Source organism: Saccoglossus kowalevskii, chromosome 17, assembly GCF_978046115.1.
Source record: "Saccoglossus kowalevskii chromosome 17, keSacKowa6.1, whole genome shotgun sequence".
NCBI classification, from domain to species: Eukaryota; Metazoa; Hemichordata; class Enteropneusta; family Harrimaniidae; genus Saccoglossus; species Saccoglossus kowalevskii.
In genome coordinates this window covers 25,988,869-26,060,957 of record NC_140657.1, presented here as the reverse complement: position 1 = coordinate 26,060,957, position 72,089 = coordinate 25,988,869, and the positions used below count along the sequence as shown (strand labels likewise).

At 35.7% G+C, this 72,089-nt stretch overlaps 5 protein-coding genes across 5 annotated transcripts; all 5 read left to right on the top strand.

The window, feature by feature from the left end:
- The first annotated feature begins 687 nt into the window (after positions 1 to 687).
- LOC144363933 (uncharacterized) lies at positions 688 to 2,435 on the top strand. Its single transcript, XM_078014257.2, has 3 exons — positions 688 to 736; positions 918 to 1,005; positions 1,211 to 2,435. The coding sequence occupies exons 1-3, from the start codon at positions 688 to 690 to the stop codon at positions 2,433 to 2,435; spliced, it is 1,362 nt and encodes a 453-aa protein (XP_077870383.2).
- Positions 2,436 to 52,744: 50,309 nt separating this feature from the next.
- On the top strand, positions 52,745 to 53,873 carry LOC146732782 (TNF receptor-associated factor 2-like). Its single transcript, XM_085491954.1, has 4 exons — positions 52,745 to 52,887; positions 53,203 to 53,272; positions 53,482 to 53,580; positions 53,685 to 53,873. Exons 1-4 carry the CDS (start codon positions 52,745 to 52,747, stop codon positions 53,871 to 53,873), a joined length of 501 nt encoding a protein of 166 aa, XP_085348080.1.
- A 407-nt stretch (positions 53,874 to 54,280) lies between these two features.
- Positions 54,281 to 57,183, top strand: LOC146732781 (TNF receptor-associated factor 2-like). Its single transcript, XM_085491769.1, has 4 exons — positions 54,281 to 54,351; positions 55,410 to 55,496; positions 55,883 to 56,671; positions 56,862 to 57,183. Exons 1-4 carry the CDS (start codon positions 54,283 to 54,285, stop codon positions 57,084 to 57,086), a joined length of 1,170 nt encoding a protein of 389 aa, XP_085347895.1. The 5' UTR covers positions 54,281 to 54,282; the 3' UTR covers positions 57,087 to 57,183.
- Positions 57,184 to 67,225: 10,042 nt separating this feature from the next.
- On the top strand, positions 67,226 to 68,354 carry LOC146732780 (TNF receptor-associated factor 2-like). Its single transcript, XM_085491953.1, has 4 exons — positions 67,226 to 67,368; positions 67,684 to 67,753; positions 67,963 to 68,061; positions 68,166 to 68,354. Exons 1-4 carry the CDS (start codon positions 67,226 to 67,228, stop codon positions 68,352 to 68,354), a joined length of 501 nt encoding a protein of 166 aa, XP_085348079.1.
- Positions 68,355 to 68,763: 409 nt separating this feature from the next.
- LOC146732779 (TNF receptor-associated factor 2-like) lies at positions 68,764 to 71,666 on the top strand. The gene is made up of 4 exons (XM_085491770.1): positions 68,764 to 68,834; positions 69,893 to 69,979; positions 70,366 to 71,154; positions 71,345 to 71,666. Exons 1-4 carry the CDS (start codon positions 68,766 to 68,768, stop codon positions 71,567 to 71,569), a joined length of 1,170 nt encoding a protein of 389 aa, XP_085347896.1. The 5' UTR covers positions 68,764 to 68,765; the 3' UTR covers positions 71,570 to 71,666.
- The last annotated feature ends 423 nt before the right edge of the window (positions 71,667 to 72,089 follow it).

The following is a 72,089-nucleotide window of genomic DNA, read 5'->3' as shown; positions in this document are numbered from 1 at the left end:
GTACTTTCTTAGTTTTCTGTTCACAAAGCATCTTGTTTCTAACTATTTAACTGTTTTGCAAAGCCGCACTCACTCAGTATAAAAATGAAACAAGATTAAGATCTGATAGCAGCCCAGTTTGAACTGACACGCAATAACATTTCAATGAAAACTGCCATAATTCCAAGAACTCAAAACTAACTACTGGCTTTCATACTGTTGACACCTGGCATTCTTTGTAATAATATGGTGATTGTTCACTAATTAGTGAAGTTTAATTTCAACCTCACATTCTGAAATAACAACCTGTATTAGGCCTTTGTTCTTTGTTTATTCATTTTATTCGCTGAAATTGGCACTATATTAGGGGTACTGGCCCGGAAAGCGATACACTATTATCAATGTTTAGCAGGAATAGTTCTTACACAAATAGCAAAGGGTAATAGCAATGAACTTTTTAAAAAATGTTTGAATTTATTCTTGACTGTACTGCCTTTCTGCTGTCCTGCTGCTTTAAATGTTTGCATTTACAGCAACCTTCAAAATATTAGAGTGCATTCATTTTAGTTAATGTGGATAAGAAATAGTTGTTTTGTACCATTGGTGACTTGTAGAATGTGTGATAAATAAAATGATATGCATGAGTTACAGTTATTTTCTATTTTGCCATCGTCTAGGTGCTCCTGTCACAGGAAAAAAATACCAAAGATGTTCCATCGCAAAAGTTCTCTGCACTTGTACTTCACGTGTTTGTCAGGTAATCTAAAAACACTAATGAGGTCAATTATATAGAAACACTATATAATATAATATGATACATACAGAATACTAACCCCGTGAATACCGTTGTTTTGGTGTTCCCATTTAACGTTCGAAATCAAGCGTTTGGTAAATACAGTATGTGTTTTTATATGATCGTTTATATTTTATTATATTAGGATTCTTACTACTAAACACACTCGGTGGATATGCAAGCAATTATTGTCCTCATAATGGCGATTCTTGTGAGAAACTGAGAAATGAAAGGTAACGATGTGCTCCTGGACATTTATCGAAATAATGACTTCATAACATACATCATATTTACATTTGCGATGCAATTATGTCTTGTGCTTTCCATGATGAAACCACTATCAATCATTATGTTCATTCTGTTGTTGAATTTATTAATAATCTTTGATTTGTTTCTATACCAGTTGCTCACTTCATCACCTTTTTTTGCACTTTGCAGCATCTTGCTGATTAACGATGAGTGGGGAACCGCTAAAGGTGGCATCTCAACAATCCATCGGCAGGTGGTGAAACTTGCTACGGAAACCTTTCTTAAGGTTTATGCTCTTACGCTATATGCAACTGATGAAGATAGAAAAGATGCCAAAAAGATGGATGTAATTCTCATTGAACCAAATCTAAGACCATGTCTACGGGACACTGAGCCTAAATTGGATTGGTTTATTAACCATGAATCATTTTTTCCAAACCTCACGCAGATCCCTAACATTAAAGCTGTTGTCGGACATCTTCCAATCACAGGCGATGCAGCAACATATTTGGGCGGTAAACTCAAAACAAAAAAGGTAATTCTATTCAATCATGTAATACCAGAAGATACTGAAGCTTACAAAGATAGCTGGACACCACAGAGAGTACAAGAAAAAGAATCAAAATTATTTGAAGCGGCTGTTCACAACCAATTAGAAGTTGTTATCTTCTCTGTGGGTCCACGCATGTACGGGCATTTTGAAAACAAGTTTCGTGCGCACGAGGACAATTACACTCATCATATATTTCTACCCAAACCTGATGAAGCGTTATTCCAACTTCAAATTCACAAACCGAATGAAGGTGGTAAGCAACAAGTTATAATATTCGGACGAATTCTTGGGGTAGAAAAACTGAAAGGAATTGACACTATAGTCAAAGCTATGGGGGAAGTGTCCGACAGTTTCGACACCATACAAGGGAAAGTACCTGCTTTTATCATCCTAGGAGTCCCCGAAGGTCAGCATGATGAAGTCGATAAGAGCGTTAAATCATTTAATGACAAATACAGGTATCTTGACGTCAAACTCTATCCTTATGGAACCCAAGCTAAAATTCGTACCCATCTACAGCAGAGCCATCTCTGTATTATGCCATCCAGAAGCGAACCATTTGGTTTGGTCGGCCTCGAAGCCATAGCAGCTGGAATTCCAGTACTTGTTACCGAGAACTCGGGTCTGGCTGACTTTTTGAAAGAAGAATTTGCTGATTATGCAAACAGTGTGATTGTCAAAGTCGGGAAGAACGATGTTGGATTCGACGAAGATGTAAATGCATGGTCAAAGGCAATCAGTGATATATTGACCATGTATGACACGGCATTTGACAGAGCAAAGTCTATACGTGACCGTTTGAAAGAGTGCCAGAAAATCATAGATACCCAAGATGTATTTAAACGCGTATGTGAAGAGTAAGACCATTTGATAAAAAAAAACATGTATAGTTGTAGAAGACGAGTAATGTTTTGGACGTGTACACAACATTTTCACATTCGAGCAGTAAATTAATATTATTGTTTGCTATTTTTGTTCTAAATATCCCAAATTATCCTAAACTAGATACTCAATCTTCCCTCCCAAGATTGATTCAAAAGATATCTCAGTAGTAGTATTTCACTCACTCATTCACAATTTATATTTTCCTGTTCGTAACTTGTTCACAGTAACGTACGAGGATTATTTTAGCGAATACAAACGACAGTATTCGATATTGATTACTGATTTTTTATTGCACTTTTTCTTAGTTTTCCTCTGTCATTTAACCAAATCTGAATCTGTTATTTGTGAATTATATACAAGTTAACACAAATAATATATTGTCATATTCACCAGAAGTATTTTTAAATATATTATGCCTACTAAATTGTGTCACCGGACGGGTAAACTTTCCAGAGTTGAAACTATAAGGGAAATAAAGGATATAATTAAAATTTCGCATCATTTGATATAAACCCAAGTGATTAATATTCAGGTTTTCTTTGTTAATTCATCATGGTAGTAAACCAAGTGCCATAATGGTTTTTCTAGATGTCAAGGTAGTCACCACATATGTGACAACAAGTTTTGTTGAGAAAAATTATGTATTTGTTGTTTCTCGGCGGAATGGTAAGTTTTATTTGTGATTTTGATAATCCATATGACATTGGTACCCCAACAAAAAACAGCTAAATTCATCCTAATATGATAAGAAATTGAAAATAATATTAAACTGTTTCAGTTTGTTATACAATAGTCACGTGATCCATGACGTTTTTATTCGTGAAACCGGTTTCAATATAACAGTGGTGTACAAAAACCATTTAGGATTGCCCAAAACCCAGAAAAGTGTCATCAAGGTGGTACGTTTTTGATTGATAAGTGTGGAACGGCGATAATATCAAAAATAGTGATTAATTATTTCCAGAAACTTGTATTTTATTGAAGCGTCTTATGTTTTGACAATGCAATATGGCAGCAAAATTAGGTCACCATACTCATAAATTTCAGTTCTGCAAAATATCATACCTCAGCATTGCATAATTAAAAATGATATGCAAATCGTAAAACAATTCAAAAATTTTGTAATCATAGGAGAGTCGAACGATCACATGATTGTCGAGAATCTTACATCTGCATTGAGGAGTCGGATTAATGGAGTTCAGTCAGCTTGCACAAATCAATGATGGTGACCAAATCACGTTACCAATCGTAAAGCGCGAACTACATTAATGCTCTTGTTACATAGGTATGGCAAACCAAATTTCAGACTGATGTGATTAGTTTTAAGGTATTTCAACCGTTTTTTTCAATCTAATATAGTCACTGCTGAAATTTGTATTACGATTTATTTGCAACAACAAATCAGAATGTCTAAACTGGCAGAATGGGTTAAATGGGTCTTGGGACCAAACCTGCCGCAAAACCACCTGACCAAATAACATTTTCAAAATATTGGTATTCACATATTGGTATTTATACTATGCTAGCCCTGATTGAAAACAACATAGCAAGTGCTACATTTTCTGACATATTTAATTATGATCACCACATCTCTTAGATCATGCTTTGTTACAATAAATAATTATTCCAAAAAAACAAAAACAGCAAAGTTATAAATGTATTTTAGTAAGAAATGTGGGTAAAAAATGAATCAGGAAATAATGCACAACCCTGTTAATTTACTTATAATTTTAAATGTGATTTGCATAATACTAGGTTATTACGAGGATACTGCAAGGTATGCACAAGGGCAGTACAGTAGGAGTATCGAACGATGGAAGTCGATAAGACCGCGTACTGTCTATGTGCATACCTAGCAGAATCCTCGCAATAGCCTTATTATTATACATGTTTTCCTCGCAGGGATACATTAAATGAATGTCGAAATGAAAAACGTTGTGAACCGATTTATAGATCTTTATAGCTAGTTATAGAGATAGCTCCGCTGATAGCAATGCACATCAAAATTGAATTGAGAATTGAAGATATCATCACGAAAAGAACAAATCTGAGAGGTATACCTGTAGTACCTATATGTATAATATCAAAGCAATTGAACTTGTCGTTTTTAACAAGAAGTCGAAAATATTACTTTTTACCAAAAATAACAGAAATATTTATCAAAATTAGAAAATTGAAGATATTACCACGAAAAAATAAATCTTGCCAAGGCACATTTACACCAAGTATCAAAGCAATAAGAATTGTGTTTTAAAGAAGAAGTCAAAAAAGTTACAAGTTGACATGGACGGCGGACGACAACGGACAATCACTCACATGATAAACTCCACGCGACAAAGTCGACAGTAGAGATAAAAAGCTGTTAGTAAAATCTCTACGCAGGATCGTAACAGTACGATATACACATTACTGGAAGCTGAAAAACAACTTTCTCAAGTAGTGAACAGTTATAAGCCACTATGTTCAGCGTTTGCAGTGCATGAAGATCAAATTATTAGACGGCCGTTGTACTCAAGAAGAACACTGTTATCAAGACTCAAAGCAATTTACATTAATTTTTTAATTGTCTGTACTGTACATTCATTAATTCAAATTTGATTATTTGTAATTTGGTAATTTCATTGTTTGTAATTTGTTAATTGCATTTTTACCTTGCTGAGTTTTAATGAAAACTATTTGAAGGCTTGTGTAAAATATTGTACGCTGATATAAGTTAGCACATTCATTGGATCACTGATCACAAAACCCAGCTTATTTACAATAAGAAAGTCTGTCTAGCAACAGTCACTGTTGCTCAGCATCTAAGTTGTAGTATAATTGGGGCATGGTAAGGTTAGTGAGTTTAGTAGAGCACAATCAGGTAACTGGAAATCACATGTATTTAAATGGACAGCAAAGCACGTGGTTATACTTTTTTTGTACAAATACGCTAGAGGTACTAACTCCGATGACAACCCAGCTAAGTAGTGATTCTTTTCTAGTGAAGTTGAACTATGTGTTATTCAGTTATATATTGATGAACTGTCTTTAGCTATTTTACAAGAATTGCAGTGATAACACTAACTGCTTCACTATTGGAATGCGCTGTTAGTGAATGCTATAAACCATAGCTTATGATATTATTAGAAACTTAGCCGCTCGCTTGAACCCAGAGACCATGCTTACCCTGATTCAAACGGCGTACGTAAACGGTCGTAGTTTGTGGCGATTCAAGCTTTGTAAATAATCTAATAATATATATATATATAAATAAAATATAATAGCCTTGCTTATTCTGATGTGTTTATTTTGGGCCGATATGAGCCTTTGTGGCCTATTTTATTTTGTTTAATTGTTGAAAACAATATTTCATATTTTTGGTAATCGTTATTCCACGGCAGGCTAGGGGATCTCATTCTGATTTATTGGTTTTATTTATATATGCATTTTACTTTTGTTGACGAATTGCTTACTGGATTTTAATAAACATTTCCACAATTTTTTTCTTGACACCCATTATTCAACCACTATTCAGATTACTCTCATATTTTGTGTTTAGTATTTTTGGAATATCATTCATCGTAATAGTTGTCACATTACGTACACGGATGTGAAATTCAGGGTTAATTATATCGAAAAATTAAATATATATATAATTTGGGCTTGGAATCATAGCGATGATATAGAACGTTTCACAGAGCGATTATCTTATACCATCCGACTTTAACTGAAACAGATGACATAGAGTGTATCACAACCAGAAGATTGCATATCATCCGTTTGAAATTGAAGCAGGTGGCACTGAACATACCACAGTACCACAACCCGACGACTACAGACCATCCGCTTGAATTTAAAGCAGATGACAAAGAACGTACAACCCGACGATTGTATATCATACGCTTGTAAATTAAGCAGGTTGTATATGACGTATCACAACACACCGATTACATATCATCCGCTTGTAATTGAAGCAGATGAGACTGAACGTACTACAGTACCGCAACTCGATGACCACATACTATCTGCTTGTAATTGCAGCATATGATATTATAGAACGTATCAGAACCTGACGATTGTATATCATCCACTTGTAACTAATAGAAGCAGGTGACACTGAACGTACCACAGTACCACAATTGTATATCATCCGCTTGTAATTGAAGCAGATGGCATATGACGTATCACAATATGACGATTACATATCATTCGCTTGTAATTGAAGCAGATGCCAAAAAACGTATCACAACACGACGATTACATTTCATCAGCTTGTAATTGAAGCAGATAACAAAGAACGTATCACAACCTCAAGATTTCATATCATTCGCTTGTATTTGTAGCAGATGACATAGAACATAATAGTATCACAACACGACAGTAACTTATCATCTGCTTGCAATTGAAGCCGATGACAGACCGTACCACATCTCATCCCATATCAACCCGATGATTACATAATAACTGTTTGTAATTGAAGCAGATGATATAGAACGTATCACAACACACCGATTATATATAATTTGTAAACAGCTAGAATCCTTCCTACTAGTAGAAATACTGAATACAAGTTTATCTTTTGAATTTTCCCAACCCGCCTTACTATAGCCAGAACGCTGTACTGTCTTCACTTTCAGGTTAGTTCTTCCGCCGATTTCTCGCAACCAACAACGTGATTTTTTATTTGCGATTTCGAGAAACTTAACATGAATCGTTATGGCATTCATGCGCACAACATTTCGCCATGTTTCAACTTTTAAGTAGTCAGTTAACAAGGTCTTTCATAGTAGCATTTCTATGGGATTGGCGTACTAGCATGAATGGCTTCAATTATCATTGTTCACTGATGACGTCATTTGACTGGCCCTCTAGAGGCGAAATGACACCAGGAAAAGCGGAAGTTTGTCGTCTGCTTCACAGCCCGTTTTATACCCGATATTTAGGGCATTTCGCAGCACACACAAGTTATTTTTATCGACAGAATCCATTCATAGATCTCAGATTTCATGTACAGAGTGTCAAAAGCCACACCTCTGCTCCCCTTTAAGTTCATGTACGCGTGTGCTTATCCCCTCTCAAATAATGGTACGATCCAAATCGCATGCACCCCACACCGTACGTCTCAAGCGTACGTGCCACAGATTTAGCATGTCAACTATATTATAGCAAGCAAGTTAGCAAGTGTGCTGGTACATAAACAACACATGTGGTATTTAGACTTACTGATCTAGCTTCATTATGAAAGTATCAGTTACAATAACTAAGTGTGTAAGCCCCAGAGGTCAATTACACTAGGTTAAAGGAGCAGTTACGTTCTAGGATCTCTGAGTTTGAAGGACAAGATGTGCGTTTAGCATTCAGAAAAGACGTAAATTCTGTCTGATGCTTGAGAGTACAGGAAAGTTATTCATCTGGCAAAGGATGGTGGCTCACAAGACAAAAATCAGTTAGGTGTTCCAGAAAGAGATTAGAGATGCAGGGACTTTGTTTGCAACATTACATATGCACATATATAATGAAATCACATGACCAGCCAATTATTTATTCAAACCCATGACGAGTGGCAATCAGGTAACTAGTAATCGCCATATTGTTCCACTGGGTCGGTATACCGGCTCAAAGTCACGTGACCAAGTGACGTAATTTGAAATCATTCCAAGTTCCGTTCTGCGTAAACGTGTTTGTAATACTGTAATAACGCTGCGTCTATTCATTCCCCTGCTTAGACTTCATACTTGAGGTGGTTCTAACATTTCTGGCTATTTTTGTTCAAATTATATCAAAAACGTTTTATACACGTGCTACTTTTGAGAGCGTGAGAAACCCATGCTTTATATATAGAACGACGACGAGTGCAAGCGCTGACGTCAGGTAACCCAGGGAAAATAGAACAAAGAATGAAAACTTGACGCGCTAATCAGAACCGTAACTAGTTATCGGTCTCTTGTGGCTTGGTGCGCCATGACACTTGAGGCGGGAACCAGCCAAGCTGAGGAATAGACGACTAACGTTCTGGCGTCATTTCGGCTCTAGGGGGCGTTGGTCAATGTGGTCACTTGTGAGCATGATGTCTAAATCATACCGCTATTGTATACACGTTCATATACGACCGTGACGCGCGGTAGCAAAACTATGGACAACCTGATTAGTAGTGAGTGTGATTAATAAAATGATGTTAAATCTGATATGCCTACATTATGTGGGATAAAGCCTTATCAATTTGATCAGTGTACAGTGTAGGCGAATTAAAAGACAATAAAAGCGATGAATTTTGGAAAACTAGACTCCAAGGTTTAATAGTTTGTTCTAAGTAGGTGTATTTATTTTCTAATAATTCATACGTAGCAAACACGGGAAAATTTTTTGGAGATCGATATAAATCTGTTATTAGTATATAAATATTATTAAATCATAATTGTAACGTGCTTTTTGAGTAAATAAATACAAGTACATCAGTTATAGTAAAAATATATAAATACATATAACTCGTTCGATAAGATATAAAACATATGTGTGTGGTCGAAACTTACAGGTTGGCAAATGATGAGAAACTTCCTACATTAAAGTACTAAAATTATGCGACGCTCGAAATAAAACGAAATATCGCGACTAAAAAAGATGTATTGTGATGCATATATCGCATCTTTTTTAATAGTAAAAGAATAGAATTGAAACTCGGAAATGTCCGGGACGTCTTGTAACCCAGTGATATGAATCTTCACTAGGCTATTTTTGCACCAAATCTTGTAGCATGTAATCGAATTACGTCTGCATCTGGTTTAGGAACAGGGGCTATGTTCGAAGGTAATTCCGGCAAATTGATATTGCCGCCAGTCGTACCGCTTTGTTTCCTTTTAAGAACTGAGTGCCTAATCTTATATATGTACGAATATGATTTGACTTCCATGACAGGCCTAGCCACCCACTATTTTCTGTTCTTGGGAAAGACAATGTAATATCTACGTTGCCCATCATTTTCGCCAGATTTAACTGATGCCTGTTTTCTTTCCCAGAATTAGGTTCCTTATCTGATGCATTCGCGCCACCATCCCGTAAGCGATACACATAGAAACAATTAGCATGAATATAAATAACTGAGATTGACATACTGACAAAGTTAATATATGTGTAACTAAATAAAAACAATTTGATACACACATAACGAACTAATAATTCACAATAATTTTTAATTTGAAATACAAACTGGTTGCTATGAAAAATGTTGACGCTTGGGGCAGTATTTTGTTAACAAAGAATGACATAATTTCAGGTTTCCGGTGTGGCAGAATTCTGTCAGCTTTCCCGCTGCTTCCAATATATTTTTGTCCATCGCCACAGTCTTCAGTGATACGTGGACATTTATGAAGGTTGCGATTCCCACTCGATTCCCATTCGCTGTGTGTTTCAAAACTGATATCTACTTCTATTTGAGTACTTTCTCGCATTCGTTACACGAAGCCGTAAGGTGTGTGGATATCGATTGTACCCGTCGAAGATTTGAAAAGTGGTTTCTCCCTTACCAAAATCCCAAAGCTTTTTTGACCACTGATTTTGCTAAATGTCATACATCAAATTTGTGCGATATTTTAGGGTAATCTTTCTTCATTGTGGCTTTAATTTGAATGTGGTGATCAGTTTAGTTAGTATTTACATTTTTGTTGAGAAGTCATTTTGCCAAACGTCACAGTGAAAATTACTGCAAATTCTACGAGCTGTTAGTAATTTAACCCGACCTTCTTTATCAAGCACTGCTTCTCGTATTTTTGGCATCTATGTAAATATTTTGAAAACACAATCTTTGAAAACCATAAATTTCATTTGTTGTTGAAGGTTGATATTTGTATTCATCTCAAAATCATCGTACTCACCTTCAGTCTGTGTGTCTGTATAAGGGCGGAATTACCTGTCACCGACGAGTTCGTCGTCGTGTCAAATTGTATCGTATCGTGATCACTCCCCGCCATTATAGGATGCACTTTCCTCTGTGCAGTCTTTACTATATTTCATGACGAACAAATCATGAATCGGTGCATCAATCGCTATTTTCAATGACATATTTTCAGTTTCCACCATCCAGTTTGTCGGCAGAGCTCCTGGCGTTCGGCATAACTCGCCGCCTGTGCAGTTGTTTCGGATGTTGCTATCTTAAAAAAAAGCAGACAAAATCTGTTTGAAATCACTCCATCTGTAATTCAATATAATTGTATGATTAATACAAGTATTTATAATTTTTAAATAGCAGCACAAACCTAATAAATAATGTTAAACTTTGATTGAACATGTTGTAGACTAGATGCCCCATATGTTTGAAAAACTTTGAAAAGTCTACGAATATTAAATAGAAAAGATCAGTATACGCATGCTTGTTTTTATGGACTCTGCCAATCAGTGAGGACACATAACTATGAGTCAATAGTTACATAGCGATCCACCAGTCCATTCTTGAGTATACTTGTGATGGCTGGATTCCAGGCTAGACATGTTGTAGACAGGAAGTAAACTAGCGGTCCCAACGGACTCAACGGACCATTGTTATATACACTACTAGTATTTGCAGCAGTTGTATGGTTTACTAAATACATAGTAACGATAAAAGTGTCATTGTTATACAAATATGTGTAAATGTTTAACTTATAAAATCAGTGCTTTACACAAACACCCGGATAGCTTACTTATACTTGATGATTGATATCCTGTTTGAAGTAATCACGGTTGTTGTGTCGTATCTCTTTTAACGTACTTGGTGAGTTTACATTGTTTTATCATGAAATTAACGATGATCATAACCTTAAGGCACACTAATGTAACACGTAATATAACATGACAGATCACTTCGTATAAACAGAAACATAAGGGTTAATGTAGATTTCCCAAGTGACCACGGAACAATAAGTTAGGAACATGTCGTTTGAAAAACACACGTCTGTCTGCCTGTCATTGGCGAAACTGTATATGAGTATCTTAGAGAAGTATGGTGTTACAAATGTTCAAACTCATACAACCTCCGTTGCATATCGTTGCAAGGCTATTAAAGTAAAGTATGAAATCAAACAGGCGGTGCACCTGCATAATGTCTAACTTTAGAACTGTCATAAAATATTAGGTTTCAGGACCATGCCTTGAAACTTCTTCGAAATGAGGATTTATTCCCGAATCACTCTTCCAAAACCCTCGCCTGTATTACACGCTGTCTTAATTTTCGTGACACAACATTTTAGCGAACAATTGGGAAGTTATTTTCACGACACAGTTAAACAATTATAATAGCTGTACAAGATGGAATTTGCACTCGTCATTTGTATTTTAAAAATAGCCTTGGGTCCTATCGGTTAAACATTTGTTAACAGTTGCCGTTATATGGTTATATGGTTATATTGATTGTCACACAATAGAGGTAAACAATACACTGGAGTTGAATAATTGTTTTAGTGAGAGATACACTATGTTTAATCTAGGAAGGCCTGACTGTGAACAGCCTTGGTATTAGGCTAATCTCTGTCTATTAATTGGAGATAGTAGAGCAGCTAAATTTGGTTATTTGTCTGAATTGTTCAGTTGATATGGTGACATTTGGTATTAATATTTTCTGTAAGGAACTTTTTCAGAACAAGTGCTGGCCATCAATAAATCCGATACGGCTGCCATTTCTCAACTTTTGTGGAAGTGACCAAGGGTGGTAAAAAGATTAAACCCGGCCCGGCTTACACCACTACAAAGACTTGCTCTCAATGCCAAAACAAAACACTGACTGGAGTAAATGCTGCCTTTGTCAGTTCGACAAAAGTTATGAAACATTGATTTCACCTTTCAGCTCATTCAAGGGAAAACAGGACTATGCTGGATGTAGTAAAATAGCACAAGATTTTCTATTGTGTTGTGCTTTCAATTATATCTCTATACCATTCAATCCAGCACGGCAAGATGAAGGACAGGGAATGGAAATCACATTAATACGAAATAAAACAAAATATCACAACATCTCCAAACGTTTGTTCAATAATACAGAACTGACAAGATCATAGAAAAGAGCAGTTACGCCAGTACATCGGGCGCAAAAGGAGAAACGTGGGCAGGATCTCCGAGCCTACACAAATACAGTGCTTCTTATGTGAAGAAGAATATAAAATATGAAATTTAAAATGCAAAATGACCGTGCAGGTAAATGGAAGGGTTAATCAATGTAAAAGTGTGTTCAGGTTCCTAAACAATGGACAGTTTCTAGCAAAGTTAAGTTCTGGTGTTGTCGTTGCCCAAGAACTGAAGTACCGCCATCAATGCTTGACAGATTTATACTACTTGGAGAGATCACATCTCAATGCGATAAAGAGGAGAATTACAGTAGTCAATGGGAAAAAAGTTTTCATTTCGAGTATGTCATCTATATTATAGCAAGAAAGTTAGCAAGTTTGCTGGTACATAAACAACACATGTGATATTTAGACTTGCTGATCTAGCCTCATTATAAATGTGTCAGATACAACAACTAAATGTGGAATTCACTAGGTTAAAGGAGCAGTTACTCTTTAGGATCCCTGAGCTTGAAGGGCGAGATGTTCTTTTAGCATTCAGAAAAGATGTAAATTCTGTCTGATGCTAATGAATACGAGAAAGTTAATCATCTGGTATTATCTGGCAAAGAGTGTTGGCTCAAAATTCAGTGAGGTGTTCCAGAAAGAGATTGAAAACGAAGTCATTTCCCGAACTCTTCTGCACATTGTTTGCAGTATTGAGCATGGGGTGGACATAGTGTCCCATCTGGACCATGGTATTGTGCAGTCAGATGTGGCCACAGCGAAACAGGTACAGTACAACTGTTACTCCAAGTAGATGGAACACATGAGAATGAAATCAGCATATCGTATGGCAGATTGTTGGAAATATCTAGACAGCTGGGTGAGAATGTTGTAAACCAATATGTGGAAGACAGAGGTGTGTGTCATCTGCTCTTGACAACACAGACTGCAACCCATCAATAACAACACCAAACAGATCCACGGCACAAGCATTTCATTTTTCCAGCAGCCATGTTTAGAGAATTAAAACAAAGCTTGTACTTTGCCCTGTGTTATTACAAAGAATCGGATAAAAAAGGTTTCTGATCCTCCAGAGTCATATTAACATCCCCCAGTCTTTTCCAAGAAGAAATCAGACTTGAATATGATTCATCAATGCGACCAGCATCAATGCTTTGCTGCCACTTCTGTGAGATCAAACACACAGTGTTGCCACCATTTTACACATTGGCAAAACAAATAATGTGACACTGGCCAGAAATAAATATGGGGTGAATAAGTTTGTACTAATGTTCGGTAGGTTACATATTGAGTTGACAGCGTTGAAATACATTGGGTCAATGCTGAAGGGAAGTGGAAGGACTGGTGCACATAATGAGGCTGATGTAGTAGTATCTGGCCTTCTTCAGGTTTCAGGCCTTTTATCAATGATTTATTGAATTAGCATAATTTTTAATATTAAATATTTTCCATAGTCGCACACAAAATTGAATATTTGATGGTAAGGTACGTTGTCTGTTTTTACCCAGAGAGATTTGTTTAACTTGATGCTCATTCATTCCGTATTGAAGTCACCGGAAATGGAACATCATCTACTTGCAAGGTACAAAACCACAGCGTTGAATGAATCGTCAATTCTATGTAAAATGGTGTGAAAGTCGCACTAATCGAGTGTACAATGGCACACCAATGCCGCGAAACTACTTACAATCAGGCAATATTGGCTACGAAATCAGAGAGCAGTTTGTCCTTTGACCGCTTTTATTCATTAGACACCGTCAGTGTGTTGGGTGATACCGCATTTCATGTCGAAAGCGCGAATAGAGTGCGCCGTCCGATGCGCAGCGTCGATCATGCACGCACGTGATCCTCTACGCTAAGCAAAAACGTTTAAAGATCATGCAAAGTATTTTTTATAGCTTGGAGATAGTGTTCAAAGTAAATGGTGTGTTTACTAATCGTTGTACTCTTTATTCTATAGGAGCCTTCTGTATGAACGTGACGCGTTAAAACCTGGATCGCCAATGACTGCAAGGTTATTGGAAAAAGCTACTGTCTCAAGTCTCGAATAAAATTGAATATACTGCGATTCACGGGATTATATATTTCTCAATTTTTGACAGACAATATGACAACTTTTTCTATATATCTATATCATTTGGGCTATATTCATCAATTAGAAACGGTTTAAGGGGTTAACAGTTGCTAACCTTCGTGTCCCAATCAACTTATATAAATTGAAAACTGTGAACATTATATATAGATAATATACTAATTGTTATTATATCATTGGTGCTATTCATCTTTATCGTATGGAACTAGTAGTACTGAAAACAATATACACGATATTCAATGGTAACTGTAAATTCTTTTTTATATTCACTCAGTACGCAATCTGTGATTAAAATAAGATCCTTGTTGGCTTATTTTTTTATATAATTACTATAATTATTATTTATTTTAATTATTTACTATAATTATTAATTATTTTAATTATTTTTTGATGTTACAATTATTTTTCTGCAATTATTGTTCGTGAAAGCCACCTGGATCTAGACAACCAGCATAGGAACTCTCGTCCCGGTCTCACAATTTACGAGAAAAACAGCAGCCAATCAAATTCATTGTAACATGTGCAAGATTACGCGAGTGCAATTGTTTTTGTTATGGTCGCTATTTTGTTTTTCGTCAGCGTGAAGATTTCGGAGTTGTTATTGGTAAGTATATTATGTATTTATAGATTCGTTTCTTGGTAAAAAAAAACGAGAGACAACTTTAGTCAACTGACAGTGTATGTATGATATGATATTGTGAAAATTGAAGCAATTTTGTTAGTATTCATTCAATGATGGATCTCAAGCAATCACGCTTGTTATTTTGCGTCGGAGGTTAGCTGCAGTTCTGTAGCTCGCTTGGTTTCGCTGTCGGGTGTTTCGTTCGTCGTGGTGTTAACGCGAAACAAGAGAGATACAGTTCCATCCCATGCGAGTTACCCTATTCATGGAGGTACCTTTTACCGACCGGAATTCAGGTCGAGCCGTAACAGCCGTTTTTCATTATTTTCGCCTCAATTTTGTACTGTCGATGGGTTCTGAAACATTTTCATCAATTATTTTGAGGACGATGGTTATAAATTGGTCGATTTCACGACCAAACCGCGGAAAAGGGGAAACTACAGCAAAATCCCCGTGTTTGTCGCCATATTGAATAAGTTATCGTGACGTTAATAGGAGCTGTAAATACAAGTGAACTAATTATTAATTTTGTTTCTTCTAGTTTCAGATTGTTTCTGTTTGTTAGCTACTATATCGATTTTAAAAGATGAGTTTTTTAATAAAGCTGGAAATCTTGCTAGTGGATACACCAGAAAGAAGATCCGGAATACAGATGAAATTATTGGATTGAAAAATGGTTGGCTGTGCCCAGCAAAACTGATATGATTGTTTTTAGCCTGTTAGAATCAATTTTTTGGTCAAAAAATAAAATTCAGTTGTATTGTCTACAGGGATCACCCTAAGTACATGGTTTTATAGTTCTAAATGTGTATAGGGAACAAAATATAAAACTGTTTTCACAGCAATTAAGACACATTGGCAATTGTTAATAATTTATTAAAAAACTGTAACTGATGTTTCTGTACATGTTTTCCCAACATGGAACCAGATCTAATAAAGGAAATTTGGTACTACAGGTAATATTTCATATGCAAGATAGAGCTTTTAACTACAATTTCTGTGCAACTTTAACAAAAATATGACACTGGTAGTCTAACTCATACTGAGGAAAAAATGGGTGAAAAAAGGTTTTACAAATTTAATTAGTTATTTATTATTGAAGTTTGCCAAAATCTACTTGGCATCGTATCAACATTAGATTAAAATATCCCCAAAATAAGAATTTTCACATATTCTGAGATATGTGTTTGAATCTGTTGGATAACAAATATAATACAAATACAATGCCAATCTGATTATACCAACTTTACGCTGCTATCACCATGCTATTATCAATGGAACATTCAGTCCTCTGTACCAGTGCTTGATGATCTATTCTCAATTATTGCATCAGACTATACACTGTCACTGCTATCACTATCTATATCAGCAAAGTAATGAATAAGACTGTCTTTCAATATAACTAGTCTCATCTTTGCAATGTCCAAACGAACACTTAGGTGCACAAATATCACAACTGTGATATAATACTTTGTCTTTCAATTGATTTATTTCCAGACTTGAAGCAAAATCTTCATAAAGTTTCACTCGTCTGCATACATTTGTGTTTCTTAAGTATGATACAAAATAACAGAATGAGGTGGTTTGTCATCTCTCCCAACTCTCCCTGATTCCTGTACATACGATTCTAAATCAAATGAAGTACCATAATGAATAACATGATGAAAATTTCTCATATCAATTAATACCCATTCTAAGAGCTGTTGTACAAAAAATAATATGCAACTCTGAATGAGACACTTTCATAATTTCTTTTAAGTGAGACTCTTATATCACAGAATCAGTTTCGCTGTGGTACATTCCAATGTAAGAAATTGAGGCAGGATATATTCCCATTTAAAGTAATCATATAATCTAGATGTATAATCAAGTGATGGACAGTAGACAAGTGTACGTGGAAACTGGTCAGTTTCCTCTCTCAACTTATCAACCATACAGTAAAAAGTTGAGGGGATATCAAGTACAATTTTCAAAACACCGTATCTAACATTAGCCTTATTGGGACACACATTTATATTTTTACAGTCTGAAATGGAGAGACTGTCCTTGATCTGTGACTGTAACAATTTGGATGCTGTTGCTGTCAATGCCAGTACTTGCACTTCAGGAAAATAGGATTATAGTTCTCCCAAATGGGAAAAATACTCTCTGAGTGCACATTCCTGCTTTTTGCGCCTGCCTTTGTTACTTTGAGCAATAGTCGGCTTTCCCCTGTAAAGAGCAAAAATGAAGATACTCAACATGTGTAACTTATTTTATGAATAATTCATTTTTCCTCTGTGTTAGGGCTTGAGGATTTGAACTTGGAAGGAGTGTGAACAAATTTTTGTAAAGCATTATTTAAATAATTTTTACCATCACTGTCACAAATTGGGCAGTTTCGGGAAAATCAAATTGTTATACGTGTAGTTAAAAGTGGAGAGTCATCACCTGCGCATGGCAGATGGCCATAGCGTGACATTGTTTACAAATAAGCATCTACCCATGAGCCTTCACAATTTTTAACGTGTTGTTTATCATCACTTGAGCCTCAATTCCTGCATGTGCACAGGTGACAATGCTCCCGCTTTAATTTGTAGCATATTTGATGATGCCTATGCTTTGATCTCATATTCGATGGTTATGGTTTTAAACAACACATTCTAAAACGCTGTGGTACAATGTGCTGTTAATGAGCGATATACTTACCACTTTGGAACTGTATGAACTTCATCAACCACTAATAAAATAATCATGTCTTCCCTTTAATATTTAAATATTTTGTATATTCTTTAGGTAAGCCTTTGGCGACCAAAAATATATTTTGGCAGGTCAGCATCAAGATTTATTTCTGTTATTGTTGCTGCTGACAAACCACAATTTCTGATGAAAGATATCTAAAGAAAAGAAAGGAGCACATTAACATTAATTTGTTTTCATCATTTGATACAAACTTCATTAACTACAATACAAACATTATTAATAAATTGAATTATTTTTTTTTTGAGGGAGAAGTAAAGTAGAATTCTACTAAAATCATTTTATTGGTTACATACATGGCCTTTTATCAGGGACACCAAATGTCATACAATCATGATTGCTCCATCAGTTGGTGATTATAACATTGAAAACATTTCCCATATCCAGTTGGGAGAATTGCAAGTACATCATTTTTACCTAAAAGATACTTTATAGCCAATTGTTGTTCTTCTTTCAACTGTGTGGGACCGACACCAAACTTCTTACAGACCTTGAAATTAAATAGTAAAAAAATAGCATAGGTCACAGTCATGTATAAGTAGTACCACTCGAGCAGTGTATTACCAGATGTTTAATAAGACAATAACAGGAATTGAATAGTAACTGACTACTATAGAACAGATGAGCATTGGTCAGATGCGTTTGTTTGGGGGCTTAACTATTTAATCAAATAAAATGATGTGACTAGCATAAGGGGATGTTTATTATTTTATCAAATAATGCAAGATACTGGGTAATGCGAGATGTACACAGGGACGTAGTCCCTCTATCCCTGGTCTGGAAATGAGGATAGAAGGATTGTGACAGGGAGTAGTATTAGTTTAATCCTAGTTTATTTTCTTTTTTTTCTTGGTTAAAGATTGACAGTACTGGTAAACACTAGCTATTGTTAGATGCAGCAATACAAAATACTAGTAATTTGCGACTTGTGTATATTGAATAAAAAATATCAAAAACTAAGTGGGGAGGTGACCTTGAGTTTGTTTATGTTTTATCTAATGTAGCTTGTAATCAAACAAACCAGGGTTTAGTGGCGGAACCTAATTTTTCCCTTTTAAATCTCTATGAAAATACCCTTTTGGTTTAAGGTATGCTAAATGTTGTGTTTGTTCAAGTACGCTGTTCTAAGGGTTAAAGTGACTGGGCAACAGGAAGTGCTCTGCCTTCCAAGCTTCAAATAATGACATAAAACAATGTTTTATCAGTACTGTCTATCTTTAAATAAGCTCTACAATTGCGACAAAACATATGCAGCTTCCTGATGAATATTAAATGCCTTCAATTCGTTAATTGCGTGAGTATACAACGTTTTTAAACGCAATGTCCACAAAAAACTACGAAACGTCCACACAACACTGTCGATGCCAACACCAACATTTGACCTTCATAGACAAAAAATCATAAATTCTGCGAAAAATCAAAATAATGACAAATACTGCTATAAATGTGTTCACTATGTATTCATAGACATATATATCGTAGACCAAAGTAGGAGATACTAAAAATGCTGTAACTCACACGAAAATTGGCCGACTTGAATGGCATCACGAAATGACAAGAATGACATTACAAAAACACATGAAACAGATAAATGCGAGTGCGTTCTGAAATCTTCGGGTTAACATGTGTCAACAAACTAACACTAACAGCAAGTTCTGTCAAGGTACGCATCCTACGGGTGTAATCTTCAAGTTTCAAGTCCGAGAAGCTAAATAACCAGTCGGCCATCGAACGCAAAGTTACGCAACAGGACAACAGCTACAAACAAGACAATATGCAAAGTATGCAAAGAAACAACGATTGTTTGTCGGTAACAATTACGAAATTCATCGAAACACGCATAAATCTACCTCGAACCTCACCTCTGCAGCAATACATGTGTGGTCAGCCATTTTTTTCATCTGGAGTTCTACGCTTGCGCAAAACATGTGTTTCTAATATTTTTAAGAGAGGGAAGGAGAGAAAAGTGGGCAGCGAGGCGAGGCTATTTGTAATGAACTAATGTATATTCCTTTGGGTCGAAACCGGTATCTCTACGTGTAAGTGTTATCAGCCAGGCGAGTCACAGTTCCCGAACACAACATAGTGTTCACAACAGTATGTTCATTATGTTGAGATAAACATTTTAAAATCCGCTTATATGAAGTATGCGCTACAATTACATTCCTTGTAATTTGGTGAGTCATTATTGTCTCTATCCAGATAGGAAAATACTTTTTAAGTGAATCAGTGGAGATCAAAGTTTCAAGCAATTAAACTGTTTTCACACAAAAATGGCGAATTATCAATATTGGTCGTCAACTGTCTTTTTAATGTGTAAACTTAATTGACAATATCACACATATTTCATTCTAACATTGTCAACTAGAGTATATCAGCAAAGGTCAAAATAAAAACGTACAAGAGCTTTAAATCGGACCAAATCCTTGATATTAAAAGTATTCAGATGACCAGATCAATTTCCTACCTCTTGCAATTACTTATAATTAAGCTTTTTTATTTGTAATTAATCATATTTAAAAAAAAACATGTGTTGCAAATCATGGATACGTCGACAAGCCTCTGTAATTAACTTTTTTTTCGTTAAAGCGCTAGTGTAATTGCTTTGATTTAATCCCTCAGTTTTGTGCCTATTATGAAGATTGTTATTCCTGTTTGTCTACTTGAAAACTTTAAATCCAATTTCTTTATATTTTTAAGATTCGTTGGTTTTAATTGAACATACTAACTAATATTTTCAAATTCTTCTTGAAAACTGCTAGTTTAAGGTAAAGATGCAGGTTCGTGGGCACTTGGGAATGAAATTTTTGTTTTTTTGCTTTTTACTATCCAAATAGTCTTGGCTATAAACTGTTGAAATTTTGTAGAATTATAAATAGTGGAACATACGCAAAAAACAATTTTAAAATATAGATAACAGGTGAAAACATTCTCTCTCTTGAATGCTTAGCAAGGTTTAGCAAGGCTGTACATAAATAATAAAAAAGAAACATGGTGAAAAAAAGAAATGACGGGATCTCCATATTATGCACTATATTTAACTTTTAACAAAACTATAGTACATTTAAATTTGGTACTGTTACAACCATTTTAATTATGAGCATTAGCAAACTTCTTACTGAGTGAATTGTTATACAAATTAGCAATTATCTCAGCTTCGTTTTAGTGCACATCCCAGAACTTTAAAATAAAATAACTCCTAGACGCTTTGACCTTTTGTTTTGAAATTTTCACAAATGATTGACAATGTGTTTATCTTCAAAACGCCGTCGGGGCATTGTTTTTGGTTGAACAGTGTTACAACAATCGTACAGACAACTAGCCTGGGTGTTAATTTATGCATAAACTTGAAGTAGTGAAATTTGAGCTGCTTCCTTGCAAAATTGACAACTGATACACAATTTTCAAGACGGCACGTTCTTCATAGTAAACAGATGTACCCATAAACCAATTTTGACAGGAAACAGAAGCATTGTTTAGAAGCTAATTTTTTTAAATCACTTTTGACCAAAAAAGCACATTTTCGTGCAGTGTCCATAAAAAATACTAACAAAATTTTAAAATTCGTAAAATAAGCTTTCCGAAAATATATAGTTTTGTGGACAAGGGAGGTCATCTTGGTTTTCCAATTAACTACTTAAAATATCTGTCAGGTAAACTGCATCTCTACCTTAATTGCATCAACATATTACCAAAACCATATCTTTTAAATTTTCTTATATCGCAGTAATGAAAACAATACCATCAACTTGATAGCTTGTGATGAAACACACATAAACAATGTGATATACATTTCAATGGCACACTAAGCTTCACAACTGTGAATAATAAGTACCATAATCATGTGATAAAGCGTATTATCCATATATTTCTGAAATGTATACCTATTAATTATTTGCACGTCACTAATTATGACAAAATAACATATTTGGAATTTGCATTATGCAAGTATTTATGGAAGTACAGTGTCATTACCAAACCACATAGGTCATAGGTCATAAGTCATGTAACTACATGTATTACCATATTTGTACTGATTTTGGCAAATCCTATTATTATTTTTATTTCATTTATAATAATTAGATACGATAATAATGAGTTGCATGGCCTCTTTATGATTAACTAATTAGCATACATAAATGTCACCTAAATATATTAAAGTGTTTTTATATAGAATAGTGCTCCCCAGTCTACACAACGATTCACTGACGTATTTCACTGCCTCGGCCGTAGACGCAGTACGCATGGTCAGGTTTTTGTCGTGGAGACTTTCCAAAGAACACTTGTATGATATGGGGAACCTACAACGTGTTGGCAGTATCACGCAGACACACTGGAGTAGACAGTTCACCAGCACATGCACGTACTTTCCACATATTTTGGTTCAACTCAACATAAAACACAAATGTCTAATCGAAAATCAGGCATGTGTAACCACACGATAAATTTATTTTGTGACGAGCCACTGCAACATAATATGTACACTTAATCTACCAATCAGCGGCCTCCTATACGGTTGCAGTTTAATCCGGTCCTGTGGCGTGTACACGTGAAGATAGGTACCATCCAATCATTGAATCAGTAGCCTCCACCAATGCCAATGCACATGTGCCTGTTTAGTCGTAGCAGGTTTGTCGCCCTCTATTATAATCGAGTGAATGTGAATGTGATACATATTTTGTACGTCTGTTTGCTTACGTAGTCTAAATTTTCAAGGTATAGTTTTTAATGATACAGAATATATCGCACAAAGATTTCACATCCTGTAGTCTATTTGTAAAAATGTGTTGATACATAGTGAAAAAAAACATTGGACACACCAAATAACAAATAAGCATAATGGCATATTCGAAAAGTTGATTTCATTTCTCATCGATCACTAATGCAATACAGTCTTTTATTTAAATAAGGAAGACGCTGGTCAGATTATTAACTATAATGTTAATTTCCATATTGGATATTAAAATTGTGATATTTTATTTGTACTAATTATTCTGTTACTAGCAATGTTTTTCATATCTTAACAAGCATATTTTATGTTCCAAACAATTTTGGTTCTCTGCCTTAAATAGCATTTCAGTGAACTCACTGTTTCCATGGTAATAATAAACCTTTTGTAGCTGCTGTTTTGTGTAATGAGTATGGCAATTTGGCACATCTAACTTACTGTCTATAAACAGATAATATTGTCCCCTTGACCCCGGTAATTATTTACCAATATCGGCATAATATCATCACAGTGAATCTACGTATATTAGGATTATTGACCACCACTTGCGAAATATGATTTTGATATTATTTACATTACATATGGCAATGTATTTGAATAATTTATAAGAATATAGACTAAGCTTTTCAAAACGTCCTGTGTTTTCATAGCTTTCGGATATTAGTATCCTCAATAACAAATCGCTAGGCCCTGTTGCAGATATTCACACTTCAACAAAGCAAATACAAAGGAGTATCAATCATTTCGTGTTTAAATGATACGACATTTGTGAGAAAGAAAAAGAGGGCTGTCAAATTGAGAAGCATGTGAAACCCATAACTGAAAAACAATACAAATTTGCTTCCAGTATAAATAATACGTAAACCATTGTGTTTTTCCTTACTATCACATTTAAACAAAAAAAATGCACTAGTCACCTATATATCATACCGTTGAAAACGGTTAATGACATGTTGTTTAATGGTGTTAAGGGACAAAATTATTGTCAGTCATCAAATACCGAAGAAAACAAAACAACAATGATGAGCATATGTATATATTTATGTTCTGTCTTTGTGTCAACTACAAACAGATGATCTAGTTACATATTTAATGTTGGATTACTTGTATCGCAATCGATGCGAAAGATGAACATTGTATACGATTGTATATCATCCCCTTGTAGTTGAAGCAAATGACACAGAACATATCACAACCCGACGATTGCATATCATTGGCTGGTAATTTAAGCCGATGACATAGAACGTGCACGTCCCGACATATCATCTGCTTGTAATAGACTGAAGCAGATGAAACAGAACATATAACAACCCGACGATTTTATATCGCGCGTCTGCTGGTAATGAAGCAGATGACATAGAACATATCACGATCGAGTATTTTATGTCAAACTCATTAGTCATAGCTATAAAAACTGTAATGATCATGAAACTGTTTCGGCCAGCTAAAGATAAATCAGTTATGTCACATGGTTTGATAGCCATCTACAATTTGCAGCAAAACTTGTGTGCACTTGTTTCTCATGATTGATTTAACTGATGAACTTGATACATGTAGCATACATGCCCGAAACTTTTATGAGGAAGACTAACTAATTTTGACAAAGGTGACTGAAAGTTTGACCATTTGTTACCTATGAATGCTTTAACCGATCAACTTGATATTTGTTTATAACATGTATAGCCATGATTTATTTTGCTAAGAATAATATAATATAGTAACATGGTTTAATCGTCATTTTGGATTTCCGGCAAAAATTTTAACATTTTTAGGCATTTGCTTTATATGAGTGATTCAAAGGATCTAATTGAAATGTTGCATGTAGAATGCTTGGTCGACACTTTATATGAGAGAAATGAAATAGGTTTGACCAGTCATGTGGTTTCATCACCGTTTTGAATTTCTGGCAGAAATTGCCAAAATGTATAGTGTTTGTCTAAATATAATATCAGTATATTACAAGAACTGCATACAATGATGACTTATGTATGGTACTACTACGCTATACCTCAAATGCATACTATCCAAAGAGACTTTATCAGGTCATGATGGATGACCCGCTTCCGTTTGGTCCCACTGATGCTGCTTGCAGATTTAATTTTGTTAGTGTGATTGTATTGAGTGATATCTTTCTCACTGAACTAGTTTTAAGCACGCTTGTTGCAACGAGACTCCTGGTGTCTCGCCACGGACTATATGATCGTTTTTTAACATGCTAAGATATATTTATTTCACCATCTTTACATTGTAACTCGATTTGTTTCAACTTATTGTAATTTGTATATCTTTTAGACGTTACGTATGTAGTCCGTATGTAGGTACATCTTCAAACGCTACATGCCAAAATGCTATTTAATTGTTCTTAAGCAGAAAATTTAACATTTATTTTTTTTTTTTTTTGATAAAATTATTTTAAGTGTAACCCGTTAACAAAACAATCATGATGGTGAGATTCAGAGAGTGGCTTAGTGGGTACTACCTGTTTTACTTTAAACAAATATGTCCATCGAATCACGTGACCAATCAAAACCAGCTTACATTAGAATTTATAAGTGTAGAAAAAATCAGTCCAATCCTTTCAACGGTTTTCTCAAATGGTTTGATGGAATAAATGGCAGACGAAAAAGTGACAATTTAAGCGATAACAACAAAATTGAACAATGTTCCTGTATAGTTAAGGTCCAAATTAATAAAAATGAAATTTAGTAATTAATGAATACATAACACTATAACCAAAACAAAGAGACCCTGAAGTTGCAGACTAACCACCTTGGTATCGAATCAGTGTGTTATGTGTATGACGTCTTAATGTGTATTTCCTTTGTTTCTTCCCCTGTGTTAAAGGGGAGCAGAGGTGTGGCTTTTGACACTCTGTACATGAAATTTGAGATCTATGAATGAATTCTGTCGATAAAAACAACTTGTATGTGCTGCGAAATGCCCTAAATGTTGTGTATAAAACGGGCTGTGAAGCATACGACGAACTTCCGCTTTTCCTGGTGTCATTTCGCCTCTAGAGGGCCAGTCAAATGACGTCATCAGTGAACACTGATAATTGAACCCATTCATGCTCGTACGCCAATCCCATAGAAATGCTACTATGAAAGACCTTAACTGATTACTTAAAAGTTGAAACATGGCGAAATGTTGTGCGCATGAATGCCATAACGATTCATGTTAAGTTTCTCGAAATCCAAAATAAAAAATCACGTTGTTGGTTGCGAGAAATCGGCAGAAGAACTAACCTGAAAATGAAGACACGTACAGCGCTCTAGCTATAGTAAACAGTGAGTAAATACATATTGTTTGAGTTAAAAACTAAATTAGAAATACGCTAATATCATTACAGTAATCATTTCGCCCAACTTCCCACTTTTAATCGACCGCTTATCGCTTAATTTTCGACCGCACTGTATTTTCCGACCTGCAAAAGACCGCATTTTTATCGTAATTTTTCCTCACCTTTGGGGATACAGCGGGTACTAACTATTATTAAATTCCAAACTACTCTTCAAATCTATACCACATTGTATCGTTCGCGGACGAAACTTCACTTGTGTCCAATATTAAATAACTGACTTTGCGTAATTATTATGAAATCGATATATTACAATGTTGAAATGTTTAGAGCCGGTACAACATTGTAAACAAATTTGCGTAATTAGAAAAGCAGCGCACTAAGTAAACGACCTCAAAATATACAAGTTTGCGTACAGCATCGTCAGAACTAATAACAATTTTACAAGATCGACGCGCGGAGCATGAAAGAAAAAGATTGCTAAGGTAACGCACCTGTTCCGTGCGTGACTTGGGGGTCAAACTTCGGTCAACACACACTTGATGTCAGCATCGCCGCGCAGTAAGTTACGCAATGAAGTACTTAAAATTCAATTGCATCCCAAAATGATGTCGTTGATCACTCAGTCTTTTGCAAAATATTATAACTAGTTTCCAAGCTTTTGATGCAGCCAGATTTATTTAACTTTGTGGAAATATAATCTTTTTAATTTCTCAGTCCTTTCTGGGCGACCTGCGGCTGTTTGATTTCCTACTCTCTCCTAAGCTAGCGATTGGTGAGAATGGTTATTAATATATTACCCAATGCACTTGTAAATCGGACGGTCATACCGCAATTGTGTTGAAACATTTTTGGGGCAGTAAGTAACGTAAGAATATTGTTTAAAATAAAATATTCCATCCCAATCAAATCTAGGTCAACGGGTCAAAGTGCGTGCATATAATTATAGATAGTTAAAAACTAAATATATTTGAATGTTTGACAGCTATTCAACGTTTGTGCAAACCAGAATAAAAAGGTAGTGTATACAATAGCGATATGACTGAGATATCCTGGCATTTGTTTACAATATTGTACCGGCTCTAGTATTTGACACAGATGAAGATGTTCGCGAACGATACAGAGTGGTATAGATTTGAAGAGCCGTTCAGAATTTATAATAGTTAACATTTGTTGTATATCCCCAAACATTTTGACTACTCCTGTGCCGGTGACCAGTGTTTGGGCGAGCGGTCGGTGTTTTCAATAAGCGAGCGAGAGAAAAAAACGGTAAAAATGTGGTCGTTTTCCGGTCGGAAAATACAGTGTGGTCGGAAATTAAGCGATCGTTTAAAAAGTGGGAAGTTGAGCAAAATGAGTACTGTGGTTCAAGTGATATTAGCATATTTCTCATTTAGTTTAAAATAAACTCGTACAATATTTATTCACTCACTGTTTACTATAGCCAGAACGCTGTACTGTATTCACTTTCAGGGTAGTTCATCCGCCGATTTCTCGCAACCAACAACGTGATTTTTTTATTTGGGATTTTGAGAAACATAACATGAATCGTTACGGCATTCATAACACAACACCTCGCCATGTTTCAACTTTTAAGTAGTCAGTTGGGATTGGCGTACGAGCATGAATGGGTTCAATTATCAGTGTTCACTGATGACGTCATTTGACTGGCCCTCTAGAGGCGAAATGACGCCTGGAAAAGCGGAAGTTTGTCGTCTGCTTCACAGCCCGTTTTATACCCGATATTTAGGGCATTTCGCAGCACATAAAAGTTATTTTTATCGACAGAATTAATTCACAGATCTCAGATTTCATGTACAGAGTGTCAAAAGCCACACCTCTGTTCCCCTTTAATAGTTCAATGTACTTTGTACTCACTGTATTGAACAGCACCCACACTAGTATGGTAGACAATGCCTTTTTTATTAATTTACTAAATAATCTATAAAACTGCCACTGTAATACAAACAATACGTAAATGTTTAACTTAAATTATAAGTAGCCTCACACAAGCACTCTGTTAGCTCAGTCACTCTTGACGTGTGAAGCAAACGCAGATGCTGTGTCGTACCTCCTAATTGGTGAGTTTAAATGTACATATTTTCAGCTTACAATGAAGGTATGAATATATCGTTGTAATCACACGTCCGTCTTCCTATCATTATCGGGACTGTATATGTGTACCTGGAAGAGGTACCACTCAGGCTTAATATAGTGTTTCAAAAGTCCAAACCTGTATAGTCTCCAATTAGAAGCCGCCCAACTTCAAAGTGTCATGAGGAAACAGGCGGTAAACCAGTATAATGTTTTTGGATGATCTTTCTTTTTAGAACTGTAACAAAATATTAGGTTTCAGGTATATAATTCCATGCCTCGAATTTTCTACGAAAAGTGGATTCAAACCAGTCACTTCTAAAACGCTCGGTCTGTCTTCAGGATTTTCGTAAACCAGAGCAAAAACGGCCCTTGATTTTCGTATAACGTGTTTGTGAAACCCCGTATAACTCCATGACAACAAACCTTACATTCCTCGATCTAAATATACAAGGTAGAAACAATTAACAATTAACTGCAAAACAATATTTTAAATAAAATTAATATTTTTTCTTATACAGAGAGTTTCAGAAGTCCCAATGTGCTTTTACCAGAATAGAGGATTTTAATTTATTATTGTCTAATTATGTGTACAAATACAATCCTGCAAGGGTCTGGGGTCATTACCGAGTAACATTTTATTCGGGAGTTCTCTGATACGGTATCAGGAAAATACAGGAGAAGAAAAAAATTAGAAGAATGTTAGTCATAAGACTCCCAGCCCCTTAATGCTCGTACCTCTAAAGATGAAAATCAAGGCTCAATAGTCAGGAAAAAAAACCTTACAAACATATCTACAATACTAATTATGATTTTGTCATTCATTTTTAAAAAGTTAAAAGAGTACTTTCTTTGTTTGTTGCAAACATAGCATAACTGTTTTGCAAAGCCGCACTCACTCAGTATTAAAATGAAACAAGATTAAGACCTGATAGCCGCCCAGTGTGAACTGACACACAATGACATTTCAATGAAAACTGCCATAATTCCAAGAACTCAAAACTAACTTCTGGCTTTCATACTGTTGACATCTGGCATTCTTTGCAATAATGCAGTATCATTGTTTAAAGCGGAGGCATCAGAGGGCACCGGTGCCAACCCCCCCCCCCCCGTAATTAGCTACCCCATCAGTTTTATATTTCATAAATAGCTCTTGATTAGATTTCAGGCAATGTCGTGACCTGTAAATTTCTCATAGGCCTAATTGTAACTAATCCAAACCTAACGACGATCTATCATTACGATATTTTTTTTAATAAAAACTTTATCAGGAGAGTAACAAATCAAACAGACGGCGCACCATTACATACCACCGTTACTAAGCCACACCTAATTCATATTATAATGTAGTTTGAGTTCAGCCAAAATGCAATCAAATACCGAGCGGCCTTGGATTTTATTTATGCAAATATTTTCTCCTGCCATTAAAATGTCGACTTTTGACCGGTGCTACTTTTTCCTAGAGAAAATGGATTGCTAAGGCAACGCTTCTATTCAGTTCATAATTTGGGTTTCGTTGAACTTCATTTGTTGTCAGCATATTCGTGCAATCTGCTTCGCATTGATGTACATTTCCGCACAATCATTCCCGGATACAGTGTCAATGAATACATAACTTATGTGTAAATACAGTAAGCCATTTAGTTCAGCACAAATTCCCAGTTGATTGCAAAGACATTTCCCATTACTAACAATACATTCCACACCATGGCTTGCAACAAATAGTTAAGTATTTATTGCATTTGAAACGACTAAGAAAAATGTATCACATGAGAACAGAAGAAGCCCATGCCATTGCCCCCCATCAAAATGTATGTTAAATAGCGTACAATCATGTATTCTGAAATTGTTGTCGAACAAAATTTCAATCGTCACTAATTCTTTAAACTGAAATGCAGTGTTTATACACACTTTACATGCTTAATTACAGACGAATAACAACAACCAAAACGTAATTATACACATAATTGTAATATTGGTAGAACATATATCGATGTTATAACAAAAAATGACCTTGTTGAGAAAATGAAAGTACAAACGAATACAGACGAATAACTATAACCAACACGTCACCTGACGTAATTATACACATAATTGTAATATTGATGGAAAATATATCGACGTTATAACAAAAAAGTTACCTTGTTGAGACAATACAAGTATGATAATGGGGCACTTCCAGATTGTTTTAAATCCAGCATGGCCGCCGTATCACTTGACTAATTGTTAAAAAATACAAACTTGAATATACTAATTACATACTTGATATCTATAAAATTATAAATTAGTAGGATTATTAGTTCCGAACCTTGAATATATTTATAGAATATTACTCATATCGCAAAATGTCACGTGACATGCTTTTTTTATTCGTGATTATAGTAGACCTTATCTCACTGAAGTCACGTCGCTTAGACTCTGCGGAAGTATGGCTGCAACCCACGTGAACAATTGTCGTTTTGAAGAAATACGGTGCGCCATCTCATATTATTCTTTGTCATTACCGAGAAAAGTAATAACATTTTATTCAGGAGTTCTCTGACACGGTATCAAGAAAATAAGGCGGAAGAGAAAGAGAAAGAGAAAGAGAAAATCTGAATGACAATCATAAGACTCCAAGCATCTTAAAGCTCGGACTCCTAAAGGGGAAAATCAGAATGATAAGAACAAGGCTCAATAGTCCGAACAACTGAGACTGCTTACAAACATATATACATTACCAATTATGATATTGTCATTCACTTTAACACGTGAAAAGGGTACTTTCTTAGTTTTCTGTCCACAAAGCATCTTGTTTCTAACTATTTAACTGTTTTGCAAAACCGCACTCACTCATCAGTATAAAAATGAAACAAGATTAAGACCTGATAGCAGCCCAGTGTGAACTGACACACAATAACATTTCAATGAAAACTGCCATAATTCCAAGAACTCAAAACTAACTACTGGCTTTCATACTGTTCACATCTGGCATTCTTTGTAATAATATGGTGATTGTTCACAAAGTAGTGAAGTTTAATTTCAACCTCACATTATAAAATAACAACCTGTACTAGGCCTTTGTTCGTTGTTTATTCATTTTGTTTGCTGAAATTGACACCATATTAGGGGTACTAGCCCGGAAAGCGATACACTATTATCAATGTTTAGCAGGAATATTTTTTACACAAATTGTCAACTTTATCGAGCACAACAGCTTGTCATGTTATTAGTAAACAAGTTTATGTCATGTTAGAAAATTTTGTTACGAAATGAGCTCCATCCACACCGTCAATGTCAGATCATAGGTTAATAGCAATGAACTTTTTAAAAATTGTTTGATATTATTCTTGACTGTACTGCCTTTCTGTTGTCCTGTTGCTTTAACTGTTTGCATTTACAGCAACCTTCAAAATATTAGGGTGCATTCATTTTAGTTATTGTGGATAAGAAATAGTTGTTTTGTACCATTGGTGACTTGTAGAATGTGTGATAAATAAAATGATATGCATGAGTTACAGTTATTTTCTATTTTGCCATCGTCTAGGTGCTCCTGTCAAAAAAATACCAAAGATGCTCCATAGCAAAAGTTCTCTGCACTTGTACTTCACGTTATTGTCAGGTAATCTAAAAACATTAATGAGGTCAATTATATAGAAACACTATATAATATAATAGGATACATACAGAATACTAACCCCGTGTGTATTTATATGATCGTTTATATTTTGTTATATTAGGATTCTTACTACTAAACACACTCGGTGGATATGCAAGCAATTATTGTTATCATAATGGCGATTCTTGTGAGAAACATACTGAAAGGTAACGATGTGCTACTGGACATTTATCGAAATAATTACTTCATAACATACATCAAATTTACATTTGCGATGCAATTCTGCCCTCTACTTTCCATGATGATACCACTATCAATCAGTATGTTCATTCTGTTGTTGAATTTATTAATAATCTTTGATTTGTTTCTATACCAGTTGCTCAATTCATCACTTTTTTGTTGCACTTTGCAGCATCTTGCTGATTAATGATGAGTGGGGAACCGCTAAAGGTGGCATCTCAACAATCCATCGGCAGGTGGTGAAACTTGCTAAGGAAACCTCTCTTAAGGTTTATGCTCTTACGCTATATGCAACTGATGAAGATAGAAAAGATGCCAAAAATATGGATGTAAATCTCATTGAACCAAATATAAGACCATTTCTACGAGACACGGAGCCTAAATTGGATTGGTTTATTAACCATGAATCATTTTTTCCAAACCTTACGCAGATTCCTAACATCAAAGCTGTTGTCGGACATCTTCCAATCACAGGCGATGCAGCAACATATTTGGGCGGTAAACTCGAAACAAAAAAGGTAATTCTTTTCAATCATGTAATACCAGAAGACACTGAAGCATACAAAGATAGCTGGACACCACAGAGAGTACAAGAAAAAGAATCAAAATTATTTGAAGCGGCCGTTCACAACCAATTAGAAGTTGTTATCTTCTCTGTGGGACCACGCATGTACGGGCATTTTGAAAACAAGTTTCGTGCGCACGAGAACAATTACACTCATCATACATTTCTACCCAAACCTGATGAAGCGTTATTCCAACTTCAAATTCACAAACCGAATGAAGGTGGTAAGCAACAAGTTATAATATTCGGACGAATTCTTGGGGTAGAAAAACTGAAAGGAATTGACACTATAGTCAAAGCTATGGGAAAAGTGTCCGACTTGTTCTACAAAGTTCACAAGGGTGTACCTGCTTTTATTATCCTGGGAGTCCCCGAGGGTCAGCATGATGAAGTCGATAAGAGCGTTAAATCATTTAATGACAAATACAGGTATCTTGACGTCAAACTCTATCCTTATGAAACCCAAGCTAAAATTCGTACCCATCTACAGCAGAGCCATCTCTGTATTATGCCATCCAGAAGCGAACCATTTGGTTTGGTCGGCCTCGAAGCCATAGCAGCTGGAATTCCAGTACTTGTTACCGAGAACTCGGGTCTGGCTGACTTTTTGAAAGAAGAATTTGCTGATTACGCAAACAGTATGATTGTCAAAGTCGGGAAGAACGATGTTGGATTCGATGAAGATGTAAATGCATGGTCAAATGCAATCTCTGGTATATTGTCCAGGTATGACACGGCATTTGACAGAGCAAAGTCTATACGTGACCGTTTGAAAGAGTGCCAGAAAATCATAGATACGCAAGATGTATTTAAACGCGTATGTGAAGAGTAAGACCATTTGATAAAAAACATGTATAGTTGTAGAAGACGAGTAATGTTTTGAACGTGTACACAAAATTTTCACATTCGAGCAGTAAATTAATATTATTGTTTGCTATTTTTGTTCTAAATATCCCAAATTATCCTAAACCAGACACTCAATCTTCCCTCCCAAGATTGATACAGAAGATATCTCAGTAGTAGTATTTCACTGACTCATTCACAATTTATATTTTCCTGTTCGTAACTTGTTCACAGGAACGTACGAGGATTATTTTAGCGAATACAAACGACAGTATTCGATATTGATTACTGATTTTTTATTGCATTTTTTCTTAGTTTTCCTCTGTCATTTAACCAAATCTGAATCTGTTATTTGTGAATTATATACAAGTTAACACAAATAATATATTGTCATATTCACCAGAAGTATTTTTAAATATATTATGCCTACTAAATTGTGTCACCAGACGGGTAAGCTTTCCAGAGTTGAAACTATAAGGGAAATATAGGATATAAATAAAATTTCGCATCATTTGATATAAACCCAAGTGATTGATATTCAGGTTTTCTTTGTTAATTCATCATGGTAGTAAACCATGTACCATAATGGTTAGATGTCAAGGTAGTCACCACATATGTCACAAGTTTTGTTAAGGACAATTATGTATTTGTTGTTTCTCGGCGGAATGTCAAGTTTTATTTATGATCTTGATATTACATATGCAACCCCAACAAAAAACTAAATTCATCTTTATATGATAAGAAATTAAAAATAATATTAAACTGTTTCAGTTTTTTATACAATAGTCACGTGATCCATGACGTTTTTATTCGTGCAACCGGTTGTCAATATAACAGTGGTGTACACAAATCATTTAGGATTGCCCAAAACCCAGAAAATTGTCATCTGGGTGGTACGTTTTTGATTGAGAAGTGTGGAACGGCGATAATATCAAAATAGTGATTAATTATTTCCAGACACTTGTATTTTATTGAAGCGTCTTATGTTTTGACAATCCAATATGACAGCAAAATTAGGTCACCATACTCATGAATTTCAGTTCTGCAAAATATCATACCTCAGCATTGCACAATTAAAAATGATATGCAAATCGTAAAACAATTCAAAAATTTTGTAATCATAGGAGAGTCGAATGATCACATGATTGTCGAGGATCTTACATCTGCATTGAGGAGTCGGATTAATGGAGTTCTGTCAGCATGCACAAATCAATGATGGTGACCAAATCACGTTACCAATCGTAAAACGCGAACTACATTAATGCTCACATGATAAATTCCACTCGACAAAGTCGACAGTAGAGATAAAAAGCTGTTAGTAAAATCTCAACGCAGGATCGTAACAGTACGATATACACATTACTGGAAGCTGAAAAACAACTTTCTCAAGTAGTGAACAGTTATAAGCCACTATGTTCAGCGTTTGCAGTGCATGAAGATCAAATTATTAGACGGCCGTTGTACTCAAGAAGAACACTGTTATTAAGACAAAGACTCAACAATATTTACATTAATTTTTGAATTGTCTGTACTGTAATGTACTGTACATTCATTCATTCAAATTTGATTATTTGTAATTTGTTAATTTCATTGTTTGTAATTTGTTAATTGCATTTTTACCTTGCTGAGTTTTTATGAAAACTATTTGAAGGCTTGTGTAAAATATTGTAGGCTGATATAAGTTAGCACATTCATTGGGTCACTGATCACAAAACCCAGCTTATTTACAATAAGAAAGTCTGTCTAGCAACAGTCACTGTTGCTCAGCATCCAAGTTGTAGTATAATTGGGGCATGGTGAGATTAGTGAGTTTAGTAGAGCACAATCAGGTAACTGGAAATCACATGTATTTAAATGGACAGCAAAGCACGTGGTTATACTTTTTTTTTACAAATACGCTAGAGGTACTAACTCCGATGACAACCCAGCTAAGTAGTGATTCTTTTCTAGTGAAGTTGAACTATGTGTTATTCAGTTATATATTGATGAACTGTCTTTAGCTATTTTACAAGAACTGCAGTGATAACACTAACTGCTTCACTATTGGAATGGGCTGTTGTGAATGCTATAAACCATAGCTTATGATATTATTAGAAACTTAGCCGCTGGCTTGAACCCAGAGACCATGCTTACCCTGATTCAAACGGCGTATGTAAACGGTCGTAGTTTATGGCGATTCAAGCTTTGTAAATAATCTAATAATATATATATATAAATAAAATATAATAGCCTTGCTTATTCTGATGTATTTATTTTGGGCCGATATGAGCCTTTGTGGCCTATTTTATTTTGTTTAATTGTTGAAACCAATATTTCATATTTTTGGTAACCGTTATTCCACGGCAGGATAGGGGATCTCATTCTGATTTATTGGTTTTATTTATATATGCATTTTACTTTTGTTGACGAATTGCTTACTGGATTTTAATAAACATTTCCACAATTTGTTCTTGACACCCATTATTCAACCACTATTCAGATTACTCTCATATTTTGTGTTTAGTATTTTTGGAATATCATTCATCGTAATAGTTGTCACATTACGTACACGGATGTGAAATTCAGGGTTAATTACATCGAAAAATTAAATATATATATAATTTGGGCTTGGAATCATAGCGATGATATAGAACGTTTCACAGAGCGATTATCACATACCATCCGACTTTAACTGAAACAGATGACATAGAGTGTATCACAACCCGAAGATTGCATATCATCCGTTTGAAATTGAAGCAGGTGGCACTGAACATACCACAGTACCGCAACCCGACGACTACAGACCATCCACTTGTATTTGAAGCAGATGACAAAGAACGTATTACAACCCGACGGTTGTATATCATACACTTGTAAATTAAGCATGTGGCATATGACGTATCACAACACGACGATTACATATCATCCGCTTGTAATTGCAGCAGATGAGACTGAACGTACTACAGTACCGCAACTCGATGACCACATACTATCTGCTTGTAATTGCAGCATATGATATTATAGAACGTATCAGAACCTGACGATTGTATATCATCCACTTGTAACTAATAGAAGCAGGTGACACTGAACGTACCACAGTACCACAATTGTATATCATCCGCTTGTAATTGAAGCAGATGGCATATGACGTATCACAATATGACGATTACATATCATTCGCTTGTAATTGAAGCAGATGCCAAAAAACGTATCACAACACGACGATTACATTTCATCAGCTTGTAATTGAAGCAGATGCCAAAAAACGTATCACAACACGACGATTACATTTCATCAGCTTGTAATTGAAGCAGATAACAAAGAACGTATCACAACCTCAAGATTTCATATCATTCGCTTGTATTTGTAGCAGATGACATAGAACATAATAGTATCACAACACGACAGTAACTTATCATCTGCTTGCAATTGAAGCCGATGACAGACCGTACCACATCTCATCCCATCTCAACCCGATGATTACATAATAACCGTTTGTAATTGAAGCAGATGATATAGAACGTATCACAACACATCGATTATATATAATTTGTAAACAGCTAGAAGCCTTCCTACTAGTAGAAATACTGAATACAAGTTTATGATTTGAATTTTCCCAACCCGCCTTGTGATAGTGAATTTGTTACATTTGCACAGCGAACACACTTTTAAGGAACTCTATTATGTATTTTAACAACGATTAAAAATACAAATGTTTTAAATTGTAAGTAAATAGTTTATTTTGTGAATTACTGCGTTGATTTCGTACATTTATACGTCACATGATGCATTCATTAAGTTCATGTACGCGTGTGCTCATCCCCTCACAAATAATGGTACGATCCAAATCGCGTTCACCCAACACCGTTCGTCCCATGTGTACGTGCCAAATCAGGTAGCTAGTTTGCTAATTAGGTAGCAAATTTGATAGCCTTTTTGCAAAATTGTAGTTCCATGCGCATGTGCCCCACCAGTAACCTTTGGCATAGTTATACATTGTTCTACATGGACAGAGCAACCTATTGACGCTATTGTTTTGAACGATTACGTGTACGTCATTGAAATCGTCTAGCCGTCCGATCAGCACTGAACACTGAACGTCAGCACTGTAGGTAACAGTATTTTTTGTGTCTGTCTGTCCATGTCCGCTATGAACTAATACAGTTACCCACATCATTGGGCACAACGACGAAACTTGGGAAGAGACAAAGAACCTCTGACCCTACAAAAATACAGTGCTGCTTATGTGAAGAAGAAGATGGAATATTAAGTTTAAGATGCAAAATGCGGGTAAATGAAAGGCTTAATCAGTGTGTAAAAGTGTGTTTAGGTCACTAAACAATGGTTATGTTAAGTTATGTTCTGGTGATGTTGTTGCCCAAGAAGTACCGCCATCAATACTGGAAAGATTTATACTACTTGGAGAGATCATACATGAAGAGTTTTCATTTTCAGAGCATGTCATCTATATTATAACACGCAAGTTAGCAAGTTTGCTGGTATATAAACAACACATGTGATATTTAGACTAAATATGTAATTCCCAGAGGTCAATTACACTAGGTTAAAGGAGCAGTTACGTTCTAGGATCCCTGAGTTTTCAGGGCGAGATGTGCTTTTAGCATTCAGAGAAGACGTAAATTCTGTCTGATGCTAGAGAGTACAGGAAAGTTATTCATCTGATATCATCTGGCAAAGGATGCTGGCTCACAAGACAAAAATCAGTTAGGAATTATGTGGATCTGCGCATGACCATGAAGGCTTGAGCAGCTCTTGAGTGCACCTCCGTGTTTGGCGAACCATTTACCTGTACCAACAGTGATATCAGTAAGCGAATGCGTATTTCAATAGACACTGAATAACACCAGAAGATACCCGAAGCTGTCTTTTAGCAAGAATTATGCCAGGCAGAAGGAAAAATTTGCGAAATTTGAGTGGTGCACGTTCGTTGACGCCATTCATTACCAGTCCTGTAAATGTGCCACGTGGGTCATCCCCACCTGCTGCCGGTGAAGACAAAGCCAGCGTGAGTACTACTGCTTCTAGCAACGATACTGAGGTCGGAAATAATGAAGATTTTCAAACATTTGTGAGAAATGCGTTTGAACGTTTAGAAAAAAAATAGAAGAAGGCGTACATAAGCAGATTAGTGTTACAAGCAGGGTGGATACGATTGAAAAACAGCAGTCCGAAGTTGAAAAGTCTGTGGAATTTCTGCACGACAGTGTTGTACAGTTAAACAAGGATAAAATAGCATTGGAGGAGAAAGTTAGAAGGATGGAAGAAGAAATTTGTCACCTTAAAACCGAAAATAAAGAGATTAGAGAAGATGGTATACGGCAACAAAGATATTCAAGGAGTTATAATTTACGTTTCGGAGGGGTGAAAGAAACTGAAAACGAAAACTGTTTACAAACTATTGCCAACATATTATGTGATCAGTGTGGTTTTGAAAATGCTAAAGATATGCTGGAAAACGCTCACAGAGTCCCCACAGTTAAACGGGCAACTACCAATGCGGATCCGAATAGACCTGCTCGCCATATTATTGTCAAGTTTTTGCGTAGGCCTCAGCGTTTGGAAGTGTTCAAAAAGGCGAAAACGTGTCTCCGTGGTAACATATTCGTGACGGAAGATTACTGCCAAGCCGATTATAAATTAAAGCGTGGGTTGAGATCAGTAATGGAAAATGCGTATAAAACGGGACAGAAACCATACTTCAGTAATGGTCGCTTATTTATTAACGGTAAGCTGTATGTGACAAATAATTAAATTAAGAATCGTTATCTGTGCATTGTTACCACTGCTGATTTGATTTTGGGGACAAAATACAGTCCTCGCTTTGTATGGAGTTTATTATATTAATTACCGGACGGGTGTAATTATTATCACTGCTGGTTTGTTTTACAGTATTATGTTTAAATTTTGCCTAGCGGATGGATAGTTAAACCCATTCTATTCTTTAATGTTTTGGGTTTTTCTCTTTTTGTTTTTTTTGTTTTTGTTTCGTGGGTGTCTATGTATTATTATCAGAGTATTTTTTTATGAAATATGTAATCATTGTGACTTATGCCAGAATTGAATTTTATCTCATTCAATGTACGGGGATTACAGGGATATAAAAAGCGAATGAAAATTTTCAGCTGGATTAGGAACTCGAAAGCTATTATTATTCTGCTTCAAGAAACGCATAGTCTAGAAAAAAAATGATCATTTGTGGTGCTCACAGATTAAAGGTAATGTGATATTTTCTCATGGGACGGGGAGATCAAGGGGTGTCATAATAATTATTAGAAATATAGAATGCGAGGTGAATAGTGTTATTAGGGATTCTGAGGGTCGTTTGCTAATTATTCGGATAACCATTGAAGATAATAATTTCCTTATTATAAATACATATGGTCCGAATTACGAACTTGATCATTATAATTTTTTAAACATCGTTAACAAAAATCTACACAAAATGAATATTACCCCTGATACTCAAATAATTTGGGGAGGTGACCATAATTATGCATTGGATATTGTTTTGGGTCGTAAAGGGGGGAATCCAAGAGTATGGCGGCGATCATTAGATTGGTATAATAAACTAATGGAAAAATTTAGCCTCATTGATATCTGGCGTATACAAAACCCAAACTCTCGTTGCTTTACATGGAGTCGTTACAGACCTGAACTCATACAGAGTAAAATCGATTATTTTTTGATTAGTGAATCATTGCAATCTTCTGTGTTATCTTCTTCAATGAAACCAGGATTGAAGTCAGATCATTTGGCAATAACTCTTTCCATTTCAATAAAAACATCAAAACGAGGGCCCTCATATTGGAAATTTAACTCTAGTTTAGTGAATGATAGCGTGTATATCGAACAAATCACATACAATTTCCCATTATGGTTACAAAAATATAACAATCTGAGAAATCCCCTTCTAATTTGGGATTTAATGAAATTTCGTATAAGGGGTCTTACAATTACCTATTCAAAGAAAAGAGCTGCAGAAAAAAGAAAGAAGATTCAGAAACTAAATGTTGAAATACTAGCCTTGGAATTGGAATATAATTCGGATCCATCGGAACAGTTGTTGGATAGGCTTGAAGGCAAAAGAAAATCACAAGAAGAAGAATATGACTATATAACGGAAGGGTGTATAATTAGGTCGAGAGCAGATTGCTACGAATTTGGGGAAAAAAATTCAAAATATTTTTTAGGCCTAGAAAAGACTAACCAGACTAAAATTCAGATAAATAATTTAATTGATATATCAGGAAATATAATACATGGGGAAAAGAATATTTTATCAGAAATCGGGAAATTTTATTCAGAATTGTTCCGATCAAAAGTTGTTACTGATAATACAAACATTGAGACATTTTTGAACCCATTGAGACTTCCCCATTTAAAAGAATCTGACAAAAATTTGTGTGAGGGTCCAATTACATTGAAGGAAGCTTACGAGGCTCTGCAAAAAATTCCAAATAATAAAACACCGGGGAATGATGGTCTTAGTGCCGAATTTTATAAAACATTTTGGGCTTTGGTGGGACCCTGTGTGGTGAAAGCATTGAATTATGGGTATGAGGTGGGAAAATTATCAATTACACAAAGACAGGCAGTGATATCATTACTCCCTAAAGAAGGAAAGGACCTCAGATACATTAAAAATTGGCGCCCCATATCGCTGTTAAATTTGGATTATAAGATTGCGGCTAAATGTGTTGCCTTGAGAGTGGAGAAAGTATTACCCTCCCTTATTTCTGAACTCCAGTCTGCTTTTGTTAAAGGTAGATATATAGGTGACTGTGCACGTCTGATAGATGACCTTATGAACTACACAAAAGACAGGAATATACCTGGAATTTTATTTTGCATTGATTTTGAAAAGGCATTTGACTCTTTGGAATGGCAATACATTTTTGCTGTTCTAAAGAAATATAATTTTGGGGAGTCATTTATTAACTGGATTCATTGTTTCTACTCTGATATCTCAAGTTGTGTAATGAACAAAGGCTTTTCAACTGGGTATTTTAACATGAATCGAGGTGTAAGACAAGGTGACCCTTTATCTCCTGCTTTGTTTATTTTAAGTTTGGAACCTTTACTAAATGCTATATCTGAAAATAATAAAATAAATGGTATTCAGATTGGTCCAAATCAAGTGAAATACACTGCTTATGCAGATGATCTCACCACTTTTGTTAGAGACTTGGCTTCTGCTACGGAACTATTTAGCAAATTGTACTGTTTTAGTGCTGTATCTGGGCTGAGGGTAAATGCGGATAAAACGGAAGCAATGTGGATAGGTAGCTGGAGACACCGAAAAGACGAACCTTTAAAATTAAAATGGTGTTCAGATTGTGTTAAAATTGTCGGTATATATTTTTCATATAACGATGATCTTGCGACTTCAATGAATTGTGAAAAATATCTTGTGTCAGTTGGAAAGCTTTTAAAAGTTTGGGTTTGTCGTAATTTATCTTTACTCGGTAAAATACAAGTTATTAGATCCTTAGCTATTTCCAAATTACTGTATACGTTTAACCTTATTTCCGTTCCTAAATCAGTATTAGTTAAACTCAACTCGATGTTTTATAATTTCCTCTGGAACGGTCCTGATAAGATCGCCAGAAACACTGTGATTGGTAATATGTTAAAGGGGGTTTGGCTATGCCGGATTTATTGAGCATGTGTGTTGGAGCAAAAGCAAATTGGGTTAAAAAGTTTTTTGATAAAAATTACCATCCATGGAAACAAGTTTTTGATTGGTATCTTCATTCGGTAGGTGGAGCAAATTTGTTGTTCCAGTGTAATTTTAATAGGGAAATGTTACCGATAAACTTGCCACCCTTTTATGAGTCTGTTCTTCATGCATGGTCGTCAGTAAATTTACATAAACCCCCGGAAAATCTTCAAGAAATCGCAAGTGAGATTATTTGGAACAATCAAAATATTATTATTCAAGGAAAATCTATCTTTTATAGGGAATTGTATAACATAGGTATAGTTTATATTGCGGATTTATATGATAAGAATGGTAAAATTCTGTCTTGGGATAAATTGGTTAATCGTTTGGAAGGCACGACAATTTATTTAAAATGGTTTGGTCTTGTGGATGCAATTCCGAAAACTTGGCATATTAAATGTTCTTATGTTGTTAGACCCACTCTCCCGGTAAGTGTTCCTAGTGATGGTAAAATTATAGTTATTAGCAAGATGTCTACGAGAATATTTTCCCAAATACTAGTTAAAAGGAAATTCCCCCCCCCCCGAAAAGCGAAATATACTACCAAAATTTGTTTCCTACTATAACTTTAGACTGGAAAAAATTGTATGCACTTCCGTACAAGGTTACAATAGAATCCAAGTCACGTGCATTTTATTGTAAAATTTTGAGAAATATTCTATATATTAATTTTATTTTATTTAAAATGTCCCCAGCTTATGCATCATCTCCCCTGTGTACTTTTTGTAAAAAAACAGACGAAACTTTACTACATTTATTTGTAGACTGCCAATATTCAAAGGAGCTTTGGGGTAAAGTATTTCATAACTGGGGCAAATTTTTAAATCTAAACAGTCTTCCAGATAAACATCAATTACTACTTGGGGATGGAAATTTTAGTACTATTACAAATCAGGTTATATTACTTGCTAAACGGGCTATATACACTGCTAGGTGTCAAGATACCTTACCCAGTTTCATAGTATTAAAACATTTAGTGTTGAATATTTATAAAATTGAAAAATATATTGCAACTCGTAAAAATATTATGGAGCATCATGTTAATAAATGGAGTGATTTTCCAGTCGAATAGGTCAAATTTTATGTACTTTACCTTACTCTGATAATTTGTTGTATTTGTGATTGTGTTGTACTTTTAGTTCTGTTTCCTTTATAAAAAAAAAAAAAAAAAAATCAGTTAGGTGTTCCAGAAAGAGATTAGAGATGGCACTTTGCTTGCAACATTACATATGCACATATATAATGAAATCCCATGACCAGCCAATTGTTTATTCAAACCCATGACGAGTGGCAATTAGGTAACTAGTAACCGCCATATTGTTCCACTGGGCCGGGATTCCGGCTCAAAGTCACGTGACCAAGTGACGTAATTTGAAATCATTCCAAGTTCCCTTCTGCGTAAACGTGTTTGTAATACTGTAATAACGCTGCATCCATTCATTCCCCTGCTTAGACTTCATACTTGAGGTGGTTTTAACATTCCTCGCTATTTTTGTTCAAATTATATCAAAAAAGTTTTATACACGTGCTACTTTTGAGAGCGTGAGAAACCCATGCTTTATATATGGAACGACGACGAGTGCAAGCGCTGACGTCAGGTAACCCAGGGAAATAGAACAAAGAATGAAAACTTGACGCGCTAATCGGTACCGTAACTAGTTACCGGTCTCTTGTGGCTTGGTGCGCCATGACACTTGAGGCTGGAACCAGCCAAGCTGAGGAGTAGACGACTAACGTTCTGGCGTCATTTCGGCTCTAGGGGGCGTTGGTCAATGTGGTCTAAATGTCTAAATCATACTGCTATTGTATACACGTTCATATACGACCGTGACGCGCGGTAGCAAAACTATGGACAACCTGATTAGTAGTGAGTGTGATTAATAAAATGATGTTAAATCTGATATGCCTACATTATGTGGGATAAAGCCATATCAATTTGAGCAGTGTACAGTGTAGGCGAATTAAAAGACAATAAAAGCGATGAATTATGGAAAACTAGACTCCAAGGTTTAATAGTTTGTTCTAAGTAGGTGTATTTATTTTCCAATAATTCATATGTAGCAAACACGGGATAATTACATTTTTTGGAGATCGATATAAATCTGTTATTAGTATATAAATATTATTAAATCATAATTGTAGCGTGCATTTTGAGTAAATAAATACAAGTAAATCATACGAAATATATAAATACATATAACTCGATCGATAAGATATAAAACATATATGTGTGTTCGAAACTTCCTACATTCGCATGCATGTGTTATGAAAGACAACGCTTGAATTAAATCGATATATTGTAAAAGACTATCGTATATTTCCAGATTTATAGAAGAATTAAAATTAAGCGACGCACGAAATAAAACTAAATATCGCGACTAAACAAGAGGTATTGTGATGCATCATTTTAAATAGTAAAAGACGTTTTATAAACCAGTGAGACGAATCTTCATTGGGCTAGTTTTGCATCAAACCTTGTAGTTGTAATCGAATTACTCCTGCATCTGGTTTAGGTTCGCGGGTAATTCCGGCAAATTGAAATTGCCGCCAGTCCTACCACTTTGTTTTCTTTTAAGAGTGCATCATCTTATATATGTACGAATATGATTTGACTTCCATGACTAGCCACCAAGTATTTTCTGCTCTTGGGAAAAACTATGTAATATCTCAGTTGCCCATAATTTTCGCCAGATTTAACTGATGCCTGTTTTCTTTCCCAGAATTAGGTTCCTTATCTAATGCATTCGCGCCACCATCCCGTAAGCGATACACATAGAAACAATTAGCATGAATATAAATAACTGAGATTGACATACTGACCAAGTTAATATATGTGTAACTAAATAAAAACAATTTGATACACACATAACGAACTAATAATTCACAATAATTTTTAAATTGAAATACAAACTGGTTTGCTATGAAAAATGTTGACGAAGCCGTAAGGTGTATGGATATCGATTGTACCCATCGAAGATTTGAAAAGTGGTTTCTCCCTACCAAAATCCCAAAGCTTTTTTGACCACTGATTTTGCTAAATGTCATACATCAAATTGGTGCGATATTTTAGGGTAATCTTTCTTCATTGTGGCTTTAATTTGAATGTGGCGATCAGTTTAGTTAGTATTTACATTTTTGTTGAGAAGTCATTTTGCCAAACGTCACAGTGAAAATTACTGCAAATTCTACGAGCTGTTAGTAATTTAACCCGACCTTCTTTATCAAGCACTGCTTCTCGTATTTTTGGCATCTATGTAAATATTTTGAAAACACAATCCTTGAAAACCATAAATTTCATTTGCTGTTGAAGATTAATATTTGTATTCATCTCAAAATCATCGTACTCACCTTCAGTCTGTGTGTCTGTCTGAGGGCGGAATTACCTGTCACCGACGAGTTCGTCGTCGTGTAAAATTGTATCGTATCGTGATCACTTCCCGCCATTATAGGATGCACTTTCCTCTGTGCAGTCTTTACTATATTTCATGACGAACAAATCATGAATCGGTGCATCAATCGCTATTTTCAATGACATATTTTCAGTTTCCACCATCCAGGTTGTCGGCAGAGCTCCTGGCGTTCGGCATGACTCGCCGCCTGTGCAGTTGTTTCGGATGTTGCTATCTTAAAAAAAAAACAGACAAAATCTGTTTGAAATCACTCCATCTGTAGTTTAATATAATTGTATGATTAATACAAGTGTTTATAATTTTTAAATAGCAGCACAAACCTAATAAATAATGTTACACTTTGATTGAACATGTTGTAGACTAGATGGCACATATGTTTGGTTTGAAAAACTTTGAAAAGTCTACGAATATTAAATAGAAAAGGTCAGTATACGCATGCTTGTTTTTATGGACTCTGCCAATCAGTGACGACACATAACTATGAGTCAATAGTTACATAGCGATCCACCAGTCCATTCTTGAGTATACTTGGGATGGCTGGATTCCAGGCTAGACATGTTGTAGACAGGAAGTAAACTAGCGGTCCCAACGGACTCAACGGACCATTGTTATATACACTACGAGTATTTGCAGCAGTTGTATGACGTAATGTTTATTTATGGATCATTGTTCACATTATACTAAAATTAGTTCAATGTACTTTGTCCTAACATTGTTGGTAGTAACCCACACACTGGTATGGTTTACTAAACACATAGTAACGATAAAAGTGTCATTGTTATACAAATATGTGTAAATGTTTAACTTATAAAATCAGTGCTTTACACAAACACCCGGCTAGCTTACTTATACTTGATGATTGATATCCTGTTTGAAGTAATCACGGTTGTTGTGTCGTATCTCCTAATTTGTCAACATTTAACGTACTTGGTGAGTTTACATTGTTTTATCATAAAATTAACGATGATTATAACCTTAAGGCACACTAATGTAACACGTAATATAACATGACAGATCACTTCGTATAAACAGAAACATAAGGGTTAATGTAGATTTCCCAAGTGACCACGGAACAATAAGTTAGGAACATGTCGTTTGAAAAACACACGTCTGTCTGCCTGTCATTGGCGAAACTGTATATGAGTATCTTAGAGAAGTATGGTGTTACAAATGTTCAAACTCATACACCCTCCGTTGCATATCGTTGCAAGGCTATTAAAGTAGAGTATGAAATCAAACAGGCGGTGCACCTGCATAATGTCTAACTTTAGAACTGTCATAAAATATTAGGTTTCAGGACCATGCCTTGAAACTTATTCGAAATGAGGATTTATTCCCGAATTACTCTTCCAAAACTTTCTTAATTTTCGTGAAACAAGATTTTAGCGAACAATAGGGAAGTTATTTTCATGACACAGTTAAGCAATTATAATAGATGTACAAGATGGAATTTGCAATCGTCATTTGTATTTTAAAAATAGCCTTGTCTCCTATCGGTGAAACATTTGTTAACAGTCGCCGAGTATGCTGGTTCGAAGTTCATTGTAACAGCATTCTTGTTGCTAATGGTTATATTGATTGTCACACAATAGAGGTAAACAATACACTGGAGTTGAATAATTGTTTTAGTGAGAGATACACTATGTTTTATCTAGGAAGGCCTGACTGTGAACAGCCTTGGTATTAGGCTTATGTCTGTCTATTAATTGGAGATAGTGGAGCAGCTAAATTTGGTTATTTGTCTGAATTGTTCAGTTGGTATGGTGACATTTGGTAATAATATTTTCTGTAAGGAACTTTTTCAGAACAAGTGCTGGCCATTTCTCAACTTTTGTTGGAAGTGGACAAGATTAAACCCGGCCCGGCTTACACCACTACAAAGACTTGCCCGCAATGCCAAAACAAGACAGCAAAACTGACTGGAGTTAATGCTGCCTTTGTCAATTCGACAAAAGGTATGAAACACTGATTTCACCTTTCAGCTCATTCAACGGAAAACAGGACTATGCTGGATGTAGTAAAATAACACAAGATTTGCTATTGTGTGGTGCTTTCAATTATATTTCTATACCATTCAATTCAGCACGGCAAGATGAAGGACAAGGAATGGAAGCCACATTAATACGAAATAAAACAAGATATCACAACCGCTGCCAACGTTTGTTCAATAATACAGAACTGACAAGATCATAGAAAAGAGCAGTTACGCCAGTACATCAGGCCCAAAGGAGAAACGTGGGAAGGATCTCCGAGCATACACAAATACAGTGCTTCTTATGTGAAGAAGAATATGAAATATCAAATGTAAAGTGCAAAATGACCATGCAGGTGAATGGAAGGGTTAATCAATGTATAAAAGTGTGTTCAGGTCCCTAAACAAGAGGCAGTTTCTAGCAAAGTTAAGTTCTGGTGTTGTCGTTGCCCAAGAACCGAAGTACCACCATCAATGATTGAGAGATTTATACTACTCGGAGAGATCACATCTCAATGCTATAGAGAGGAGAATTACAGTAGTCAATGGAAAAGAGTTTTTATTTTCAGAGCATGTCATCTATATTTTAGCAAGCAAATTAGCAAGTTTGCTGGTACATAAACAACACATGTGATATTTAGACTTGCTGATCTAGCCTCGATATAAACGTGTCAACTACAACAACTAAGTGTGGAATATCCAGAGATCAATTCCACTAGGTTAAAGGAGCAGTTACTCTTTTGAATCCCTGAGCTTGAAGGGCGAGATGTTCTTTTAGCATTTAGAAAATATGTAAATTCTGTCTGATGCTAGTGAGTACGAGAAAGTTAATCATCTGGTATCATCTGGCAAAGGGTTTTGGCTCACAAGACAAAATTCAGTCAGCTGTTCCAGAAAGAGATTGAAGACGGAGTCGTTTCCTGAACTCTTCTGCACTTTGTTTGCAGTATTGAGCATAGGGTGGACATAGTGTTCCATTTGGACCATAGTATTGTGCAGTCAGATGTGGTCACAGCGAAACAGGTACAGTACAACTGCTACTCTAAGTACATGGAATACATGAGAATGGAATCAGCATATCATATGGCAGATTGTTGGAAATATCTCGATAGGTGGGTGAGAATGTTGTAAACCAATATGTTGAAGACAGAGTTGTGTGTCTGCTGACGATATCTGCTCTTGACAACACAGACGGCAACCGATCAATAACAACACCAAACAGATCCATGGCACAAGCATTTCATTGTTCCAGCAGCCAAGTTTAGAGAAATAAAACAAAGCTTGTACTTTGCCCAGTGTTATTACACAGAGTCGGATAAAAAAGGTTCTTTATCCTCCAGAGTCATATCAACATCCCCCAGTCTCGTCCAAGAAGAAATCAGACTTGAATATGATTCATCAATGCGACCAGCATCAATGCTTTGCTGCCACTTCTGTGAGATCAAACAAACAGTGTTGCCACCATTTTACACATTGGCAAAACAAATAATGTGACACTGGCCAGAAAAATATATGGGGTGAATAAGTTTGTAATAATGTTTTCTATCCTCTACTGATGTCACCCATCAGGTTACAGCATGCAGTTTATTCAAGCTCTTGAAGAAAGTGTAAAGTGCATACGCTCGTGTCATATTAAATAAGAAGACGGTGATGAAGAAATCGTCCCTATTGAAGACTGGTGTGACATCCACAGAAAAGAAAGTCTACAGATTCAGTTCTGGTACTTGATTCTGAACAATATATATTATGCATGGTGGCTTCCAGTTCAGCTTCAAGATTTGGTGAGCTTGCGAGACAATTCAAAAATGGAAACTTAGCTATTATTCATTAATTGTTATTAAAAAGCACTATAAATAAAATTATAATAAAAGGAGAGGGGGAGCCATTGGGCTGAGAGAGGATCCATCAGCTCTTCAAAGATGGATGGTGGCTGGAACGGAAACAAGTCAGTTGGTGGACAACTACAAAACAGCATCGGAAGTAAGTATGTGAAGAAGGACACTTGCCACTATGGACAGTCACTTGCAGTTCTTTGTGAAGGTTCAAATGCTCACCACTGTCACAGTAATGGCCAGTCCATTTGCTAAGGAGACAGGAGATTTTCCGACCCTTGACACAAAGAAAAAAAGAGAATCAACTACAGCTAAATGTGTTGCAACCCATCATCAAAAGAATAAAAAAAATTCAAAACATTTTAAACATTATAAACTGAATGGTGGCCAACAATTCTACCAGCTCATCAAGAAGAACAGGATGGAAGTCTTCAGTATGGGCCTCCGCTAAGCAAAAAAACTGAGACAAAACAAAATGAGTATTCTCGCCTTTTCATCTCATGAGGGTGTGATCTTCACTATTTTTTCAAGCATGAGGATGAGGTTTTTCTCATATCTCGCCGCAAGAATGTTAGCCTTTGTCCAAGTACCAAGTCAAATCTTGTCGAAATTCTCCAAGCAAAAGCTCAGCTTCCAGAGTTGAAACCAGAATATGATAGCCGTTGCACCAAAAACACCAAAGACAAAGATGCCAAAAAGGATATACGAGGGGTTATCAATAAGTTCACGGCCTTTCTAATAAAACATTACAGAAGGAAGGGTTTTTCTTACACTATTTTTCAACATAGTTCAATGCGTTTTGTCCATCGATGTTCCAGTTCTCCTATTCCATGTCGTAGTTCTGATGCATACTCTCCATTGACCATTTTGCAAGTAGTCAATCATGATGATTCCCTTGCTGTCCTAGAACACAGACTGATGCCACTCACTTGAACTTCTTGGGCAGCTGTGAAGCCTTGTGTGTCCATTGTTTGCTTTACTTTTTTGATTCTGGATCAAAGTGGTGAACCCATGTCTCATCCTGGGTCACAAATCTTTTGAGGTACTTGCCAGGAATTGAATGGAAACGGGCCAGAAGCGTCCTTGAAACTTCCAACCTGTTCAACTTCTGATGTGCAGCTTCTGGGCACCCAGAAGACAGCTTACTCATCCCCAAGATGTTCAACAAAATATTTTAAACTGCGCCATAACTGATGCTTAGGGAATGCCCAAAAATGTTGAATAGTTATACGTCTTTCATTCATTACCATGCGATGGATGGTCTCAACCTGATTGTTCGTGGTGGCAGATTTTGGGCGTCCAGACCTTGGGTCATCTTTCGTGCTCTCCTTGCCTTGCCTAAAGTTAGCAACTCGCGTCTTTGCAGTGCAATAAGGAGGGGAGTCCTCACCAGGTGTCATGACCATTTTGTAATGACTGTATAGTTATTGCTGGGTTTGTTGCTAGTTACGTGTTATAGCGCCCTCTTGTGGTGAAAGTGTTACGTCTCTTAGCACTACGAAAACAAGTAAATGTTCCGAGTATGCCTTGTATATAAGCAGATTATCACAACAGTCAACCGAAAAATCGACAACAAACTGCTTACAAAGTTGTGAAAAGCGATTGCAAAGTTGTTGGTTTTATTCAGGATTGTTACCTGTGATATCATATTAACAAGTGTTATAGTTGAAAATTCGGTACTGTGAATTTACACAGCAAGTAAATCAAAGGTGTAATTTGCAGTGAATATAATGACATTGTATGAGCCTATGACCGGTGTTGAATGCCACGGAGTTCAACACTGAGCAAAAATAAACAGAGATATCGACTTCACCAAACAGTCAGTAATTATATTCTGTCACACATGTCTTCGTGGATTTCTTTGGGAGTCATCCCCTTCTTATAAAGATACTTGATCACAGCACAAGCTTCTGTCTGGTCCAGTTTGTGATTTTCGACTCACCTGCTGATTTTAAATGTGCACCAAGTGCTAATAAATGAATACCTAAATTTGTATTTCTATAGGTAGTGACTTAAGACATTATAGTATAAAGTTATACCCTAGAATAGGAGTTCCGACCCTTGTTTCATGGTGAGGCCGAGAACTTATTGATCACCCCTCCCATGCTTGCATGAGAACAATCATCACGTTCGATGTACACTATAGACGAGTCTGGAGTCAGAAACCTAATCAAAACGTGGAAAGCCCATAAGGAGGAGAGTTACTGAAAAGAGCATATGTAAATCACCTGCAAATTTGAAGCGTTTCCCTCAATACAGCACAAACAAATCAGAATGTTTCCACTTTCTTGCTACAATGATCACGAAAAATGCAGATTTTGTGGCTAGGGAGGTAAACGTACTCACCAGTACTAATAACATCAACATTAACTTAGAGGAATTGGCAAGTCGATACTGGTTAATGCCAATTACACAGATAGTGTCGTGCTTCTTTAGTTGAACTCTATGCACGGAAGACTTGAACTTTATGCATAGAAGCAGGGCTATATGATTTAATCCTGCCATCTCAAAATATACTGAAGGAGCATACCAAAAGTGCAACAACTGACAAAATGTAAATGCAAGACGGACTGTTGTGGAAGTTGCAAATGTAAAATAGCCGGACTACACGGTACTGCATTCGACGCCTGTTTTAGTCAAACATCTACTAAAACACTTATCAAACTTACCTTACCCACCAAAGCATTAGTTGATTCCTGACATGTTATAACTTGATTTCTGTGCATGTTCTTCAAACACCCACAGAACCTCAAACATCTAAGTATTAATTAAACTGGCCTTTCAGCTGATATTTGGCCTTGCATCATGATTGTCTGGATAACACTGACCATAGCCATGACATCATATTTCTAATATGACAAGTATCCACATTACTTATGGTAGGTACATGAGTGATGTTATAGATGAAGAACATACACTAAAACTTCAATTGTGTTCATAAATCTAGACTTTGAACATGGTTATTAATGTGATAATATACCCAAAATATCACTCTTCTGTATTTATATGAACAAAACACTATAAGTAGCTATGCCTATTGAGCTGTATGGACAAACATGTAGAAATATCGTGGAATTTGTTGCATATTAGCTAATAGCCGCCATACTGGATTGCTGGGTGGACATCTTGGAAAATGACTGCCATATTGGAATTTCGGGTGGCCAGCACGTTTTGTCTGTAATCCTAACATACAATAAATATTTCTGCAAATAAATATTTCTGCATGTTTGTATTATCAAATGAACCATTTTTTGGGTTATCTGCTCCAACGAGGCTGAAGAAACAGATGAAACGAGAGCAAAGCTGGGTCGGATGTAACCAGGTTTGAATAGAAGAGAAAACAGCCATGTCGCTCTAATATTTTTCTATCTTGGTTTCTAACTATTTTTCTATTTTATTTCATTGTAAAGCTGATTACCATAGACACTCCCATCCATTGAGTTATTCAATAAAACAGTTGAAACGTATAATACCAAGTTATTTCACTCCACTTGCCTTGAGTAAAGTTGTTATAAGATGCCTGGCTTCTCAAAACTACTTTTAAGGGATAACCTTGAAGAGAAGTATCTGTGTATTTATTGTAAATTGATCTTACGTGATGCGGTTCAAACATTCTGTGGCCATCGATACTGTAAAAGTTGTGTGGGTGTCATTTTAAGGTAGGACTTATGCTTTCAGCAAAAGGAGCAGAATTTAAACTAATTATTATATTGAAAGAATTATGAAGAAGATATATAATCTTCAATTCGAACCAAATGTTTGTAGAATATTGAATACACTGGCTAAAACAGAATCTCAGATACATTTACAGCGACATGTAGATAATTTCATTAGTTCATAACATAATATTTTGGAATTTAAAAAATGTATGCATACCTTTTAAACTGAAGCGAATACTGATCAGAAGCAGATTTGTTTGATGGCTAGAAACAAATACATTGTTTACCCTTATACTTACCTGTGTTGCGTTCCAGTAAGCCTGGGACTCATGTTTGTCTGGAATGTGGTGAGGGGAATGACGAGAGTGTATTAGTTCCAGAAAAGGTATTATGAGCGTCCTTCATTACATTGCTTATTTTTCGGAGTGATGTAGTTCTCGTCTGAACAAAAATTAATTCAAACGTCAATATAATACAATGTTATGTATGTTTAAGCGAAAAATTACGTATTCTGTACATGGTGATGTATTGCGATATCGACAACCTTTCATAGTTGTTTTCACTATAACATTATTTATGCGAATCGTGTTTCAGATTTTTCCAGACAATGCTACGAAGCGTGAATTACGTGTCAAGTTTGTAGAGTGTCCGAACAAGAAATGTGGTTGGAAAGGAAACTTTAGAAACTATGAGGTAGGAAAAAATGAACGTCAGAAAAATTCTTTGCATTTCAAACTTTGTTCTATATATTAATCATTGTATCCTTCCATTTATGTATTGTCTGATATCTTGTTCAGGGTCACTATGATGTGTGTGCCTGGCTATTAATTTTGTGTAATAAACAAGGATGCGATGAGATGGTCATCAGAGGTAATTTGGCAAGTCATCTTGAAAATGAATGCTTGATGCGCATTGTTCAATGCCAATTCTGTGAAGTAAAAATTGTTTTCAAGAATGTAGAGGTAAGGCTGAAGTGTTATAAATAAATAATCCATGTATACCATATTTCTATGAGTGTACAAAAATGTTGATTACTTACCTTAAACATCGCTTACTCCTACTGGTCAAATATATAACTGTGTACACAAATAATGAATACAAATAAATAATTAACATGCACATGTAAACATGTAAAGCGCTGTACCTATTTAATTGACAGTAATCGTAATATCTGCTCACTAAATATTGTTTCCTCGTGGATATATGATATATATATATATATATATATATATATATATATATATATATATATATATATATATATACAATACAATGACACTGATTGTTGGCGAAATCAAGTATTATGTAGCAATTGTTAAATGAGACGCAATTGACTACCCACAGTCATGGCTAAAAAGGTCATCAAATTTGTTTTTTTCCTTTCAGAAACATCATATGAATGAATGTCCTCTGTATCCCGTCAAGTGTCAGTATTGTGGACGGGAGGATTTTACACGAGACACGGTAAGAATAAATACGTTAGGCAAACCAAAACCTTCCCAACTGAAAGAAAATTTAATATTTGAAAATGGTACATGATATTGGAAACATGTGAATATACATTTTTAATTATTTTTATTTATTTTAATATTTACTATTATAATTATTCTTATTGGTGGTGCATTTTTTTCAATAGTTCAACAGAATTATAAATTCTAGTGATCAAATTTCAGTATAATCAGTTTAATATCTGAATATGTGGCAAATGGTTATGTTTAAGGTATCACTATTTCTGAAAAGAAAAATATACTGAGGTTTGTTTTCTCCTTTCATGTAGCGTTGACACACTACTGTCTAAATAAATTGGCACCTCGAATGTTGTGTAAATTGAAGATTTTACTGTGCATATTATAGAAATGGAACTGTTATTGTAAATAAATTCAGTGATCAATCTGTAATTGAATATTATGGTTTAGACATAATCTACTCCAAATACTCATCCCACGTCTCAATTAAACTCCATTAAAGGATAACAAAGCATTCACAATAACAGTGCATTTTTTCGTACTCACCAGCGAGCGAATTCGCACAAGGTTAAGGTGTTACAGGTTCTAATACTCATAGGATTTAACGTCTTCATTTAGTGTGATGATATCAAGACAATTCACTCAAAGATGCGAGCGGGAATTCAAATATATGTTTCACCCCAAATTTAAGTACAAATTGGGCTGTAAAATACCCCTACAATACAACATGTTATTTACGTCACTGTCCCAGTGCTTGCATAAGTTTATTGTTTCGAGGGTATTTCAAATAAAAAGAACAAGCTAAATATGTCATTTTGGTATAATCACAAACAAATTTACTATGATACTGCAGAATATTGTTTTATTAATAGAAATGTAATAGAAACGTTACAATACACTAAAACGGTCTGCACTATAATTGTGTATGTTGAATAACTGAACTGAGAAGATATGCGTTGCGTTTACGGTACTAATTTGAATTATTGGAATACATACATACATATACATATTGAAGTTACTGACAAATACATTTATTTGTTTTCCTGTATTGTGAAGTTAAAACTTCATCAGGACCCAACCGATGGAGATTGTGAAAAGAAACTTGTACTCTGCACTTACAGTGTTGTCGGATGTGAAGAACAGGTATGTAGTCATTTCATATCTAATTGCAATATTGTTGACATACATTATGGCATTTCGACAATTACAACTCTAAACACATGATATGCACATCCACCTTGTCACCATCTGCATTATCTTGTTCACTGTTAGGCATGTCAATTGGTTACGTTTTGTAGTTTTCAGCAATATGCCAGTTGTTTCTTTAAAATAGAATAAATTCATCATTGTAAGGATGTGATGCATATGTCATTACACATTCGTGCACACTTATTATGTCGGAGTTATAATGGGAATAGCTTAACACTTATATAGTTAAGTAGTTTTTCACGGGACGGATGGCTATGGATAAACCAGTCCTAGCACATTATTTTGATGTGATATTTGAGTTGGTGCTGTTAAATTTCCAGATACAAGCAGAAGATCTGGTCACTCATTTAGAAAACCGAATGCTTGATCATCAAGAACAACTGCTACATAATGTTCTCAAAGTACATGGATTTGTTGAAAGTAACAAGAAAGATAAAGAAGCAATGCAGCAATTGTTTTCACAATTTGAAGATCAAGAAAAACAAAGTGAGAAGATCAAAAAAAGATGCGCACAGTTAGAAAAAGATATATCAAATGTGTTGGAAAATGTAAATCAAGGTGGCAAGACTTTTAATTCTTTGTCCGAGGGGGAAATTCAAAAGCATGAAAGGTTGATAGAGATCCTGAACAACAAGCTAACCGCACTCAGTACAAAAATTGCTGCATATGAGGGAATTATTGCCACACTCAATTGTAAGGTTGAAAAAGATGCAACCGTTGTATACACCATGGATAGAGAGCGTAAAAAACAGAGAATATTAGTGGAGTCCCTTGAAAAAAAAATTAAATCGCAAGACCGTATCATTGCACTCAAAGATGTAGCCTTAGCTGAGCAAGATCTACGAATTCAGTCTCTGGAGGTGGCTTCCTACGATGGTGTATTGGTATGGAAAATTACCGATTTCAATCGCAAGAGAAACGACGCTCTATCTGGACGAACATCATCTATCTACTCCCCATGCTTCTACACAAGTCGCCATGGTTACAAAATGTGTGCTCGGATATATCTGAATGGTGATGGAATGGGAAAAGGAAACCATATGTCTCTATTCTTTGTCATCATGCGGGGGGCATATGATGGGTTGCTTAGATGGCCATTCAGACAAAAGGTTAGTTAAAAGCTCATATATTCCTCATATGACATTTTCATGTCAAGGTCAAGTTCAACCACGGATAGATACTATGTTACAAAGCGGGGTCACATCAATTAATAAAAAATCATAGAAACATGGTACTTTGATGATATAGTTATGCAATTAACAATTTGTCATTATTATATGTTGTTTTGGGTTTTTGCAGGTGACTTTTATGATGCTTGACCAAAATCACAGAGAACATGTTATCGATGCATTCCGTCCAGATCCGACTTCAAACAGCTTCAAGAAGCCTACTGGTGACATGAACATCGCTAGTGGATGTCCTCTGTTTATGCCGCTTAGTCAGCTGTGTAGTAGTCGTCAAGCCTATATCAAGGATGATTGCTTATTCATCAAAGTTATCGTTGATACTATAGATCTTACTTGAGTTGAATTTGCATTATTGCTAAATCCGCTTAAACAATATAAACAATTGTAATAAAAATAAGTTAATCAAAGACTAAATAAATCAGTCAATCAATTGCAATTTAACGACCGTTGTATCAAAAATTCTCAAGAGCATATTGCTTTTGGAAATAAATATTAATTTAATGTCAATAGGGTAGTAAATTATAACACAATGAACAAAAACTCTTTTTTTATTCTACTATTACCCGCTATCACATTCAAAGCTTACAAGGTACATAATATACCGGTTGAATTCATTTGTATCTGAATATTGTTGTGATAGTCTATTTCTTGCTGTAATATAAGTGCACTTTGATAATGGCCAGTTAGTCTTGCCCAACTGCGGAATTAGAAACCATGTGGGACTGATAGATGCGAGACAGCCTGCTGTGGGTCCAGTGGCGGATCCAGAGGGGGGCAGGGGGCCATGCCGCCCCCAAAAAAACGCATGACGATTCGTATCATCTGGATTACTGATAGCTTCTCTGCGATTTACGGTTCGTGTATCTTAAGCGTAGCTTGGACCCCCCCCCCCCCCAATACATGTTGCTGGATCCGCCACTGTGTGGGTCTACGCTGTAAAACCAGCCTTAAAGACCTGTGTTTCGGTAGAAAGGGTGGTTTGCTGATCTTGGTCTTTTCTCTGCACGGGCAGTATGGAAACGCGTAATATTACGGTCAGTGTCGTGCAGTTTGCATTCCTTAAGACCTTGTCGTTTTAAGCTGTAGGACTCGTTTCGTCGTCGACGTTAATGTGAATGACTGTACTCTCGCTGGAACTATGGAGTAGTTAGCACCTACGTAGTGTAAGCAATTCCGAGCTGGGATATTATCATTATTTTAATGTTTATTGCTGACCAGTGTGTAATTTATATTACTCTTGTTAATGATTTAAGCTTATTGTATTATTAAATTAGTATTATTTGACATATTCTGGTTGTGTACCTTTGTTGGACATTTAGTGTTGCGTCATGGAGTGCGGCATATTGACGGCCAGGTTGTCGTATCCCCGTTCGTAACAAAAACAAACGTAATAGTTGTTTAGGAAATTATTTCTTCTTACTAATATCATATTGTTTTTTCGTGGCCTTAAAAAATATACTCAACCTTGCCATACTATTCCATACATTGTACACTCCATGTAAATATATCCTCCATTTTTACTTCTTTTATGCAATAAACACTGTTAAAAACACCGTGAATTTATTAACGTAAGCAGTGTGAATATATGTGCGTGTGTATGTAAGTGAGCGCCCTCTACCGTTCAAACATTAAATTCTTTTGGGGTGTGATGTCATTACCCGTACGATTAAGAAAACATGTAATTTATGCTAATTTATGCTAATTTATGCTAATTTATACACGACGCCATCGTTACTCGAACGATTTAAAAATATATTTAATTTGTGATAATTTATGGAAATTTATTCACGACGTCCTCCTTACTAGCTCGATTTTTAAAATAGTTAATTTATGATAATTTGTGATAAGTTATGCCAATTTATCCACACAATCCCATTGTGACGTCGTATTCAAACTTCCATTCACGGTCATCGTGATAATTTATGCTAATTTATGTACGAATTATATTGTGACGTCAACATTTATGCTAATTTATGCTGGTATATTTTAAGTCTACCTATAGTGTGTCCTTAACTACGTATGTGTCTTCACACATGCTTAAAGCTTTACGTAAGAATGAAAAACACTGTGTCGATCGAGTGTAGGTATTTCCACTGAAAAGTACAGCAGTATAAAGAAGCAAATTGGCAGCAGTCACTGTTCTGCAGTGATGAGGAATGCCAAACATCATGGTGAAAATTACTGCAAATTGTATAAGCTATCGGTAGTGTACCCTAATTTTCTTTCATCAAGCACTGCTTCTCCTATTTTTGGCATCTGTGTAAACATTTTGACAACAAATCTTTGAAACCATAAATTTCAGTTGCTGAAAGTTGATACTTGTATTCATATCTAAATAATCGTACACATTTTCAGTCTGTGTGTGCGTGTGTGTCTCAATGATGAACGAACTGTCACTCTCGTCGAAATGAGTTGCCAAGGATTTATCAAGTTCGTCGTCGTATCAAATTTTATCGTCATCACTTCCGCCATTATTTGATTTACTTGCGTACCGTTCTCTGTGCAGTCTTTACTTTATTTCATGAAAAATAAATCTGGGCATCAATCTCTATTTCCATGCACGTATTACAAGTTTCCACCATCCGAGTTGTCGGATGCCTTTAAAAGTTGTATAGGGGTGAATTCAACCATGACGTTCTAATTTAAAAGGAAAGACGAACTCTGTTTGGACTGAAACGTCGTTAGTAATACACTGTCGTGTCTTCTCTTCTTTCTTGATAATCGCAGAACCAACATAATAAATAATGTTACACTTTAAAAGGAATATCTTACACGTTGTAGACTAAATGCCCTCTATGATCGAAAGACTTTGAAATAATAGATATACACATACTTGTTGCCATGATAATGTAGTACTGAATCCATAGATACTGCAAATAAGTGACGACACATAACTATGCACAGTTACAGTTACAGTTACATCGGGATACACCAGTCCATTCTTATGTGTATTGTAATACAATCCAGACTAGACAGGTTGTAGATTTGTTTTCTTTCAATACATATGCTGTACCTGTCTGTACACTTTCTTAGTTTGTTCACTAGACTAAGCTCTTCTCCTGTTTGATCACGGCAAATTACCAAAAACGTCGATACTGCGTCACATTTAAGCTTTTTCTTGATTCGAGTGTCAATAACTTCATGGTGGGGTAGAAAGTACTATAGTAAGTTTAACATGTTGTGTATGAGGTGTCCATTAAATAACGATATGATTTACAGATCGGAAAGTATCTAAACTAGCGATCCCAACGGTCACCATTGTTACATACACTACTAGTATTTATATTGTATACTTACAAGCCAAACGTATAATGATAGTGGTGTTTGCCACCATGATCATGCTTTATTTCAAGTTCATGACCGGCATATTCAAGTTATACTGTACACAAGTCTCAACGTGATAAAACTACAGTTCCAAACTGAATGTATGATGTATGACACCGTGTATGATTGCGAGGCTGATTTTTTGGAAGACCAAACCATAGAGAGCCAAGGAATTGTAATCAAGTGTACGGCTAGTATCTATTGGGAGGGGGCAGAAGTATCGGCTGATATCTACTGTAAGAATATACAATGAAAGCATTCCTCATCACTGCAGAACAGTGACTGCTGCCAATTTGCTTCTTTCTACTGCTGTTCTTTTCAGTGGAAATACCTACACTCGATCGACACAGTGTTTTTCATTCTTACGTAAAGCTTTAAGCATGTGTGAAGACACATACGTAGTTAAGGACACACTATAGGTAGACTTAAAATATACCAGCATAAATTAGCATAAATGTTGACGTCACAATATAATCCGTACATAAATTAGCATAAATTATCACGATGACCGTGAATGGAAGTTTGAATACGACGTCACAACGGGATTGTGTGGATAAATTGGCATAACTTATCACAAATTATCATAAATTAACTATTTTAAAAATCGAGCTAGTAAGGAGGACGTCGTGAATAAATTTCCATAAATTATCACAAATTAAATATATTTTTAAATCGTTCGAGTAACAATGGCGTCGTGTATAAATTAGCATAAATTAGCATAAATTACATGTTTTCTTAATCGTACGGGTAATGACATCACACCCCAAAAGAATTTAATGTTTGAACGGTAGAGGGCGCTCACTTACATACACACGCACATATATTCACACTGCTATAACATGACAGATCACTTCGTATAAACAGAAACATAAGGGTTAATGTAGATTTCCCAAGTGACCACGGAACAATAAGTTAGGAACATGTCGTTTGAAAAACACACGTCTGTCTGCCTGTCATTGGCGAAACTGTATATGAGTATCTTAGAGAAGTATGGTGTTACAAATGTTCAAACTCATACACCCTCCGTTGCATATCGTTGCAAGGCTATTAAAGTAGAGTATGAAATCAAACAGGCGGTGCACCTGCATAATGTCTAACTTTAGAACTGTCATAAAATATTAGGTTTCAGGACCATGCCTTGAAACTTATTCGAAATGAGGATTTATTCCCGAATTACTCTTCCAAAACTTTCTTAATTTTCGTGAAACAAGATTTTAGCGAACAATAGGGAAGTTATTTTCATGACACAGTTAAGCAATTATAATAGATGTACAAGATGGAATTTGCAATCGTCATTTGTATTTTAAAAATAGCCTTGTCTCCTATCGGTGAAACATTTGTTAACAGTCGCCGAGTATGCTGGTTCGAAGTTCATTGTAACAGCATTCTTGTTGCTAATGGTTATATTGATTGTCACACAATAGAGGTAAACAATACACTGGAGTTGAATAATTGTTTTAGTGAGAGATACACTATGTTTTATCTAGGAAGGCCTGACTGTGAACAGCCTTGGTATTAGGCTTATGTCTGTCTATTAATTGGAGATAGTGGAGCAGCTAAATTTGGTTATTTGTCTGAATTGTTCAGTTGGTATGGTGACATTTGGTAATAATATTTTCTGTAAGGAACTTTTTCAGAACAAGTGCTGGCCATTTCTCAACTTTTGTTGGAAGTGGACAAGATTAAACCCGGCCCGGCTTACACCACTACAAAGACTTGCCCGCAATGCCAAAACAAGACAGCAAAACTGACTGGAGTTAATGCTGCCTTTGTCAATTCGACAAAAGGTATGAAACACTGATTTCACCTTTCAGCTCATTCAACGGAAAACAGGACTATGCTGGATGTAGTAAAATAACACAAGATTTGCTATTGTGTGGTGCTTTCAATTATATTTCTATACCATTCAATTCAGCACGGCAAGATGAAGGACAAGGAATGGAAGCCACATTAATACGAAATAAAACAAGATATCACAACCGCTGCCAACGTTTGTTCAATAATACAGAACTGACAAGATCATAGAAAAGAGCAGTTACGCCAGTACATCAGGCCCAAAGGAGAAACGTGGGAAGGATCTCCGAGCATACACAAATACAGTGCTTCTTATGTGAAGAAGAATATGAAATATCAAATGTAAAGTGCAAAATGACCATGCAGGTGAATGGAAGGGTTAATCAATGTATAAAAGTGTGTTCAGGTCCCTAAACAAGAGGCAGTTTCTAGCAAAGTTAAGTTCTGGTGTTGTCGTTGCCCAAGAACCGAAGTACCACCATCAATGATTGAGAGATTTATACTACTCGGAGAGATCACATCTCAATGCTATAGAGAGGAGAATTACAGTAGTCAATGGAAAAGAGTTTTTATTTTCAGAGCATGTCATCTATATTTTAGCAAGCAAATTAGCAAGTTTGCTGGTACATAAACAACACATGTGATATTTAGACTTGCTGATCTAGCCTCGATATAAACGTGTCAACTACAACAACTAAGTGTGGAATATCCAGAGATCAATTCCACTAGGTTAAAGGAGCAGTTACTCTTTTGAATCCCTGAGCTTGAAGGGCGAGATGTTCTTTTAGCATTTAGAAAATATGTAAATTCTGTCTGATGCTAGTGAGTACGAGAAAGTTAATCATCTGGTATCATCTGGCAAAGGGTTTTGGCTCACAAGACAAAATTCAGTCAGCTGTTCCAGAAAGAGATTGAAGACGGAGTCGTTTCCTGAACTCTTCTGCACTTTGTTTGCAGTATTGAGCATAGGGTGGACATAGTGTTCCATTTGGACCATAGTATTGTGCAGTCAGATGTGGTCACAGCGAAACAGGTACAGTACAACTGCTACTCTAAGTACATGGAATACATGAGAATGGAATCAGCATATCATATGGCAGATTGTTGGAAATATCTCGATAGGTGGGTGAGAATGTTGTAAACCAATATGTTGAAGACAGAGTTGTGTGTCTGCTGACGATATCTGCTCTTGACAACACAGACGGCAACCGATCAATAACAACACCAAACAGATCCATGGCACAAGCATTTCATTGTTCCAGCAGCCAAGTTTAGAGAAATAAAACAAAGCTTGTACTTTGCCCAGTGTTATTACACAGAGTCGGATAAAAAAGGTTCTTTATCCTCCAGAGTCATATCAACATCCCCCAGTCTCGTCCAAGAAGAAATCAGACTTGAATATGATTCATCAATGCGACCAGCATCAATGCTTTGCTGCCACTTCTGTGAGATCAAACAAACAGTGTTGCCACCATTTTACACATTGGCAAAACAAATAATGTGACACTGGCCAGAAAAATATATGGGGTGAATAAGTTTGTAATAATGTTTTCTATCCTCTACTGATGTCACCCATCAGGTTACAGCATGCAGTTTATTCAAGCTCTTGAAGAAAGTGTAAAGTGCATACGCTCGTGTCATATTAAATAAGAAGACGGTGATGAAGAAATCGTCCCTATTGAAGACTGGTGTGACATCCACAGAAAAGAAAGTCTACAGATTCAGTTCTGGTACTTGATTCTGAACAATATATATTATGCATGGTGGCTTCCAGTTCAGCTTCAAGATTTGGTGAGCTTGCGAGACAATTCAAAAATGGAAACTTAGCTATTATTCATTAATTGTTATTAAAAAGCACTATAAATAAAATTATAATAAAAGGAGAGGGGGAGCCATTGGGCTGAGAGAGGATCCATCAGCTCTTCAAAGATGGATGGTGGCTGGAACGGAAACAAGTCAGTTGGTGGACAACTACAAAACAGCATCGGAAGTAAGTATGTGAAGAAGGACACTTGCCACTATGGACAGTCACTTGCAGTTCTTTGTGAAGGTTCAAATGCTCACCACTGTCACAGTAATGGCCAGTCCATTTGCTAAGGAGACAGGAGATTTTCCGACCCTTGACACAAAGAAAAAAAGAGAATCAACTACAGCTAAATGTGTTGCAACCCATCATCAAAAGAATAAAAAAAATTCAAAACATTTTAAACATTATAAACTGAATGGTGGCCAACAATTCTACCAGCTCATCAAGAAGAACAGGATGGAAGTCTTCAGTATGGGCCTCCGCTAAGCAAAAAAACTGAGACAAAACAAAATGAGTATTCTCGCCTTTTCATCTCATGAGGGTGTGATCTTCACTATTTTTTCAAGCATGAGGATGAGGTTTTTCTCATATCTCGCCGCAAGAATGTTAGCCTTTGTCCAAGTACCAAGTCAAATCTTGTCGAAATTCTCCAAGCAAAAGCTCAGCTTCCAGAGTTGAAACCAGAATATGATAGCCGTTGCACCAAAAACACCAAAGACAAAGATGCCAAAAAGGATATACGAGGGGTTATCAATAAGTTCACGGCCTTTCTAATAAAACATTACAGAAGGAAGGGTTTTTCTTACACTATTTTTCAACATAGTTCAATGCGTTTTGTCCATCGATGTTCCAGTTCTCCTATTCCATGTCGTAGTTCTGATGCATACTCTCCATTGACCATTTTGCAAGTAGTCAATCATGATGATTCCCTTGCTGTCCTAGAACACAGACTGATGCCACTCACTTGAACTTCTTGGGCAGCTGTGAAGCCTTGTGTGTCCATTGTTTGCTTTACTTTTTTGATTCTGGATCAAAGTGGTGAACCCATGTCTCATCCTGGGTCACAAATCTTTTGAGGTACTTGCCAGGAATTGAATGGAAACGGGCCAGAAGCGTCCTTGAAACTTCCAACCTGTTCAACTTCTGATGTGCAGCTTCTGGGCACCCAGAAGACAGCTTACTCATCCCCAAGATGTTCAACAAAATATTTTAAACTGCGCCATAACTGATGCTTAGGGAATGCCCAAAAATGTTGAATAGTTATACGTCTTTCATTCATTACCATGCGATGGATGGTCTCAACCTGATTGTTCGTGGTGGCAGATTTTGGGCGTCCAGACCTTGGGTCATCTTTCGTGCTCTCCTTGCCTTGCCTAAAGTTAGCAACTCGCGTCTTTGCAGTGCAATAAGGAGGGGAGTCCTCACCAGGTGTCATGACCATTTTGTAATGACTGTATAGTTATTGCTGGGTTTGTTGCTAGTTACGTGTTATAGCGCCCTCTTGTGGTGAAAGTGTTACGTCTCTTAGCACTACGAAAACAAGTAAATGTTCCGAGTATGCCTTGTATATAAGCAGATTATCACAACAGTCAACCGAAAAATCGACAACAAACTGCTTACAAAGTTGTGAAAAGCGATTGCAAAGTTGTTGGTTTTATTCAGGATTGTTACCTGTGATATCATATTAACAAGTGTTATAGTTGAAAATTCGGTACTGTGAATTTACACAGCAAGTAAATCAAAGGTGTAATTTGCAGTGAATATAATGACATTGTATGAGCCTATGACCGGTGTTGAATGCCACGGAGTTCAACACTGAGCAAAAATAAACAGAGATATCGACTTCACCAAACAGTCAGTAATTATATTCTGTCACACATGTCTTCGTGGATTTCTTTGGGAGTCATCCCCTTCTTATAAAGATACTTGATCACAGCACAAGCTTCTGTCTGGTCCAGTTTGTGATTTTCGACTCACCTGCTGATTTTAAATGTGCACCAAGTGCTAATAAATGAATACCTAAATTTGTATTTCTATAGGTAGTGACTTAAGACATTATAGTATAAAGTTATACCCTAGAATAGGAGTTCCGACCCTTGTTTCATGGTGAGGCCGAGAACTTATTGATCACCCCTCCCATGCTTGCATGAGAACAATCATCACGTTCGATGTACACTATAGACGAGTCTGGAGTCAGAAACCTAATCAAAACGTGGAAAGCCCATAAGGAGGAGAGTTACTGAAAAGAGCATATGTAAATCACCTGCAAATTTGAAGCGTTTCCCTCAATACAGCACAAACAAATCAGAATGTTTCCACTTTCTTGCTACAATGATCACGAAAAATGCAGATTTTGTGGCTAGGGAGGTAAACGTACTCACCAGTACTAATAACATCAACATTAACTTAGAGGAATTGGCAAGTCGATACTGGTTAATGCCAATTACACAGATAGTGTCGTGCTTCTTTAGTTGAACTCTATGCACGGAAGACTTGAACTTTATGCATAGAAGCAGGGCTATATGATTTAATCCTGCCATCTCAAAATATACTGAAGGAGCATACCAAAAGTGCAACAACTGACAAAATGTAAATGCAAGACGGACTGTTGTGGAAGTTGCAAATGTAAAATAGCCGGACTACACGGTACTGCATTCGACGCCTGTTTTAGTCAAACATCTACTAAAACACTTATCAAACTTACCTTACCCACCAAAGCATTAGTTGATTCCTGACATGTTATAACTTGATTTCTGTGCATGTTCTTCAAACACCCACAGAACCTCAAACATCTAAGTATTAATTAAACTGGCCTTTCAGCTGATATTTGGCCTTGCATCATGATTGTCTGGATAACACTGACCATAGCCATGACATCATATTTCTAATATGACAAGTATCCACATTACTTATGGTAGGTACATGAGTGATGTTATAGATGAAGAACATACACTAAAACTTCAATTGTGTTCATAAATCTAGACTTTGAACATGGTTATTAATGTGATAATATACCCAAAATATCACTCTTCTGTATTTATATGAACAAAACACTATAAGTAGCTATGCCTATTGAGCTGTATGGACAAACATGTAGAAATATCGTGGAATTTGTTGCATATTAGCTAATAGCCGCCATACTGGATTGCTGGGTGGACATCTTGGAAAATGACTGCCATATTGGAATTTCGGGTGGCCAGCACGTTTTGTCTGTAATCCTAACATACAATAAATATTTCTGCAAATAAATATTTCTGCATGTTTGTATTATCAAATGAACCATTTTTTGGGTTATCTGCTCCAACGAGGCTGAAGAAACAGATGAAACGAGAGCAAAGCTGGGTCGGATGTAACCAGGTTTGAATAGAAGAGAAAACAGCCATGTCGCTCTAATATTTTTCTATCTTGGTTTCTAACTATTTTTCTATTTTATTTCATTGTAAAGCTGATTACCATAGACACTCCCATCCATTGAGTTATTCAATAAAACAGTTGAAACGTATAATACCAAGTTATTTCACTCCACTTGCCTTGAGTAAAGTTGTTATAAGATGCCTGGCTTCTCAAAACTACTTTTAAGGGATAACCTTGAAGAGAAGTATCTGTGTATTTATTGTAAATTGATCTTACGTGATGCGGTTCAAACATTCTGTGGCCATCGATACTGTAAAAGTTGTGTGGGTGTCATTTTAAGGTAGGACTTATGCTTTCAGCAAAAGGAGCAGAATTTAAACTAATTATTATATTGAAAGAATTATGAAGAAGATATATAATCTTCAATTCGAACCAAATGTTTGTAGAATATTGAATACACTGGCTAAAACAGAATCTCAGATACATTTACAGCGACATGTAGATAATTTCATTAGTTCATAACATAATATTTTGGAATTTAAAAAATGTATGCATACCTTTTAAACTGAAGCGAATACTGATCAGAAGCAGATTTGTTTGATGGCTAGAAACAAATACATTGTTTACCCTTATACTTACCTGTGTTGCGTTCCAGTAAGCCTGGGACTCATGTTTGTCTGGAATGTGGTGAGGGGAATGACGAGAGTGTATTAGTTCCAGAAAAGGTATTATGAGCGTCCTTCATTACATTGCTTATTTTTCGGAGTGATGTAGTTCTCGTCTGAACAAAAATTAATTCAAACGTCAATATAATACAATGTTATGTATGTTTAAGCGAAAAATTACGTATTCTGTACATGGTGATGTATTGCGATATCGACAACCTTTCATAGTTGTTTTCACTATAACATTATTTATGCGAATCGTGTTTCAGATTTTTCCAGACAATGCTACGAAGCGTGAATTACGTGTCAAGTTTGTAGAGTGTCCGAACAAGAAATGTGGTTGGAAAGGAAACTTTAGAAACTATGAGGTAGGAAAAAATGAACGTCAGAAAAATTCTTTGCATTTCAAACTTTGTTCTATATATTAATCATTGTATCCTTCCATTTATGTATTGTCTGATATCTTGTTCAGGGTCACTATGATGTGTGTGCCTGGCTATTAATTTTGTGTAATAAACAAGGATGCGATGAGATGGTCATCAGAGGTAATTTGGCAAGTCATCTTGAAAATGAATGCTTGATGCGCATTGTTCAATGCCAATTCTGTGAAGTAAAAATTGTTTTCAAGAATGTAGAGGTAAGGCTGAAGTGTTATAAATAAATAATCCATGTATACCATATTTCTATGAGTGTACAAAAATGTTGATTACTTACCTTAAACATCGCTTACTCCTACTGGTCAAATATATAACTGTGTACACAAATAATGAATACAAATAAATAATTAACATGCACATGTAAACATGTAAAGCGCTGTACCTATTTAATTGACAGTAATCGTAATATCTGCTCACTAAATATTGTTTCCTCGTGGATATATGATATATATATATATATATATATATATATATATATATATATATATATATATATATATATATACAATACAATGACACTGATTGTTGGCGAAATCAAGTATTATGTAGCAATTGTTAAATGAGACGCAATTGACTACCCACAGTCATGGCTAAAAAGGTCATCAAATTTGTTTTTTTCCTTTCAGAAACATCATATGAATGAATGTCCTCTGTATCCCGTCAAGTGTCAGTATTGTGGACGGGAGGATTTTACACGAGACACGGTAAGAATAAATACGTTAGGCAAACCAAAACCTTCCCAACTGAAAGAAAATTTAATATTTGAAAATGGTACATGATATTGGAAACATGTGAATATACATTTTTAATTATTTTTATTTATTTTAATATTTACTATTATAATTATTCTTATTGGTGGTGCATTTTTTTCAATAGTTCAACAGAATTATAAATTCTAGTGATCAAATTTCAGTATAATCAGTTTAATATCTGAATATGTGGCAAATGGTTATGTTTAAGGTATCACTATTTCTGAAAAGAAAAATATACTGAGGTTTGTTTTCTCCTTTCATGTAGCGTTGACACACTACTGTCTAAATAAATTGGCACCTCGAATGTTGTGTAAATTGAAGATTTTACTGTGCATATTATAGAAATGGAACTGTTATTGTAAATAAATTCAGTGATCAATCTGTAATTGAATATTATGGTTTAGACATAATCTACTCCAAATACTCATCCCACGTCTCAATTAAACTCCATTAAAGGATAACAAAGCATTCACAATAACAGTGCATTTTTTCGTACTCACCAGCGAGCGAATTCGCACAAGGTTAAGGTGTTACAGGTTCTAATACTCATAGGATTTAACGTCTTCATTTAGTGTGATGATATCAAGACAATTCACTCAAAGATGCGAGCGGGAATTCAAATATATGTTTCACCCCAAATTTAAGTACAAATTGGGCTGTAAAATACCCCTACAATACAACATGTTATTTACGTCACTGTCCCAGTGCTTGCATAAGTTTATTGTTTCGAGGGTATTTCAAATAAAAAGAACAAGCTAAATATGTCATTTTGGTATAATCACAAACAAATTTACTATGATACTGCAGAATATTGTTTTATTAATAGAAATGTAATAGAAACGTTACAATACACTAAAACGGTCTGCACTATAATTGTGTATGTTGAATAACTGAACTGAGAAGATATGCGTTGCGTTTACGGTACTAATTTGAATTATTGGAATACATACATACATATACATATTGAAGTTACTGACAAATACATTTATTTGTTTTCCTGTATTGTGAAGTTAAAACTTCATCAGGACCCAACCGATGGAGATTGTGAAAAGAAACTTGTACTCTGCACTTACAGTGTTGTCGGATGTGAAGAACAGGTATGTAGTCATTTCATATCTAATTGCAATATTGTTGACATACATTATGGCATTTCGACAATTACAACTCTAAACACATGATATGCACATCCACCTTGTCACCATCTGCATTATCTTGTTCACTGTTAGGCATGTCAATTGGTTACGTTTTGTAGTTTTCAGCAATATGCCAGTTGTTTCTTTAAAATAGAATAAATTCATCATTGTAAGGATGTGATGCATATGTCATTACACATTCGTGCACACTTATTATGTCGGAGTTATAATGGGAATAGCTTAACACTTATATAGTTAAGTAGTTTTTCACGGGACGGATGGCTATGGATAAACCAGTCCTAGCACATTATTTTGATGTGATATTTGAGTTGGTGCTGTTAAATTTCCAGATACAAGCAGAAGATCTGGTCACTCATTTAGAAAACCGAATGCTTGATCATCAAGAACAACTGCTACATAATGTTCTCAAAGTACATGGATTTGTTGAAAGTAACAAGAAAGATAAAGAAGCAATGCAGCAATTGTTTTCACAATTTGAAGATCAAGAAAAACAAAGTGAGAAGATCAAAAAAAGATGCGCACAGTTAGAAAAAGATATATCAAATGTGTTGGAAAATGTAAATCAAGGTGGCAAGACTTTTAATTCTTTGTCCGAGGGGGAAATTCAAAAGCATGAAAGGTTGATAGAGATCCTGAACAACAAGCTAACCGCACTCAGTACAAAAATTGCTGCATATGAGGGAATTATTGCCACACTCAATTGTAAGGTTGAAAAAGATGCAACCGTTGTATACACCATGGATAGAGAGCGTAAAAAACAGAGAATATTAGTGGAGTCCCTTGAAAAAAAAATTAAATCGCAAGACCGTATCATTGCACTCAAAGATGTAGCCTTAGCTGAGCAAGATCTACGAATTCAGTCTCTGGAGGTGGCTTCCTACGATGGTGTATTGGTATGGAAAATTACCGATTTCAATCGCAAGAGAAACGACGCTCTATCTGGACGAACATCATCTATCTACTCCCCATGCTTCTACACAAGTCGCCATGGTTACAAAATGTGTGCTCGGATATATCTGAATGGTGATGGAATGGGAAAAGGAAACCATATGTCTCTATTCTTTGTCATCATGCGGGGGGCATATGATGGGTTGCTTAGATGGCCATTCAGACAAAAGGTTAGTTAAAAGCTCATATATTCCTCATATGACATTTTCATGTCAAGGTCAAGTTCAACCACGGATAGATACTATGTTACAAAGCGGGGTCACATCAATTAATAAAAAATCATAGAAACATGGTACTTTGATGATATAGTTATGCAATTAACAATTTGTCATTATTATATGTTGTTTTGGGTTTTTGCAGGTGACTTTTATGATGCTTGACCAAAATCACAGAGAACATGTTATCGATGCATTCCGTCCAGATCCGACTTCAAACAGCTTCAAGAAGCCTACTGGTGACATGAACATCGCTAGTGGATGTCCTCTGTTTATGCCGCTTAGTCAGCTGTGTAGTAGTCGTCAAGCCTATATCAAGGATGATTGCTTATTCATCAAAGTTATCGTTGATACTATAGATCTTACTTGAGTTGAATTTGCATTATTGCTAAATCCGCTTAAACAATATAAACAATTGTAATAAAAATAAGTTAATCAAAGACTAAATAAATCAGTCAATCAATTGCAATTTAACGACCGTTGTATCAAAAATTCTCAAGAGCATATTGCTTTTGGAAATAAATATTAATTTAATGTCAATAGGGTAGTAAATTATAACACAATGAACAAAAACTCTTTTTTTATTCTACTATTACCCGCTATCACATTCAAAGCTTACAAGGTACATAATATACCGGTTGAATTCATTTGTATCTGAATATTGTTGTGATAGTCTATTTCTTGCTGTAATATAAGTGCACTTTGATAATGGCCAGTTAGTCTTGCCCAACTGCGGAATTAGAAACCATGTGGGACTGATAGATGCGAGACAGCCTGCTGTGGGTCCAGTGGCGGATCCAGAGGGGGGCAGGGGGCCATGCCGCCCCCAAAAAAACGCATGACGATTCGTATCATCTGGATTACTGATAGCTTCTCTGCGATTTACGGTT

Bases quoted from the DNA above. Each gene is read 5' to 3' on its own strand.
- LOC144363933 (XM_078014257.2), top strand. From the start codon at position 688: ATGTTCCATCGCAAAAGTTCTCTGCACTTGTACTTCACGTGTTTGTCA. The intron at 737-917 runs GTAATCTAAAAA...TTATTATATTAG, and splicing joins GTACTTCACGTGTTTGTCAG to GATTCTTACTACTAAACACA. The intron at 1,006-1,210 runs GTAACGATGTGC...TGCACTTTGCAG, and splicing joins GAGAAACTGAGAAATGAAAG to CATCTTGCTGATTAACGATG.
- LOC146732782 (XM_085491954.1), top strand. From the start codon at position 52,745: ATGCCTGGCTTCTCAAAACTACTTTTAAGGGATAACCTTGAAGAGAAG. The intron at 53,273-53,481 runs GTATTATGAGCG...ATCGTGTTTCAG, and splicing joins GTGTATTAGTTCCAGAAAAG to ATTTTTCCAGACAATGCTAC. The intron at 53,581-53,684 runs GTAGGAAAAAAT...TATCTTGTTCAG, and splicing joins GAAACTTTAGAAACTATGAG to GGTCACTATGATGTGTGTGC.
- LOC146732781 (XM_085491769.1), top strand. From the start codon at position 54,283: ATGAATGAATGTCCTCTGTATCCCGTCAAGTGTCAGTATTGTGGACGG. The intron at 55,497-55,882 runs GTATGTAGTCAT...TTAAATTTCCAG, and splicing joins TTGTCGGATGTGAAGAACAG to ATACAAGCAGAAGATCTGGT. The intron at 56,672-56,861 runs GTTAGTTAAAAG...GGGTTTTTGCAG, and splicing joins GATGGCCATTCAGACAAAAG to GTGACTTTTATGATGCTTGA.
- LOC146732780 (XM_085491953.1), top strand. From the start codon at position 67,226: ATGCCTGGCTTCTCAAAACTACTTTTAAGGGATAACCTTGAAGAGAAG. The intron at 67,754-67,962 runs GTATTATGAGCG...ATCGTGTTTCAG, and splicing joins GTGTATTAGTTCCAGAAAAG to ATTTTTCCAGACAATGCTAC. The intron at 68,062-68,165 runs GTAGGAAAAAAT...TATCTTGTTCAG, and splicing joins GAAACTTTAGAAACTATGAG to GGTCACTATGATGTGTGTGC.
- LOC146732779 (XM_085491770.1), top strand. From the start codon at position 68,766: ATGAATGAATGTCCTCTGTATCCCGTCAAGTGTCAGTATTGTGGACGG. The intron at 69,980-70,365 runs GTATGTAGTCAT...TTAAATTTCCAG, and splicing joins TTGTCGGATGTGAAGAACAG to ATACAAGCAGAAGATCTGGT. The intron at 71,155-71,344 runs GTTAGTTAAAAG...GGGTTTTTGCAG, and splicing joins GATGGCCATTCAGACAAAAG to GTGACTTTTATGATGCTTGA.